Raw genomic sequence first — 60,948 nt, forward strand, 5'->3', positions numbered from 1 at the left:
CGCCTCCTGGGTCGGGTTAGAGGTCCACCCCTAATACCTCTTCTTTCTGGGCTAATAATATAAGAAATAACACAAAATAAAAACAAAATACTGCAAAGTTGCTTAGGAGCTAGAAGGAGCTAGAAGCAGGAGCTTGAAGCAGAGCCGCCATGTCTGTCGGTGCCATCTTGAGTGAGTCTCTCTGGGAGACAGAGATACTTGCTTTACTCTGAGGTAAGGCCCCTTCTTCTGGTACCACTGAAGGCCACAGTGTTCAGACAGGCAGCTTGAAGAAGATGTCACTATCCAGGCCCATGTCACAGCATGCAGTGGTCTGATAGGGAGATTACAATCAATGCATTATGTACCTTTCATCACGAAAGCCATGATAGCATTTACTGCATTTTGCTGAACAATTCAACCTTTTAGTGTAATTAATAAGGAAATTCACATACACTATTCAGTTGATAAACATTGACTGTAATACCTCTAGGGCAGTGGTAGGCAACCCTGGCAACACAATCATGTTTTTGATTTAACCGACCTTGATTTAACAGACCTGGAAGACCAGGAAATCACTGAACTGATCAATTAGTTTGGTTGGTCAGGGCTGCGTTCAGTACATAAAAACTTAATAGAATGTTCAATTGAATGGAAACTGTGCTGTACTGAACGACCAGTAAAAAACGGGGAGGGGTTGGGTTGTGGGTTCAAAATGCACCGCTGCCCTTTAAATACGTCACTCATTGCGTCAAGCCACACCCCGTCAAGCCACACTACGGCACACCAACCGAACGGAGCAAACATATCTCAAAGTCTGGTGTGGTTCCTAGTTGGAACAAAATCCTGCATTACCTGCGGCACTCCTGAAACAGGATTGCCTACCCCTGCTGTAGGGTACTGTGGTGAAACGTCTTATGTGCAAGGTATTGGGCAACAGCTTTCTTTCAGGGCCCATATTCACAAAGTGTCTCAGAGTAGGGATAGTGATCTAGGATAACCTCCCCCTTGTCAGTGTAACTGTACTCAATGTGTAGAAAAAACTGATCCTACAATCAGTACTCCTACTCTGAGGTTCTTTGTGAATATGGGCCCTGGCCTGTCAGCAATGCCACTCCACCTGAAATGCAACAACAGCAAAAACATTAACAAGAATTAGCTTAGTCAGTCAGTAGCTAATGAAACACTAATGTAAATGTGCGCAAGCCTAATCAGCCAAATTATGAAAACACAGCCTATTTGCAGTGAAAGTTTTTTGGGCTGACTTTCAGTCACCATCACATCAATATACAGGTTTGACAAAAAGGGCTCTTCAGTCAGTATTTTAGCTAGTCTTAAAAATATATCTACCAAGATCCATAGGTAAGGCTGTACATTCGAATATGAATGTTCAATACGCACAATAGGCTGAATAGTAGTGAGGTTATTTCCCACAGTTAAAGTCCTGCAATAATGTTAAAATTGATGTAAACTCTTCACAGTTGTGAACATTTCCTGGACCCAAAATCCATAGGCAGGAATGTACAGTCAGTGGCGGATTTAGGTATAGGTGACATGGGCAGACGCCCAGGGCAGCATCTTGCCGGGGGCGGAACCAGGCGCCTGCACAAAATTTTTGGGGAATGGTGACATTTGTGCGGTTTTCTATCGCTCATTTGCACATCACGTCAAAGACATAATGTCACCGTGTGGGACTGTGGGTTAATTAACCTTGTCGGAGTGATTCTAGTTTGTGAGCTCGGCAGGCTACTGCCTGGGAAGGTACTAATGCAATTAGTACAATCAGTCATACTGCAAAATGATACCAAATAAACCACAATTCATTCATAATAGTTTATGAACTATTTTTCTGGTTTGTGCGAAATCGTCAGGGTTTAGATGGCAGTTGTGCAATTTAGTTTGTATGTTTTTTGTTTGAAGTACAATAGTGTAATAATCAGGTTCTCTTCTTTACAAGTGTGTTATTCTATTTGTGTATTTATGTGATATAGGATTTGTGAAATGTAGTTTTCTTTGTGTGTTTTGTGTTAGCAATAGGGTAATAGTGTAATAATTTGATTCTCTTTTTTATTTGTGTTTATGTACTACAATTAGTTTATATTTGTCTATGTTACTGTCTTATTTTTTAAAATATATTTGTATATTTATGTAGTTTTAAATGTTATGATTATGTATTTGTGTTGTTCCAAATGTCTGAATGAAAATTACAGTTAGTGCAGAAGGGTGCTTTTTATTTTTGGGCGGGGGGAGGGGGGCTGAAGGGGGGGTTCGCCCAGGGAGCCATACAAGCTAGAACCGCCACTGTACAGTGCATACAGTATGCCCCCAATGCAATCATGAAGTCTAATACATCCACAGTGCGATTTCAGCAGATTTTTATTGTGTCAAATTAACTAATTATTGTCTTTTGTTGAATTTATATAGCAACATTCCAAACTTGTTAAGCATTATCTACTCCAAATGGGGCATGATTCCACTATTTGTATCTGTTTGCATCTGTTCTAATGCAGGACTTTTATTTTGAAGGCGAACCACAAAGTCCACTATTGTGCCTAATTGTTATTGTGGCTAGCTTCACATAGGTGGTGCAAAAGCAGGCAAAAGCAGGCAAAAGCAATCGAGCAGGGCACCTTGACATTGATCAAGCAATGTTGCGTTAGATACCACCCACAGATGTTTTATAGACACCCCCTCATTATCATATTGGCGGAAGAAATACAGAAATTAATAATTAAATATATACAGATATGTAGAAAAAAATGAATGCATTTGTCAGTATTTTTTTATTTCCTTGCTCATGTATTTAATAATGTGTGGATTTATGTATTTATCCATTTAGTGTGCATTTATTTATTAATTATGGAAGGTTTGATCCTCCATAGGTGAAGGCGCCGTTAGCTAACATAGTGACAAGTGCACAGGTGTCGTATCAAGGTGCTGAGGCTTTCCCACTGGCCTGCTGTATCAAGGTGTTGCCAGTGGTACCATTAGCTAACATGGTATGGAATTACTTTTGTGCCTTTAATATCAAGCAAACATTTTGAATTTAAGTACAAAGTTCTTAGTATTGCACACATCACAAAACATTAAACCAAAAGTATTGAGAACAAAATAAATAATATTGCAAGGAAATCATTTTCAAATGCAAGAACAAATGAATTATAAATTGATAAAAACAAATAGTTTTCAGTACAACCTTTTCAATGATAGCTCGATTGCGATGAAATACTTTGCTTTTTGCATGCAATTCTTTGGTTATGTTACCCTGGACATTGGTGTGTTGCTACCATTCAGATTCATTTTTTAATATATCACTATTATGAGATAAGATTAACGTATTACATGTAACGTTATTACAAAATAATTAAATAACTCGTTATAATAAAATAATCCATTATCTCATTCTTATATTTATATATATTTTTAAATTAAAAAAATTATAACGTTATGTCGGTATTACAAAATAATCCGTTTCCACGTTATTATGAGAAATAGCCTTTATTATGCTGAAACATTAGCATAGGTCACATGGCAAGCTTGGCTTCTTCTCATGCACAGGTTGGCATTGTGGCCGGTTTGCTTGAGTTGATCACCTTTTATTTTCTCCGCAGTTTGAGGGATTGGGAGATATTAGTATTATTGAGCCATATAGATGGTGTTGTCATTAGTTTACCTACATTTTGGAGAAATCTGAGTTATCTATGGCTCTACATCAGACAGAAAAAACAATCTGACTTCCTTGAAATAGCACTATTCCTTCTTGATCCAACATGGGAAGCTTCATGGATACAAACTTATGCATCTTAAATGCATCCAAGCGGGTTGTGGGGACCCCAAAAGACAGTCAAGTTTTTACTTCATATTCTAGATCCCCATAGACTGCACATTTGGGCAGAAGTCTCTGGGAACGAGGTTAACTAGCTACCTTACCTTCACAAACATGGCTGAAAATGGCACCGTACTGGTTGGCTGACGTTTTGCAAGCTACAACCCAACTTTGCTATTTTAATATTATTTTGTAATTTTTAGTTCATTTTCTTGAAATGTATCGGCTATTATTTCATACAACCGACAATAACTTTTGAACATTAGATCGACAGCTACTTACCCAAATTCCTCTGCCCTGGGCTCTTTCTGTAATTCCGACCCAATATTCGGGTTACCCAAGAGGAAATGCCAGCATTACAGAGGCAAGAGGGGGTGGAGATCCTGGTGAGATTAAAGGGAAGGGAAAACCGGCCACCTCTTCAATCCAGTCTACAGTCACTTGATAATAAGGTGGATGACTTCCGATCGCAGATTTGTTACCAACGGGACTCTTGAAACTGCAATTTTCTTTGCTGTTCTGAAACATGACTCTCGGACAAGATACCCCCCATGGCTATCCAACTCGATGGATTCTCTATTCACCGATGGATTCTCTATTCACCGGGAAGAAAGGACAGTGGAGTTGGGAAACCGAGGGGGGAGGGGTTTGCCTCTACATGAACACCAACTGGTGTGCTAAATCCAGCACGGTGGAAGTGTTGACCCACTGTTCACACGTCTTGGAATGCATGATGGTCAAATGCTGACCCTTCTACCTCACGAGGGAGTTTTCAACTGTTATCGTGACTGTTATATACATTCCACCTCAGGACAAGAAAATAACAAGATGGCACTTAATGAACTGTATAAATCTATAAACAAGCAAGAAAACTTACAACCAAGCTTTTCTGGTTGACAGCGATTTTAATTCCGCATCACTAAGACACAAGATGCCCAACTTCCATCAACACGTCTCCAATGCCACTAAGGGTGATAAAGTCCTAGACCACTGTTACTCTACCCACAACCAAGCATACAAGGCCCTCCCTCGTCCGCCATTCGGCAAATCAGATTATGACTCCGTATTCCTGCTTCCTGTTTACAAGCAGAAACTCAAACAGGAAATACAGTTGAATTCGGAAGTTTACATACACTAGGTTGGCGTCATTAAAACTCGTTTTTCAACCACTCCACAAAATTCTTGTTAACAAACTACAGTTTTGGCAAGTCGTTTAGGACATCTACTTTGTGCATGAAACAAGTAATCTTTCCAACAATTGTTTACAGGCAGAGTATTTCACTTACTGTATCACAATTCTAGTGGGTCAGAAGTTCACACACACTAAGTTGACTGTGCCTTTAAAAAACTTGGAAAATTCCAGAAAATGATGTCATGGCTTTAGAAGCTTCTGACAGGGTAATTGACATAATTTGAGTCAATTGGAGGTGTACCTGTGGATGTATTTCAAGACCTACCTTCAAACTCAGTGCCTCTTTGCTTGAAACCATAGGAAAATGAAAAGAAATCAGCCAAAATTGTAGACCTCCACAAGTCTGGTTCATCCTTGGGAGCAATTTCCAAATGCCTGAAGGTACCACGTTCATCTGTACAAACAATAGTACGCAGGTATAAACACCATGGGACCATGCAGCCATCATACCGCTCTGTCTCCTAGAGATGAACGTACTTTGGTACGAAAAGTGCAAATCAATCCCAGAACAACAGCAAAGGACCTTGTGAAGATGCTGGAGGAAACAGGCACAAAAGTATCTATATCTTCAGTTAAATGAGTCCTATATCGACATAACCTGAAAGGCCGCTCAGCAAGGAAGAAGCCACTAATCCAAAACCGCCATAAAAAAGCCAGACCTCAATTTGCAACTGCACATGGGGACAAAGATTGTACTTTTTGGAAAAATGTCCTCTGGTCTGATGAAACAAAAATAGAACTGTTTGGCCATAAGGACCATCGTTATGTTTGGAGGAAAAAGGGGGAGGCTTGCAAGCTGAAGAACACCATCCCAACCGTGAAGCATGGGGGTGGCAGCATCATGTTGTGGGCGTGCTTTGCTGCAGGAGGGACTGGTGCACTTCACAAAATAGATAGTATCATGAGGGAAGAAAACTTTGTGGATATGTTGAAGTAACATCTCAAGACATCAGTCAGGAAGTTAAAGCTTGCTTAAAGCTTGGTCGCAAACGGGTCTTCCAAATGGACAATGACCCCAAGCATACTTCCAAAGTTGTGGCAAAATGTCTTAAGGACAACAAAGTCAAGGTATTGGAGTGGCCATCACAAAGCCCTGACCTCAATCCTATAGAAGATTTGTGGGCAGAACTGGAAAAGCGTGTGTGAGCTCATTCATCACAAAACCCACTGATATTGGCAACTATTTTAATATTTTTTTCATTGGCAAGATTAGCACATTTAGGCATGACATTCCAGCAACAAACACTGACACTACGCATCCAAGATTATCTGACGAAAGTATGAAAGACAAGCATGGTACTTTTGAGTGTGGCAGAGGTGAAAAAATTATTTTGTCTTTCAACAATGACAAGCCACCGTGGTCTGACAACCTAGATGGACAATTATTGAGGATAATACCGGACGATATTGCCACTGCTATTTGCCATATCTTCAATTTAACCCTTCTAGAAAGTGTGTGCCCTCAGGCCTGGAGGGAAGCAAAAGTCATTCCGCTACCCAAGAATAGTCAAGCCCCCTTTACTGGCTCAAATAGCCGACCAATCAGCCTATTACCAACCCTTAGTAAACTTTTAGAAAAAAATGGTGTTTGACCAGATACAATGCTATTTTACAGTAAACAAATTGACAACAGACTTCCAGTAATCTTATAGGGAAGGACATTCAACAAGCACCGCACTTACACAAATAATTAATGATTGGCCTTGATGATTGATGATAAAGAAGATTGTGGGGGTTGTTTTGTTAGATTTCAGTGTGGCTTTTGACATTATCGATCATAGTCTACTGCTGGAAAAAATAACGTGTTATGGCTTTACACCCCCCTGCTATTTTGTGGATAAAGAGTTACCTGTCTAACAGAACACAGAGGCTATTCTTTAATGAAAGCCTCTCCAACTTAATCCAGGTAGATTCAGGAATTCCCCAGGGTAGCTGTTTAGGCCCATTACTTTTTTCAATCTTTACTAATGACATGTCACTGGCTTTGAGTAAAGTCAATGTGTCTGTGTATGCGGATGACTCAAGAGTGTACACGTCAGCTACTACATCAACTGAAATGACTGCAGCACCTAACAAAGAGCTGCAGTTAGTTTCAGAATAAGTAGCAAGATATATGTTCGTCCTAAATATTTCAAAAACTAAAAACATTGTATTTGGGACAAATCATTCACTAAATCTTGAAATGAAAATATGGAAATCTAGCAAGTTGAGGTGACTAAACTGCTTGGAGTAACCCTGGATTGCAAACTGTCATGGTCAAAGCATATTGATACAACAGTAGCTAAGATGGGGAGAGGTTTATCCATAATAAATCACTGCTCTGCCTTCTATACCACACTATTAACAAGGCAGGTCCTAGAGACCCTAGTTTTGTCACACCTGGACTATTGTTCAGTAGTGTGGTCAGGTGCCACAATGAGGGACTTAGGAAAATTACAATTGGCTCAGAACAGGGAAGCACGGCTGGCCCTTAAAAGTATATGGGGAGCTAACATTAATGATATGCATGTCAATCTTTCATGGCTCAAAGTGGAAGAGAGATTAACTTCATCACTACATGTTTTTGTAAGAAGTGTTAACAAGCTGAATGTGTCGAGCTGTCTGTTTAAACTAACTAGTACACAGCTCGGACACCCATGCATATCCCACAAGACATGCCACCAGTCCAGAACAAAGAGACATAGCACAAGAGGTCTCTTCACAGTCCCCATGTGCTGAACAGACTATGGGAGGAGCATTCAGGGGTTTTTCTTTAATTTTACTATTTTCTACAGTGTGTAATAACAGTGAATACATCAAAACTATGAAATAACACACATGGAATCATGTAGTAACCAAAAAAGTGTTAAACAAATCCAAATATATTTAATATTTGAGATTCTTCAAAGTAGCCACCCTTTGCCTTGAGGACAGCTTTGCACACTCTTGGCCTTCTTGAGTTATGGAATGGATTTCAATTAACAGGTGTGCCTTGTTAAAAGTGAATTTGTGGAATGAGTGTGACATTATATCCTAATTTGACTTTGGTGCAGGCCATGTTGTTCTTCACATTGCCGTCTCTGGTAAACACATACTATATCAAATAAAATCAAAGTTTATCTGTCACATGCAGAGGATACAGAAGGTTTAGTGAAATGGTTACTTGCATAGTGGAGTCTTTTGTTTAGCAATGTAGCTAGCTAGCTAAACAATGAACCATAATCCCAACTCATAACCTTACTATCCTGCATGAATCTGCAGGTAGCTCACCAACCAAGTTCAATGTTAGCTAGCTATTCTTCTCTATTTTTACAAATGATTTGCCACGTGTTTTACAAGAAGCCAAAATTTCAAAGAATGCAGATGATTGCACACTACAGCCTGTGAGCTCACTGAGACTCTTAGCAAGGAGTTACAGTCAGTGTCAGAGTGGGTAATTAATAATAAAAGTATTCTCTTAGACCTAAATCTCCACTGGAGTTGTGCATATAGGGTGACCATTGAACAAGATGAAGAAGATTAACTCCTAGGCAGAATATTGGATGGTCAGTTATCATGGCCAAGTCATGTTGACAAAGATGGGGAGAGGTATGTCTGTCATAAGATGTTCTGCGTATTTCACACAATGAGCTTTATGCTATTTGCCTCACGACTCCTACGTGCTTTGTTGACTATGAAGTGGCTTGTTAACCCAACCGTGGGACAGACTGAATCTCAGACTCTGAATCTGGATCTTGAGCTCCTGAGTGGAGCAGCGGTCTAAGGCACTGCATCTCAGTGCTAGTGGTGTCACTACAGACACCCTCGTTTGAATCCAGGCTCCCAATCACCGGCCGTGTTTGAGAGTCCCATAGGTCTGCACACAATTGGCCCAGCGTCGTCCGGATTTTGCCGGTGTAGGCCGTGATTGTAAATAAGAATTTGTTCTTAACTGACTTGCCTAGTTAAATAAAGGTTCAATAAAATTAAAATTAAACTCTATTGGCCTCCTATTCTAACCACCTCTCACCAGCTTTGTATTCATGTTACCTGATGAAATTGCTGTACAATATGATCTTATGGCCATCTGATACACATTCAAATGTCATGATTGTATTGCTGCTAATGATATCTGGAAATGTGCATGTACACCCTGGCACATCTACTGTTTCTAGCCCCATTTCGGACTTGTGCTCTGATAAACTGTTTCATTGAGTTCTGCGCTCGTAAAAGTCTTGGTTTCCTGTACAATATCAGTAGAAGCTTATTACCTAAAATTAATCATTTGAAAGTGTGGGTTCATAGCTCCAATCCAGATGTGATGGTCATTACTGAGATGTGGTTAAGAAAGAGTGCTTTGAATACTGATGTTAACTTTTCTGGTTGCGACCTTTTTCGGCAAGACCGATCTTCCAAAGGAGGTGGAGTGGTAATCTTTACCAAGGAACACCTTCAATGCTCAGTTGTCTCCACAAAGTCAAACAATTTGATTTGCTGGTTTTAAGCATTAAACTTTCAAATAGCTCTTTGTTGACTGTTGCTGGAACGAGCTGCAAAAAACACTCAAACTGCACAGTTTTATCTCCATCTCTTCATTCAAAGACTCAATCATGGACACTCTTACTGAGCTGTGACTGCTTCTCGTGATGTATTGTTGTCTCTACCTTCTTGCCTTTGTGCTGTTGTCTGTGCCCAATAATGTTTGTACCATATTTCGTGCTGCAACCATGTTGTGCCGCTGCCATGTGGTGTTGCTACCATGCTGTGTTGTTGTCTTAGGTCTCTCTTTATGTAGTGTTGTGGTGTCTCTCTTGTCGTGATTTGTTTTGTCCTATTTTTATTTATTTTTAATCCCAGCCCCGGTCCCCGCAGGAGGCCTTTGACTTTTGGTAGGCCGTCATTGTAAATACGAATTTGTTTTTAATTGACTTGCCTAGTTAAATAAAGGTTAAGTAAAAAATAATAAAAGATCAACTGTACTAGTTGTTCAGGCTCTGGTCTTGTCCCATCTTGATTACTGTCCAGTAATATGGTCAGGTGCAGCAAAGAAAGACTTTGTAATCACTACACAAACAGTTATTTTGGGAGACTTAAGGGACAGATTCAAAACTATATATAATCTCTTTATTCTGCTGGGGAAGTGATAGAGGAATTCTAAATTCCTATGTGTTTTGTAGCCAAAACCAAATTCACACTCTTATCTATTTCATGATAAGTTGTATAAGTTTATCATTTTGCATGAATTAGCAAGAGACCAGTCTTAAAAACAAGTTCAGCATTTATTCTTGATGAGTACTGACTCAAAATACAAAGAACATTACATTTTAAAGAGAGAACATAAAATGACGTCATCAGTTTCACACTCTGTCCCATCCTCACAATAGCGTAGTATTCAGGTCTGGAGATCTTCTACTCCCCTCATAAAACTACATTCCAACCTGTCTAAAAGATATACTTTTCTCCACTAATGGAACACAATCCAAACATTCTTATCTGTCTGAAAAGCTATCTCATCTCTCCCCCTTAAACTCGCAAGGTACAGACAATTAATTTGTTTTTACTTACATTTTCAGTAACAGCTTAACCAAGAGCCCATACATTTCATATCATAACATAATAGTATCAGAATAAATGGTTTTAATTCAAATGTATACATTATTAATCATTTCATCTATAATTTCCTTCAACAGGAAGGCTTTCATTATTAAAACTCAGAAAACAAGTATGTTAGTATTGGATTATTTCAAAATAACTGTTAAACACTATTATACACTAGAGAGATTGATAAGTGGATCCAAATGACACGTCAATAGGGATGGGCCTCATGCTTTTTCTTTGCATGTTATTGCTGTTTATGTCCTTCTGTAGTTTGTGATCACATGAAGTAAAAAAAATTCAAAAATCACATGTGTTTTTGGAACACTTCACGTTTCCACATGTGAAATGTCGCATATGAAATGTCACATTCCAAAAACACATTTTCATCCGATTTCACATGCGAAATGTCACATTTGAAGTGTTCCAAACACACATATTTTCACATGATTTCACATTAGACTTTTGATTTTTCAGGACCCCCATGGTGACAGCTAGTCTTACTGGGGTCCGACACATAACGAAAAGACATTACAGACAAAATACTTACATACAAGGTATATGGAAAGTATTCAGACCCCTTGACCTTTTCCACATTGTTACGTTACAGTTATTGTTACGTTGATTAAATTAAATGTTTTTCTCATCAATCTACACACAATACCCCATAATGAAAAGAAACCCTGGAAATATCACATTTACATAACTATTCAGACCCTTTACTCAGTACTTTGTTGAAGCACCTTTGTGCACCTTTGCGATTACAGCCTATTTTTTTTTTTGTTTTGCTGTCCTTGGGTATGACGCTACAAGCTTGGCACACCTGTATTTGGAGTTTCTCCCATTCTTCTCTGCAGATCCTCTCAAGCTCTGTCAGGTTGGATGGGGAATGTTGCTGCACAGCTATTTGCAGGTCTCTCCAGAGATGTTTGATCTGGTTCAAGTCCAGGCTCTGGCAGGGCCACTCAAGGACATTGAGACTTGTCCTGAAGCCACTCCTGCATTGTCTTGGCTGTGTGCTTAGGGTCAGTGTCCTGTTAGAAGGTGAACCTTCACCCCAGTCTGAGGTCCCGAGTTCTCTGGAGCAGGTTCATCAAGGATCTCTCATTACTTTGCTCTGTTCATCTTTCCCTCAATCCTGACTAGTCTCCCAGTCTCTGCTGCTGAAAAACATTCCCACAGCATGATGCTGCCACCACGATGCTTCACCGTAGGATGGTGGTAGGTTCCCTCCAGACGTGACGCTTTGCATTCAGGCCAAAGAGTTCAATCTTGGTTTCATCAGACCCGAGAATCTTGTTTGTCATGGTCTGAGAGTGCTTTAGGTGCCTTTTGGCAAACTCCAAGTGGGCTCTCGTGTGCCTTTTACTGTGGAGTGGCTTCCGTCTGACCACTCTACCATAAAGGCCTGATTGGTGGAATGCTGCATAGATGGTTGTCCTTCTGGAAGGTTCTCCCATCTCCACAGAGGAACTCTAGAGCTCTGTCGGAGTGACCATCAGGATCTTGGTCACCTCCATGACCAAGGTCCTTCTCCCCTGATTGCTCAGTTTGGCCAGGTGGCCAGCTCTAGGAAGAGTCTTGGTGGTTCCAAATTTATTCTATTTTAGAATGATGGAGGCCACTGTGCTGTTTGGGGCATTCAATGCTGCAGAAATGTTTTGGTACCCTTCCCCAGATCTGTGCCCCGACACAATCCTGTCTCTGAGCTTTAAGGACAATTCCTTCAACCTCATGGCTTGGTTTTTGCTCTGACATGCACTGTCAACTGTGGGACCATACATAGACAAGTGTGTGTCTTTCCAAATCATGTCCAATCAATTGAATTTATCACAAGTAGACTCCAATCAAGTTGTAGAAACATCTCAAGGATGAACAATGGAATCAGGATGCACCTAAGCTCAAGTTCGAGTCTCTTAGCAAATGGTCTGAATAGTTATGCACATAAGGAATTTATATTGTTTATTTTTAACCAGTTTTCACTTTGTCATTATAGGGCATTGTGTGTAGATTTAAGGTGGGGAAAAAATATTGAATAAGGCTGTAATGTAACAAAACGTGGAAAAAGTCAAGGGGTCTGAATACATTCTGAATGCACTGTACATATCAGTACATACACACAACCAGTAGGTCACATGGCAGAGAGGCATTGCGCCATGAGGTGTTTATTTGTTTTTTTAAACCAGGTTTGCTGTTCACTTAAGATGGAAGGGAATTCCATGCAATAATTGCTCTTTATAATACTGTACGTTTCCTTGATTTTTGCTGGACCTGGGGACAATGAAAAGACCCCCGGTGGCATGTCTGGTGGGGTAAGTGCGGGTGTCAGTGTTGTGTGTAAGTTAGTAAAACATTTGGAATTTCCAGCACATTAATGTTTCTTATAAGTCTTTCTTCAACTCTTAGCCAAGAGAGACTAACATGCATGGTATTAATATCAGCCCTCTGATTACAATGAAGAGCAAGATGTGCAGCTCTGTTCTGGGACCGCTGCACCTTAACTAGGTCTTTCTTTACAGCACTTGACCATATGACTGGACAATATTCAAGATAAGATAAAACTAGTCTGCAGGAGTTACTTTGTGGAATGTGGTGTCAAGAAAGCAGATTATCTCTTTATTACGGACAGACCTCTCCCCATCTTTACAACCATTGAATCTATATGTTTTGACCATGACAGTTTACAATCTAAGGTAAGACCAAGTAATTTAGTCTCCCCAACTTGTTCAACAACCACACCATTCATTACCAGATTCAGCTGAGGTCTAGAACTTAGGGAAAAGATTTATACCAAATACAATGCTCTTAGTTTTAGAGATGTTCAGGACCAGTTTATTACTGGCCACACGTTCCAAAATGTTTGTTTTTTTACCCCTTTTTCCATCATATCCAATTGGTAGTTACAGTCTTGTCTCATCGCTGCAACTCCCGTACGGATTCAGGAGAGAAGGTCGAGAAGCCGCACTGCTTCTTGACACAATGCCTGTTTAACTCAGAAGCCAGCCACACCAATGTGTCAGAGGAAATACCATACACCTATCGACTGTGTCAGCATGTATTGCGCCCGGCCCGCCACAGAAGTCACGAGAGCGCGATGGGACAAGAATATCCCTGCTGACCAAACCCTCACCTAACCCGGATGACGCTGGGCCAATTGTGCACTGCCCCATGGGTCTCCTGGTCGCAGCCGGCTGCGACAGAGCCTGGATTCTAACCAGGACCTCTAATGGCACAGCTAGCACTGCAATGTGGTGCCTAAGACCACAGTGCCACTCGGGAGGCAACACATTCCAAAACTGACTGCAACTCCTTGTTAAGGGTTTCAGTGACTTCTTTAGCTGATGCGTACATGGTTGAATCATCAGCATACATGGACACAAGCTTTGTTTAATGGCAGTAGCAGGTCATTGGTAAAAATAGAAAAGAGTAGAGGGCCACAAGAGCGTTAGTGAGGTCGGGCACAGTTCTTTCGCCATTAAGCCTGGTTCGCAGCTCATCCCAAAGGTATTCTAAGGGGTTGAGGTCAGGACTCTGATCAGGCCAGTCAAGATCTGCCACACCGATCTCGACAAACCATTTCAGTATGGACCTCGCTTTGTGCACAGGGGCATTGTCATGCTGAAACAGTAAAGGGCCTTACCCAAACTGTTTCCACAAAGTTGGAAGCACAGAATTTGAGAATATCATTGTAAGCTGTAGCGTTAAGATTTCCCTTCACTGGAACTGATGAACCATGAAAAACAGCCCCAGACCATTATTTCTCATCCACCAAACTTTACAGTTGGCACTATGCATTCGGGCAGGTAGGGTTCTCCTGGCATCAGCCAAACCCAGATTTGCCCATCGGATTGATAGATGCTGTAGTGGGATTCATCACTCCAGAGAATGAGTTTTCAATTCTCCAGAGTCCAATGACAGCGAGCTTAACACCACTCCAGCGGACGCTTGGCATTGCGAATGGTGATCTTAGGCTTGTGTGCGGCTGCCCCCGCCATGGAAACCAATTTCACGAAACTCCCGACGAACAGTTCTTATGCTGACGTTGCTTCCAGAGGCAGTTTGGAATTCGGTAGTGAGTGTTGCAACCGAGGACAGGCGATTTTTACCTGCTACACGCTTCAGCACTTGGCTGTCCCATTCTGTGAGCTTGTGTGGCAACTTCACAATAACAGCACGTACAGTTGACCGGGCAGCTCTAGCAAGGAAGAAATTTGAGAAACTGTCTTGTTGCAAAGGTGCCATCCTACATTAAAAGTCACTGAACTCTTCAGTATGGGCCATTCTACTGACAATGTTTGTCTATGGAGATTGCATGGCGGTGTGCTCGATTTTATACACCTGTCAGCAACGGCTGTGGCTGAAATAGTCAAATCCACTAATTTGAAGGGGTGTCCACATACTTTTGTATATATATAGCGTCGTTGTTACGAATCTCTTTTGGCCCGACAGTCTAGGGGGGGGGGATGGTAATGAGACCCGTAACATAACTCATGCAATTTATAATAGTGACAAAGTAAAAGTGTGAACGAAATAACCACGACAAATGAAATCTACCGTCAAACTCAGGGTTTATTGTAAAACACACGGTAATGGGGGGAGCAGGAAAAGGGGCTGAGCTGGACCCAAGGAAATAAATAAAGTATTCAAAACACCCCTAAGCTAGACTAGCCTACTTTAACAACAACTAACTAACCAAAAATACAGTGGGTGGTCCGCCCAGTTCTAACTAGTGTATTTAACAAAGTTTACCTATTGGTAGTGTATGCCCATGGGCGACTTGTCTTGGTTCCCCCTTTCCCACCAGCAAACAAACAAACACCCTAACCAAAAAAACAATACTCACAGGTGAGGACAACGTGATATGGAGGTGCTCATACAAAAGAGAGGTCAATACATAAAGAGAGCGTGAACCAGAGAGTCCTACAGACATGGCATTTACAGAGAGATTGAGCTCCACAGCAAACAACTGACAGGGTTTTTAAACAAAGGGAAAGGAACAGTGATTGGGTAGGAAACAGGAGGAGGGGTGTCTTCTGATTGATGATTGGTGACTGATTGGGGAGTGATGATTTTCACCTGTGAGGGCAGAAAGAGAGAAAAGAAACACACACACAGAATACACACACAGGATACTTGTATCCGTAACAGTCGTTACGGAGTGCATGTTTAAATATATAAACATACACAGTCTGTAGAAATATATGACAATTGTCAATTTTGTAATATGTTTAAATATGCACTGAGTGTAATAAATATTAAGGACACCTGCTCTTACCTTGATGTGACGTTTTGATAATCGTGTAAACCTCTCTAGGACAAGGTGACTTTTATTCATATAGTCAGTCGGCTGTATTTACCCCTCAAAAATGAAATGCTAATTAACTGCTAATGCTAAAAACTACAAATGCCATGATGATCTGGACGAGACTGCCGAATCAAGGCAAAAGTAAGAATCTCTGGAAAAGCTATCTAATTTTAGTTACATGTAGTAATTAATAAATTGGCTAAATTTATTTGAATGGACAATTCTGTTAACTTTGCTGTGCAAGTTTTAAATTGATACAATACCTGTTAGCAAAGGTGTCGGCTAGAGATGACATGCAGGAGCTTGCAGGGATTGAAAGTTTTACACGATGTCTATAGATGTAAATAGAGCTGAATATACTGATGAAAGTCACCTTGTCCGAGAGAGATTTAAATGTTTATCAAAACGTCACACCAGGGTAAGCCTACATGAAAAACAGCCCTTATTTTAAATGTTTATAAAATCTCCTGAGAAAAATGAATGGTGAAAAAACTATTGGAACCAGTTTGACCGCTATTTAAAAAATACATATATTTAACCAGGCAAGTCAGTTAAGAACAAACTCTTATTTACAATGACGGCCTACCCCAGATGATGCTGGGCCGATTGTGCTCCACGCTATGGGACTCCCAATCACATCCAGATGTGATACAGCCTGGATTTGAACTAAGGACTGTAGTGACGCCTCTTGCATTGATATGCAGTGCCTTAGACCGCTGCGCCACTCAGGAGCGAATTTTTATTGGTATTACGATCCCTCCACTGTAGAGCTCTATGGATGTCACTTGTTAAATCCACTTCAATCAGTGTAGATGAAGGGGAGGACACAGGTTTAAAGATGGATTTTTAAGCCTTGAGACTATTGAGACATGGACTGTGTATGTGTGCCATTCAGAGGGTGAATGGGCAAGGCAAAATATTTAAGTGCCCTTGAATGGCGAATGGTAGTAGGTGCCAGGCACATCAGATTGTGTCAAGAATTGCAACATTGCTGGGTTTTTCATGCTCAACAGTTTCCTGGGTGTTTCAACAATGGTTCACCACCCAAAGGACATCCAGCAAGCTTGACACAACTGTGGAAAACATTGGAGTCAACATGGGCCATCATTCCTGTGGAACGCTTTCGACTCCTTGTAGAGTCCAAGAATTGAGGCTCTTCTGAGGGCAAAAAAAGATGGGTGGGGGTGGTACAACTCAATATTAGGAAGGTGTCTTTAATGTTTTGTACAAAACGAAAAAATAAACACAACATGTAAATTGTTGGTCCCATGTTTCATGAGCTGAAATAAAAGATCCCAGAAATGTTCCATACCCCACAAAAACCTTATATTTCTCTAATTTTGTGCATACATTTGCTTACATTCTTATTCGTGAGCATTTCTCATTTGCCAAGATAATCCATCCACCTGACAAGTGTGGCATATCAAGGCGCTGATTAAACAGCATGATTACATTTACATTTACATTTAAGTCATTTAGCAGACGCTCTTATCCAGAGCGACTTACAAATTGGTGCATTCACCTTATGACATCCAGTGGAGCAGCCACTTTACAATAGTGCATCTAAATCTTTTAAGGGGGGGGGTGAGAAGGATTACTTTATCCTATCCTAGGTATTCCTTAAAGAGGTGGGGTTTCAGGTGTCTCCGGAAGGTGGTGATTGACTCCGCTGTCCTGGCGTCGTGAGGGAGTTTGTTCCACCATTGGAGGGCCAGAGCAGCGAACAGTTTTGACTGGGCTGAGCATTACACAGGTGCACCTTGTGCTGGGGACAATAAAAGGCCACTCTAAAATGTGCAGTTTTGTCACACAACACAATGCCACAGATGTCTCAAGTTTTGAGGGAGCGTGCAATTGGCATGCTGACTCCAGGATCTCCACATCCGGCTTCTTCACCTGCAGGATTGTCTGAGACGAAGCCACCTGGACTTCTGATGAAACTGTGGGTTTTCACAACCAATGAATTTCTGCAAAAACTGTTAGAATGTCTCAGGGAAGCTCATCTGCGTGCTTGTCGTCCTCACCAGGGTCTTGACCTGACTGCAGTTCGGCATTTTAACCGAAATGCTCATCTTCGATGGCCACTGGCACACTGGAGAAGTGTGCTGTTCATGGATTAATCCCAGTTTCAAGTGTACCGTGCAGATGGCAGACAGCGTTTATGGCATTGTGTCGGCTAGCGGTTTGCTGATGTCAACGTTGTGAACAGAGTGCCCCACGGTGGTGGTGGGGTTATGCTATGGGCAGGCATAAACTATGGACATTGAACACAATTGCATTTTATCGATGGCAATCTGAATGCACAGAGATACCGTTATGAGATCCTGAGGCCCATTGTTGTGCTATTCATCTGCCGCCATCACCTCTTGTGTGAGTGAGCAGGATAAGGCACGGCCCCATGTCACTAGGATCTGTACATAATTCCTGGAAGCTGGGATTTATCCCAGTTCTTCCATGGCCTGCATACTCAATAGACAAGTCACCCATTGAGCATGTTTGTAATGCTCTGGATCGATGTGTACGACAGCATCTTCCAGCTGCCGCCAATATCCAGCAAATACGCACAGCCATTAAAGAGGAGGGGGACAACATTCCACAGGCCACAATCAACAGCCTGATGTACTCTATTCGAAGGTGATGTGTCACGCTGCATGAGGCAAATGGTGGTCACTCAAGATACTGACTGATTTTCTGATCCACGCCCATAACTTTTTTTAAGGTATGTGCAAACAACAGATGCATGTCTGTATTCCCAGTCATATGAAATCCATAGATTTAGGGCCTATTTAATTGATTTCAATTGACTGATTTCCTTATGTGAACTGCAACTCAGTAAAACAAATGTATTTGTTGCATGTTGCGTTTATATTTTTGTTCACTGTATAAGGCTTACACATACATTTTGATATCTGTAATTGACATGTACGTAAATACATTTACATACATGTTGTTAAAATATATGTCAATATTTTTTTTTTCCATACCGGCTTCATCAGCAATAACAAAGGTGAATACCATATCTTCCATTGTCTCTTTTCATAGAAACAGCAGAAGATGTCCGACTTGCATATGAACCTCCCCAAAGTCGACTTCTGTCTACAGTCCCCAAAGTCGACTTCTGTCTACAGTCCCCAAAGTCGACTTTTGTCTACAGTCAGCTACTTTTACCTTACCACTCAAACGTGCCCAGTGTCTCCGCCTCATACAGTATATCTGAACAGCTGAAATAAAAACTCTGCTGAGATTTGAAGGAACATTCCAAAACATATTATGAAGGCTACAGGCTTCTCCTGTCTGTCTGTTGTAACGGATATTGCAGTTGCACAAGCAGGGCACAGTCCCTACACTTTGGACACATTTTGTGTGATGACGTAGGCTAATCTTTATAGTTGCTGCCATATCGTAGTTCCTGAAAAAAAAACACCACTTGACTCCCTGTCTGCTTCCTGCACAGTTTAGCCAATGTTTACAATGATGAAAAAATAACATTCAATTGCTAATTAAACTGCCTGTCTGTGGGGGCGTTCGAGTGGATCACTTTTGTCAAGTCGGTGACCATTGTTGCGTTATTGGTTTAAAATTTGTCCAACTTGCACCTACACACAGAGTTTCTAAACCCAAAGGCGCAACATCGCGAGACTTCCGGGAATATATGTGAAACAGACCAAGCAGGCTGGGGTTTGTGGTTTGAGGGGTCAATGAGAGAAGTGAAAAATACTTCCTTAGTTGTAATTTTTCTTAAATCTAAAGGCACAACCTAGATTCAAGCCAATGTCTTAAGTAGTTGAACATGTTATTACTCCAACCTCGTGAAAGTAACCAACTGACATGTTTTAATTTATATCGCAGGAGTGCCTTTTGATTTGACGGCCTGCACATGCGCAGCTCAGCACGAGATGACTGTTAGTGTTTCTGTGCATGAGCTTAACTAGCCAACATCGCCATGACATCGCCTACAAGCGTTATCGGGGATTTCTATTGGAGAAGCAGTTTCTGCCTATCTTCATACTGTTCTGTCTTTGGTCTAAATGTCGACTGCATGAACTTTTCAAAAATCATGTGATCAAACAAAGATCACTAAGTTTTGACTGCAAAGTTTGTGAACTTGCTCTTTACCAACTTCATTCTGCAGCCATCACCTGCATGTGGGAGGATCTATTGTTAACCAATCATTAGGGTGTTTTTGTTTGACTACGCGAAAGTGACCAAAGACATGACTGAAACAGGAACCAACCTTGTCACGATGCATGTATACAGTGGATATGAATGTAATATTTGAGTCTCTCTGTCACTAACTGATTGTATAATGTGGGCCTAAACATATGACTTCAGTTTGTGTGTGTGTTATACTGATATGGGGGTTGGAGACATTGTTATTTCGACATGATAAAGAAAAGCTTTTATAAACAATGGCAACACTGCCATGTTGATTTGAGCCTTGCTGCTGGAAAACCACATTAATGTCTGACTGTCGTCTGTCACAGATGCACCTCCCCCGACTTTCCTCTACAATCTGTTGCTTTTGTCTTACCACTCAAACGCACCCTGTGTCTTGCTGCGTTCCACCTCTGGGCAGTTGAATGTTTTAGGCAGCCAAGCATGTATCCGGACCGGTAAAAAGAGTCGGACAAGGGGCAAGTTCTGACAATGGGCAAGTTCAATGTGATTTACATTCCATTTCTGAGGTACAGTTGCTGAAGCATATATCACTTGTTGGCTTATCCCTCTGTGCTGGCATAAGGTCCACTACTCACAAATATCCTCTCTGGCCCTCACCCTTGACCCATGCTCCTCTACTTACTTCACTGCCTCAGCCTAAGACAACTTATGCACTACTCTGACTCTGGTCACCTCCACCTGACACTCTGGCACCGGACACTTCCGAATCCCAGCAACATTGGCACCCCTACAGTAGACACAAACAACTTTATCCACCGAAACTACACATTCCCCTGAAACATCATAACGAATTCGGCACAAAAGCTCTAACAGGGTAACTGTTATATCCTAGTGTAACTTTGTCAGGTAAAAACTCAGACTCAAAACTCAAAAGGACTGACAATGACTCTTCACCACTCTCACCAATGGGTGAGGACTTTCTCCAAAAATGTCCCTCCAACTGGACTAGATTCTTCTTTATCATGTCCATCGATAACTGGCTTGCGCTCCAAGCTCTTCACCACACCTTCCCATCTCCATTTTTATCGCCATATGCCTCAAATTCAAATCCAACCTTTTTCCCCTCCATTCCTACTCAGAAATCCACCTTTGTGTCCCTGTCCCAATATTCTTCTTCTCCCGCCATTGCTTGCGGCCTGCAGCTCCCGTAGCTTCAGATTGCTGGCTAGCCTGCCGACCTGCATACTCGTCCTGCTGCTAATCTCGCAACAACAAAGTTTGTACGAACATGCCAATAAGGAATTTAGTGTAAAACATATAAACAAACAGTGCCGAATACATGGATGTCAATTAAGGCAGCCCCCTGCACCTCTCTCATTCAGAGGGGTTGGGTTAAATGCGGAAGACACATTTCAGTTGACAGCATTCAGTCATACAACTGATTTGGTCTTACCCTTTCTTTTCCCTTAAATAGCTGCATGTAGCAGTGGAGGCTGGTGGGAGGAGCTATAGGGGAACGGGCTCATTGTAATGGCTGGAATGGAATTAATGGAATGGTATCAAACACATCCAACATACCGTATGAAAACCACATGTTTGACTTTGCTCCATTTATTCCATTCCAGCCATTAATGAGTCTGTCCTCCTATTGCTCCTCCCACCAGCCTCCACTGGCATGTAGCCTTCCCCCCCTCCTGAAAAAAAGGAAATGAAATCACGCTTATGCTTACTGAGGCATGGAAGGCAATAGTTCGAATAGTTTTGTGTACAACATTAAGTTTTTAGGCTACACTAATGAACAGACAAAGCCGATCTAGGAGGGGGGAGTGTAGTGGCAACAGAGCCCAACAGCTACATAGGCAGCACTCAGCTATGTAGTGAAAAATCCTGCACAAACGCAGAAATATCCATAGTTTCAGGATGTGCTAATTGGGATACAGAAACTCTATCAGTAGCCACTCCATTAATGTAAACAGGGCTGAATTTTTCGGGAACAAAAATAACTGCGCGCGCCAGCGGTTGTTCGAGGCGAGGCAAAGGTTGAAGATAAAATATACAGCATTTTTGACCTAGGGCAAAGGCTTCGTACAAACCTCAGGTTTGTACCTGAGGTTTAGGAGTGACATAAACTAAATAAATCTGTGCATATGGTTTTATTACAACAATACTACACTGCTGTCTAGATGTTGAACAGCCAAAAAGGTATCATATTCTCTGTGACGTTCTTCAAACATCTGAAGACCCGAGGTAGGAGACAAAAGTGTTGGGAATCCTCTATATACAAAAAGCAGCATAGTAGCAGAGGATCACTGATGGGAGAATGGAATGTTTGGGGCCTAAAACATAGTTTCCTCTCATGCATTTTCCAGTAAGTGATTTTGGACCATACAAATACAAAAAAAGTCTGATTAAGTCTACTTGTGCACACTAGTTTCCATTCCCATTAGATTGCACTGATGAAAGAAAAACTTTTATTTTCTTTCTAGAACATTTTTCATTTATGCAATATGTAATTGTGGCTGTTGTATTGTATACTGGCAACAATAAGCAACAGCTAGCAACAATTAAAAAGTGACTTTTGGAATTCACTGTCAAAATAAAAGCCCCCCAAAAAACCTCTTGATTTGAGTGTCCCTGTTTTGAGCACATGGGATGTGTCTCAGAGTTGGAGTGCTGATCTAATTATGACTGTATCAGGTTCCCTTGTCAATGTAATTTTATCCACTGTGGTCTATAAGGGTTAAAATAGTCAAAGTAAAAGCTAGGCAGATTCTGGATCCCAGTACCCTGCCCTGAACCTTAGTCACTGTTGGAGCCTGCCACCACACTGTACTTTACCTTGCACCTTAGAGACTGTTGCCCTACGTACATGGACATAGTCATTGAACACTGGTCACTTTAATAATGTTTACATACTGTTTCACCCACTTTATATGTATATACTGTATTCTAGTCATGGCTCATCCTATATACCTTATTTTAGAAAATTATTCTGGGTAATGTATTTAAAAAAATGTATTTCTAAGTATTACTGTAGTTGCTAGAAACACAAGCATTTCGCTGCAACTACAATAACATTAGGAAATGTGTGTATGCAACCATTAAACTTTGATTTGGTCTAAAATTACTACAATAGTCCAAATAAAAACTAGGCAGATTGTTGTCTTTGGCTGTGTTTACACAGGCAGCCCAATTCTGATATATTTTTCCCACTAATTGGTCATTTGACCAATCACATCAGGTCGTTTCATATCAGATCTTTTTCAGATCTAATTGTGCAAAATATCAACGTTTGGCTTACTCTGTAAACGCAGCATACAATGATTAGAATAGATCAAATCATTAAAGTAAAATTCGAGTCAGAGATTTTATTTTGAAGTTTATAACGGAAGTGATCGGCTGTCTCTTCACTGCTGCTAGGTCCACACCAATTTTTTCTCTCAAATTTGTCAGCTTTCGCGAATGTTTTGCATTCTCTTCTACAGATTAAGGTTTGTACGAGACGAAAGGTAATATCTTGCAGTTTTGAACGATGACTATTCACCGATCAGTGTGGTTAAGTATTTAGTTACTTATTCACAGCATTGTCTTTGTGTGTCTGGAGATGATGGGTAGCGTTAGCTAGCTAACGTTAGCTAGCTTGCCGTAATTGATGCTGAGGAGGCCAGCCAGGTAACGTTACTGTTAGCCAGCTAGCAAGCGAGATTTCCCATTGTTGTCTGTAAAGTCATTATTGCCACAACGGCTCTGTCATCTCGCAGCAAAAGAGAAACAAGAATGTTTTCATCTGTCAGTAGTGTTAATGGTGACACAGCAAATTTGGAATAAAATGACCACATTAGGCTACAGCTGCTTTATCCCAGACATCTGTCAAATCAGCACCCAACTGCCCTCCTCATCTGACAGTGAAGAGTCGTCGAACGAGGACCAGTAAACACTGATCAGGGCCTTTATTATATTCTAGGTAATGGCGTTGAAGCAGGGTTAGCGCCCTTTTGACGATAATGTTAATACAATATTACTACAATATTTGTCACATTTGAGGTAAATTGACTTAAAATGCTGTAGTTATTTTTCCTTTTTCTTCTTTCCAGGTATTAGACTCATGGGCTCAAAAAGGAGAAGGGCTACGTCCCCCTCTAGTAGTGTCAGTGGGGGGGACTTTGACGATGGACAGCCTTCATCCTCAGCATCTTCGGTAGGTCGGAAAAGGAGAAGAACCTCAAATATTCCCACTGTTGATCCAGTAAGTTCAGTTAACAGCTGTTTTGTGTGTGGAAACGTTGCATTCCGATTCAAATATATTGTGTGTACTCAACTTCTCTGGTAATGCCTTTCGGGTTTAATGTCTTCCCCCAAAAATTAATGATTGAATTTTGTGAACTCTAAATCCACAGTCACAAGTCAAACCCATGTGTAGTTTATGAGTGTTCATAAACATTGTTGTTTCCTGTATTGTTTTGTATTCATCCACTATGTTTTGCCTCCAGATTGCAGTATGCCATGAATTGTACAACACAATCAGAGATTATAAGGATGACCAGGGAAGAATGTTATGTGAGCTGTTCATAAGAGCACCCAAGAGACGGTAAAGAGGATGGTTAACATAGAATGGGTAAAAAAAGAGAAGAGTTTCCATTACTACGAACATAAGCCTCATTAAATTAACTTATCTATTGTGTTTTCTGTGTTGAAGAAATCAATCGGATTACTATGACGTTGTGACTCAGCCTATTGACATGATGAAGATCCAGCAGAAGCTGAAGATGGAGGAGTACGATGATGTGGAGCAGATAACGGCTGACTTTCAGCTCTTATTCAACAATGCAAAGGCATACTACAAGGTAATGTATCTCTCCCTGTAATAACAAACACATTTACTGGATTCTTTAGGTGAGACAAATCATGTTTACAAGGCATGTTTTGTATGAAGGAGTTTTCAGAATAAATGCCCTGTCTCAGGCCTAAATCCTGGAGTTAACCAAATTAAAGGGAATGTGTTGCATGTCTGTAGTCGGATTCTCCAGAGTACAGAGCGGCCTGTAAGCTGTGGGACCTCTACCTGCGTACTAAGAATGAGTTTGTTCAGCGGGGGGATTATGATGACGATGATGAGGACGGGGACGATGCACAAAATAATCCTGGAGGGTCAAATGAGGATGAGGTAACACCAGTACTTCCGATGTAGCATGACAATTATTTTATTACACGATGACTAACCTGTCACACATGTAGTACATGTAAACCCTCAAAACATAGCACAACATGGCAAATAAATGGAAGATATCTGTTCACTCTGTTGAACTGTAAGTGTTTCTTATGACTGTGTTTTACTTTGAATGACAGAATGCACCCAATTGCCTGAAGGAGGTCCTTGAGCAGCTGCTGGATGCTGTGGTGACATTCTCCGAGCCCTCAGGGCATCTCGTCAGTGATCTATTCCAGAAACTGCCCTCTAAAGTGGTAATAGAACAATTATCTCCGAAACTGTGGCCTTTGCATATTTTTGTGATTTAATATTTATATATTATACCGTTTGATTTATTTCCCCTCAGCAATACCCAGACTATTATGCCATAATAAAGGACCCAATAGATCTGAAAATCATTGCCCAGAAGATACAGGTATGCCACCCAACCATCTGACTGAATGTACTGTAAGGGGTTAAAGTAACACTACGGTTCACGTACAGTATATCACTGGTCTATTCATTTTTTAGATGAGCCACTACAGAAGTGTTGGTGCCATGGCAAAAGACATAGATCTTCTGGCTAAGAATGCCAAAATGTACAATGAGCCTGGGTCACAAGTTTTTAAGGTATGCTGTCCTCACATTCAGAATTGAGTCAGAATTCTATGTCAGTTTTGTTTGTTATAACTCTCTCATTCTTATTCATTTAAGGATGCCAACACCATCAAAAAGGTCTTTGCACAGAGAAAGACAGAAATTGAGCATGCTGAGCCAATCAAGTCCAGTATTCGCATCAGGCAAGTAACACCATAGACATGGTAGAAAGTAGACTTTACGAGTCAAACAAACAACATGCAACATTTAGAAGCATTTTTCCATGAATTAAACAGCTGTGTGTGTGTCAGGAACAGAAGGTCAGCCCAGGGAGACCGGCTCTCAGCTATTACCATGGCTCTTCAGTACGATAGTGATGACGATGGCATTCTGGCTGGTACGTCTCACTGGTCTTCACTTCACTAATTTAGCTGTTTTAGAGGAACATATAAGAACAGAGGGGGCAGTGCAAAGTAAACTGGCGTATGAGGGTTTGTCAGAATACTTCGGACTTCATCTGTCTGAATCAGTTGTCTCTCTCATTGCCCAGGGTCTGTCCACTATGACGAGGGGGAGTCAGAGGCAGAGAGCATGCACCACAGCATGGACATGAGTAACCCCATCTTCCAGCTGTACGAGGCTGTGCGTGGCGGCAGGAACAGCCAGGGCCAACTCATCTCCGAGCCCTTCCTCCAGCTGCCCTCCAGGAAAGACTACCCAGACTACTTCCAGCAGATCAGCCAGCCCATCTCCCTGCACCAGATTAGGTAGGCCAGCCATTGGAAGGACCTCTGCTAAATAAATGGCAGATTGTGCTGTTCCACAAAATAGGTTATTTGAAACAAATTCATGCAAGTGTGATTTACGTAATCTGGCCTTCAAGATGTACACTACCGGTCAAAAGTTTTAGAACACCTACTCATTCAAGGGTTTTTCTTTATTTTTTACTATTTTCTACATTGTATAATAATAGTGAAGACATCAAAACTATGAAATAACATATATGGAATCATGTAGTAACCAAATAAGTGTTAAACAAATCAAAATATATTTTATATTTGAGATTCTTCAAAGTTGCCACCCTTTGCCTTGATGACAGCTTTGCACACTCTTGGCATTCTCTCAACCAGCTTCACCTGGAATGCTTTTCCAACAGTCTTGAAGGAGTTCCCACATATGCTGAGCACTTGTTGGCTGCTTTTTCTTCACTCTGTGGTGAACTCATTCCAAACCATCTCAATTTGGTTGAGGTCGGGGGATTGTGGAGGTCAGGTTATCTGATGCAGCACTCCATCACTCTCCTTGGTAAAATAGTCCTTACACAGCCTGGAGGTGTGTTGGGTCATTGACAACAAATTATAGTCCCACCAAGCCCAAACCAGATGGGATGGCGTATCGCTGCAGAATGCTGTGGTAGTCATGCTGGTTAAGTGTGCCTTGAATTCTAAATAAATCACATACACTGTCAAATGCAAAGCACCCCCACACCATAACACCTCCTCCATATGCTTTACGGTGGGAAATACACATGCGGAGATCATCCGTTCACCCACACCGTGTCTCACAAGGACACGGCGGTTGGAACCAAAAATCTCCAATTTGGACTCCAGACCAAAGGACACATTTCCACCGGTCTAATGTCAATTGCTTGTGTTTCTTGGCCCAAGCAAGTCTCTTTTTCTTATTGGTGTCCTTTAGTAGTGGTTTCTTTGACCTTGTAGAAAGTTGACCATGAAGGCCTAATTCACGCAGTCTCCTCTGAACAGTTGATGTTGAGATGTGTCTGTTACTTTAACTCTGTGACGCATTTATTTGGGCTGCAATTTCTGAGGCTGGTAACTAATGAACTTATCCTCTGCAGCAGAGGTAACTCTGGGTCTTTCATTCCTGTGGCGGTCCTCATGAAAGCCAGTTTTATCATAGCGGTTGATGATTTTTGCAACTTCACTTGAAGAAATGTTCTAAGTTCTTGAAATGTTCCGTATCGACTGACATTCATGTCTTAAAGTAATGATGGACTGTCATTTCTCTTTGCTTATTTGAGCTGTTCGTGCCATAATATGGACTTGGTCTTTTACCAAATAGGGATATCTTCTTGTCACAACACAAGTTCAAACGCATTAAAAAGGAAAGAAATTCCACAAGTTAACTTTTAACAAGGCACACCTGTTAATTGAAATGCATTCCAGGTTACTACTTCATGAAGCTGGTTGACAGAATGCCAAGAGTGTGCAAAGCTGTCATCAAGGGAAAGGGTGGCTATTTTAAGAATCTCAAATATAAAAAATAAATGTTGATTTGTTTAACACTTTTTTTTGGTTACATGATTCCATATGTGTTATTTTATAGTTTTGATGTCTTCTTATTATCATTCTAAAATGTAGAAAATAGTAAAAATAAAGAAAAACCCTTGAATGAGTAGGTGTTCTAAAACTGAGTAGGTGTTCTAAAATGTCTTGAACAATTTATTCAGGCTTAATAATTTTGTGTGGCATGACATGGCATGAGCTGTACAGTGTATTTCTACCCTATCCTTTTCCAAATGTGAGAGCCCTTAATTCCCCACACACAGGAACAAGATGAAGAACAACGAGTATGAGAGTGTTGATCAGCTAGACGCCGACCTCACTCTGATGTTTGAGAACGCCAAGCGCTACAATGTGCCTCATTCCTCTATCTATAAGCGTGTGTTGAAACTCCAGCACATTCAGCAGGTCAGTGGGTGTATGAGCTGCCAATGCTGAAACTCAAGTTCAAACCCAAGCTCTGCTGTATAGTTGTGTATCAGCATCTGTATGGTTTTTAGTGGGCTGTAAAGTATCCTATGGTGATTATTGGGTGTAACATTGCTGGAGTATTAACTAACAATCAGATGGTACTGCTGCTTAGGCAATCTGGTCTCTCAGGCCTCTCTGGTGTTATAGGTCCCAGACATTGAAAATCGTGTTTTTCATCAAATTGGATGATATTTGAATGGAACCAGTTCAAAGTAGTATGTAAACTGACTTTAGCTGGTACATTGATCAAGTTTGATCATAAAGTTACTGGTCCCGTCCCTATGTGCCAAACACTTGGATTCAGGAGGCAGGCACTACCAAGGATTTACTTCCATCTTTATGCAACGTCATATAAAGGTAGCGTCTTATCGTCTTAACTCATTTAAATATGTACCGCCTTAAAACCGGCATCACACTTGCGCCTACACAGAACATACAACCGAAGATACTGGTAACCTTTAATCTGTGGTGTGACTGTTAGCTAGCAATCTACTTACCAGCATGCCGTCAAAAACACACTGTGTTGTGACTGGATTCCATAGTGTAAAATTAAACTTACACTATTTTTATGAAGACATCTGACAGCAATGGCTGCTTTTCATTTCGGGGTGGACAGGCTGCACCGGAAATTGTGATCATGTCACACGTGTGCAGTGCACATTTAGTGTGAAGTTACTTTATCAGTTGGGGAGAACATTCGATAGGTCTTGCCAGGAAGCTAATCCTGAAGACGGATTCTGTACCATCATTGACAGTGGATCTTGCAAGCGCTGACCATGATGTGAGTATTAGAGTTTGATGAGTCTGACACAGTAGCCAACATTTAGGGGGGGATCGCGGGTCTAACGTTAGATAATTCGGCTGTGGCTGCTTTGACTTGTGAATTATCTATTTTTCATAACACACCTAATAGTCACTATATGGTTTTGGTTTTTCCATCCCTAAGCGTCCAACATTGAGTCTTAGAACTGCCAGCGCACAGCTGGCACGAAGGAAGGTTGTCCACTAAGGAGTTACGGTGTGTATAGTATTTTGTCATTTAGCCCTGAAAATCACATTTTGCCATTCCATTGTGTGGGTTGTTGTCTTACAGGCTAATTCCCTCTCCATTTGTCTTTCCACTATCATCAAGCTGTCATGATAGACATTTTAGAAAATTCAACATCCACTCCCTCTGCACAGCTTCCCAGGCAACCACTGCATCAAGAATGCTGTAATTCAAAATCAGCTTTCCCAAGGCAAAGAAGGGGGGTATGCTGTGAAGCCTGTGAAGACAGACCCCAACATACTGTAAGTCATAGTTATTAATTTAAAATCAATTGAGCATTTCAGGCATAGAAAAGTTTCAAAAACGGTGCACGACCAAATATTGCATATATCAAATTCAGCACTTCAAAAACACCAAAAAACACATTGTAGAATGAGTAGATCACTTCATCAATGAATTTATAGCATTATAAATCAGAACGGTAAATAAAAGGACATTTAAATTCACTACCCATTTAACAAACATTTCTTTTTTCAAAAACAATACAGGCTACGTAGACAGGCTCCTGGATCTCCTCTTCAACGAGGTCATCCTTGAACCAGCGCTGTATGTGGGGAAGCTGTGTGAGCTGTCCATCCCAGGACCCCTGTCTGCCCAGTGTGAGAGGCCTGACAAGGAGGCCATGGTTGAATTTGTCTCCCGCTTCAATCTTGTGGGTGACTTAAGCCTGCTTAATTGAAGCGTGGTACATGGGTCCCCGTCCTCTCACGCTTCCTATCAATCTCTGTAGTTGGTTGTATTTCCTAAAGCCTAAGTAATTCACTTGTACATATGTTTTTTTCAAGCATTCGGTCGGGAGTGTTACAAATTGCACGAATCACTGGGTCCTACACACTGTAGGGCGGCCGGGTAACTAAATTAGGCTTATTGGCTCTAATACTTTATGTTATGTCAAATGATGTCTCACCATTATTTCTCGCCTTTATTTCTCATGAGTGTTCATGTTGATCAATATTTAGGCAATGCTGGCCTATTGTAAATAAATAAATGTCTGATCAATGCGTACAATTCTGAACATATTGTCATTTATAATGCTAATGCAGAGGCACCAATAAATTGTCCAGTACACTTATTGTATGCTGTTTTCATGTAATGACTAATTATTGTGAAGAAGCGTATCAGTGAACTTTATTCTGTAATTATTTACAAAACAATAGAAATGCAATTGTGTATTGCTGCTGTTTGTCGGATATCCAACAGTCCATGATCAGATCTGTTGAGCATGAGAGCATTTTGCAGGGAAAATGGGTTGAGGCATCCCACTGGGCACCGGTGTCAATTCAACGAATATTCCACGTTGGTTCAACGTCATGTCATTGAAATGACATGGAAACAACGTTGATTCAACCAGTGTGTGCCCAGTGGGTTACTATTTAGGCTCGGGATGACATGTGACCCATTGTTTATCTTGTCATCAATGACATGGCCCATTATTTACCTTGTTACCTGTCAATGACCACAAGGTTGTTTCAAAGAACTGTCAGTCAAGGTGAGCTCATGAATATAAGCTCCTCGCCCACTCAGCCTGTTCTTTCAGGCTTCCTGATAGTTGAGAGAAGGTACAATTTCTTCAAATCTGAGCTTTTTAATAGTGTAAAAATATTATGGGTGATGTTTTGGTCATTCAAAGGCTATTTTTACTTGGGAAATAGGATGACTGTACGGGACCTTTAAACATGGATTAGGTCTGACTCACTGTCTGTCTGTACGGGACCTTTAAACATGGATTAGGTCTGACTCACTGTCTCTGTCTGTACGGGACCTTTAAACATGGATTAGGTCTGACTCACTGTCTGTCTGTACGGGACCTTTAAACATGGATTAGGTCTGACTCACTGTCTCTGTCTGTATGGGACCTTTAAACATGGATTAGGTCTGACTCACTGTCTGTACGGGACCTTTAAACATGGATTAGGTCTGACTCACTGTCTCTGTACGGGACCTTTAAACATGGATTAGGTCTGACTCACTGTCTGTCTGTACGGGACCTTTAAACATGGATTAGGTCTGACTCACTGTCTCTGTCTGTACGGGACCTTTAAACATGGATTAGGTCTGACTCACTGTCTGTCTGTACGGGACCTTTAAACATGGATTAGGTCTGACTCAATGTCTCTGTCTGTACGGGACCTTTAAACATGGATTAGGTCTGACTCACTGTCTCTGTCTGTACGGGACCTTTAAACATGGATTAGGTCTGACTCACTGTCTGTCTGTACGGGACCTTTAAACATGGATTAGGTCTGACTCACTGTCTATGTCTGTACGGGACCTTTAAACATGGTTTAGGTCTGACTCACTGTATCTGTCTGTACGGGACCTTTAAACATGGATTAGGTCTGACTGTCTGTCTGTACGGGACCTTTAAACATGGATTAGGTCTGACTCACTGTCTCTGTCTGTACGGGACCTTTAAACATTGATTAGGTCTGACTCACACCTGTGTTACTATGCAATAGTGTCTTGGGCAGTGTTCTCTATGTACTGTACTTGGTTGCAATCATTTATTTGGTGGATAGTTGCATGTTGTACTTGTCAAAAGATAGAAGATGAAATAGTGGACCTGCCAAACCATGATGGCTTTTATGTCTGTGAGTGCACTACTTTTGTGTAAGTGGAGATATGTTAGAGAGAGATGGGGAGAGTTAGAGGTGGTAGTTTATATTCATGAACGTGTGGGAGGAAGAGCAGCTGGTTGATATTGTGTGTGTGTTTGTGTGGTTTTCCTAGCTAAAGAGAACAGAGCTATTGAGGAGGGAGGACGACAGCATGGATGGGGACAGCATGCTCTCTTCTACCATGTCTGATACTGGCAGCACTAAGAGGAAGAGGTACGCACTACTTATTTAACCTTCTCAGCAGAGGTAATAGTAAATGCCAGGCTCCTGCAAAATAAAAGTCCCTGTACTTTTGGTTTATAAAACTTGTTTTGGCCACAATATCATTGCATTGTTTTTTATTGATCCTTCAAGGCAAAGTTTCCTACTTTTAACTAACCCACATCCCTGTGACCACCAGCCATAAGAAAAACACCAAGAAGAACCGGATGAAGGCCCTGTACTCCGCAGTGACGGAGGCCCGGGAGATGGGCACAGGCCGGAGGCTCTGTGAGCTCTTCATGGTCAAGCCTTCCAAGAAGGACTACCCGGACTACTACAAGATCATCCTGGAGCCCGTGGACCTGAGGATCATCGACCACAACATCCGCTCTGAGAAATACATGACTGAGGACGCTCTGCTGGAGGACATGAAGCTCATGTTCCGCAACGCACGACACTACAATGAGGAGGGCTCACAGGTGATGGGCCAACAGGGGTCAGACTCAGGGCAATGAAATGTGCTTACTAGATTATTTAGCAGTAACGTACTAGTGTCTTACCTTTAATCATGAATCGTGATTTCTAAGATAGAAACTACATTTCCATAATGTCAGCAGTATGCAGTGTAGCAACTATGTCTTTGGCTCTAAAATGCCCCTCAATTTTGCCACTGAACACTTGGCGTTGTTCCAGGTCTATAACGATGCCAACGTCCTGGAGAAAGTCATAAAAGACAAACGGAGGGATCTTGGCCCAACGCCTGACGATGATGACATGTCACCAAAGTTGAAAATAAGTACGTTGCTGACATTTTGGCTTAAATAATTCAGATACAGTACATGGATGTCATTTTAGTCTAGTAATCACTTCATCCCCAAAATAATAATACACACACCCCCTCTGTAATTCCAGGGAAGAGTGGTATCACGCCTAAGAAGTCCAAGTACCTGACCCCCCTGCAGCAGAAGCTGAACGAGCTGTACGAGGCGGTGAAGAACTTCACAGACAAGCGTGGCCGCCGCCTCAGCACCATCTTCCTACGGCTTCCATCGCGCGCTGAACTGCCCAACTACTACATCGCCATCAAGAAGCCAGTGGACATGGAAAAGGTCAGGAGCCACATGCTGGCCAACAAGTACCAGGATGTAGACGCACTGGTGGAGGACTTGGTGCTGATGTTCAACAACGCCTGCACCTACAACGAGCCAGAGTCTCTGATCTACCGCGACGCTCTTGTGCTGCACCGTGTTCTGCTGGAGACTCGACGGGACCTGGAGGGAGGCGAGGACGCCCATGTGCCCGACGTGGCCCGCCTCATCCAGGAGCTCATCCGCAGCCTCTTCGTCTCCGTGCTTGGTCACCAGGATGACGAGGGGCGTTGCTACAGCGACTCGCTGGCTGAGATCCCCGCTACTGACCCCAGCAGCCCCGACAGACCGCCGCTCAACTTTGAGATCATCAGAGCTAACGTGGACCGGGGACGCTACAAGAGACTGGACGTGTTCCAGGATCACATGTTTGAGGTGCTGGAGAAGGCCAGGCGCATGCACAGGTGGGGCACAATTAGGAAACAGTGTTTGCCATTTTCTCTTTTATTTTCTCTCTGCAATATTTGGGTAATATCAACCATAGAGCTAATTTCTGTGCATTTAACAGTTAGAACATTAGATATTTGAAGTGCATGTGATTGTCCTCCAGGACGGACTCTGAGATATTTGAGGATGCGGTGGAGCTGCAGCAGTTCTTCATCCGAATCCGAGATGAGCTGTGTAAGAATGGAGAGATCCTGCTCACCCCCGCCCTCAGCTACACCTCCAAACACCTGCACAGTGACGTGGAGAAGGAGAAGAAGGAGAAGCTGCCCAAGGAGATAGAGGAGGACAAGCTCAAGAGGGAGGAGGAGAAGAAAGGTATGCTCTCACTGACACTCTGAACCTAGCAACTTGTAGCAAGGCAGATAGATATACCTATTCCACCAATCAAAGCAGTGTCCAACAACAGTTACCCAGTGGCATCAGTTATAGGGCTTTAGTCATCATTATGCCCCTATGAAATAGTATTTATTGACTGACTGATTAACTGAGTTGAGTTGTGAACCCACAGAAGCTGAGAAGAGTGAGGATCCTGCTGGAGGGGCGTGGCAGTCTGGTCTCCAGCGTACCTACAGCCAGGACTGCAGCTTCAAAGACAGCATGTACCACGTGGGAGACTATGTGTACGTGGAGCCTGCTGAGCCCAACCTGCAGCCGCATATCGTCTGCATTGAGCGCCTGTGGCAGGATGATGCAGGTTGGTGGCTTTGCACAACCACTACTGAAAAGCATTAGTAGTGATTCTGTATTCTATTTACATTTTGTTGTGGAAATGGCCCGACTTGACACATTCAATCATTCCTTTTGCTGTATCAATTGTGCTGTCCTTTTGTAATAGTATTGCTCTGTGTACTTCTTTCCCCATTCCAGGTGAGAAGTGGCTGTATGGCTGCTGGTTCTACAGGCCGAATGAAACCTTCCATCTCGCTACACGCAAGTTCCTGGAGAAGGAGGTCTTCAAGAGCGACTACTTCAACAAGATTCCTGTCAGCAAGATACTGGGCAAATGTGTTGTCATGTTTGTTAAGGTACTAAGCTCTTTTCTATTTCCATTTTCATGTTCCAGCTCTTTCTAATATGGTTGAAGCATAAAACGTTTCAAGTGAATCATTGGCCTTGGCTTTTTTTTTGTAACTGATCCCAGGACTACTTTAAGCTTCACCCAGAGGGCTTCAGGGCAGACGATGTGTATGTCTGTGAGTCTCGCTACTCAGCCAAGACCAAGTCCTTCAAGAAGATCAAGATGTGGACCATGCCCCTGAGCTCCGTTAGGTTTGTCCCTCGGGGCGTACCGTTGCCTGTAGTCCGGGTTGCATCCATGTTTGCCCCTAAACAAGAAGAAGAGAAGCCTGCAGAGATACAAGAAGAGGGCAAAGCCTTGGACACTATGGATAAGGTGAGTGGTTAGAAAATATTGGGCAATTGGAATGAGATTAAATTGGATTAATATGTGATCCAACAGAGTGCAAACAAAGACAACCATACTGCGTGTGTATGTGTAGGAGAGGGAGGATGTAATCCTGGACATGACCAATGGGGAGCCAGGCTGCCAATACTATGAGCAGCTCTGCTACAATGACACCTGGCTGAAAGTGGGAGACTGCATCTATATTCGCTCACATGGACTAGTGCGCCACCGAGTAGGCAGGTAGGGTAAATACAACTCTACAGACACAATTTCCAAAATGGGATGTGGCTTGATATGTAGTGATTATTTATTTAGTTGAATAAAGTGGGTTTTATTTTTGTCTGCCAGGATTGAGAAGATGTGGATGCGGGACGGAGCGGCCTACTTCTTTGGGCCTATTTTCATCCACCCAGAGGAGACAGAACACGAGCCCACCAGGATGTTCTACAAGAAGGAAGTGTTCCTTAGCAACCTGGAGGAGTCTTGCCCCATGACCTGTATCATAGGTATTCTCTCTGCCCTGATAACAGACCCTATTATTGGGTTGATGATATGCCATGTTATTTTCAAATGTTGAGAAGAGAAACAAGTTTAAGTGCATGGGTTGATTGTATTTCACCGGGCATGTGCCATGCTTATATCCCTCTCTGTTGACTTGTTCCACAGGGAAGTGTGCGGTGTCCTCCTTCAAGGAGTACCTTTCGTGCCGGCCCACGGAAGTGCCTGAGGAGGACGTTCTGCTTTGTGAGAGTCGTTACATCGAGAGTGACAAACAGATGAAGAAGTTCAAGGGTCTGAAGCGCTTCTCCCTCTCTGGGAAGGTGGTGGAGGACGAGATCTATTACTTCAGGTGAGTGGCTTGACTTTTTACGTGCCTCAAGATACTGTTGCATAATCAGCAATAGTTAGAAACCATTCCACAACGTAGTAAAGCAGAATTGAGTGACCCTGAAAGGGGGAGTTCGGAGTCGGTCAAAAACACTCCTTTTAGTTAAGGTAGAACAGAACTCAACACCCAGGTGTAACTGCAGTCTATTCCACGTGTCCCGTACAGGAAGCTGATCGTGCCCCAGAAGGAGCCATCCCCCCTGCTGGACAGGAAGATCGCAGTGCTGGAGGCCAAGTTTGCCGACATGACAGATGAGGAGTTGGAGGACCTGGGGGAGGATGATGGGGAGCTGGGAGACACCTCCATACCCCAGCTCCAGAGCCCCATGGCAGGCAGCGACATGGACATGCCTTACACCCCTCCACAGGTCAGAGCAGCAACATACACTGGGCAAATGTGTGGTCATGTTGTGAAGGTAAAGCTCTTTTACATTTGTCTCAAAAGTTATTGGTAAGATCGTCGCACCCTGATAAAGACGTGTCAACTGAATTGCATGCATCCTGATTGAAACAAAACATGTCTCAAATGATTTGCATGTTCAAGGTGAGATTCAAGAAAAAGGCCTCTTAGCCATCCAGTTGGAGGTGTGTATAGCAATGACAGTAGAGAGATGACATGACACACTCTCCCTTACTTGACTGCAGTCCACTCCCAAGTCCATGAAGGGGATGTCCAAGAAGGAGGGCTCCAAGAGGAAGATCAACATGAGTGGCTACATCCTGTTCAGCAGTGAGATGCGAGCGGTCATCAAGGCCCAACACCCAGACTTCTCCTTCGGGGAACTCAGCCGTCTGGTGGGCACCGAGTGGAGGAACCTGGAGTCTCCCAAGAAAGCTGAGTATGAGGGTAAAAGATCTTACAAATGTACTTAGTCTGTGGTAGTTTGTTCAATGCCCCTTGCAGTAGTATCTCTGCAAATTCCCTTGCAAAAAGTTGTATTAGTATGTGTGTGTGTTTGTTGTGTTTGCAGAGCGAGCAGCTAAAGTGGCCGAGCAGCAGGAGCGGGAGAGGGCTGCCCAGCAGCTGGCTTTCCCTAGAGCAGGTACCCCAGTAGGGCTCTGATGAGGGTGGTTCCTCCCCCGACCCCAATGGTGTTGCTTTATCCCAGCATGACATGTCAGGTATCCCATAACAGAGGGGGATGCACTCCCCTGGGGACACTTGGAGCTGCAATAAGAAGCTGTACCCTTTTCATTTCTTCATTACTAATCTTTATTCTAGTACTGTACTTTCCCCTCTTTTCAATGATACACTGCTTCAACATTTATTTAGAAGCTTACCAGTTTCACTGCATCATTCTACCATCAGTCTGATTCAAGTAGTGCTTGTGATTTGTGAATGAATTACATGTGTATGAATGTCTGATTATGGATGATCAAATATCCTAAATCTAGATTAATGTTTAGTCATTTAGCTAGTGCATGATCTCTGCTAGCTAGTTGCAGTTGCATGTCGCACTGATGCATGCATCTGTTGCTATACCCTCCTCCCAAAAGGCATGATGGGTTCATATATGCCACACATGATGCTGCAGGACCTAGTTGACGGCATGTTTAGTATGACTGGCATGCCACCACATCACATGAGGTTGCCTCTCTTGCCCCATCATCACCTAATGCCAGGCATCCCTGGGTTCCCTGGCATGCCATACCCGGGTAAGAGCACTTTCACAGCCACCCTACCTGCCACCCCACTGCAGATGCTTCCTGTATGCCACTCTAACTCACTGGAGGGGCTACCTGTAACGTAGGCTGAGGTCCTGTAGTGATACTCAGTCATTGAGGGATTCATCAACAGGGTCATGTATTCTCTGAAGTACCCTGACCTTGAATGCAGATTGTTGCTGAGAGGCTGTAATGACCCAAATTGGTCTTTTTCTTAAAAGAGCAGTAGTAAAGTCAGTAGTACACAACACAATCCAAGATGGCCAGCTGCTGACAGCTGTGGCCTGGAGCACTCTGTGATTGTTGATGCCTTCCTTACAGGTGTCAACGCGGGTGCCCCTGGAGCCTATGGAACCCAGGTAATCTACACTTCTATACAATTGTATTCAAGAAAAGCACATAGACTGTAAATGTTTATTTGATTAGTCACATCATTACTCACATCTGTATTTGAGTATGAGAAGTAAAGAGGCCTTTGATGCTTTTTTAGATGATTGGTATTGGGCAGCAGGCCCCACCACCCTATCCAGGACAGGGCCAGCCTGCCCTCCAGCAGCCCTCAACACCCATATTTGTAGCCCCGCCACCCAAGCCCCAGCGCCTGCTCCATTCGGAGGCGTACCTGAAGTACATTGAGGGACTCAATGCAGAGTCCTCCACCATCAGCAAGTGGGACCAAACTCTCTCAGGTGAGTTCTCCTCACTGAAAGAAAGTGATTCACACCACAACAAATCTACAAATCACTTATTTAATATGTCAGAGATTGATTCATCAGTAAATTGCCTTATTGAATAACAGATCTGTGTATACAGACAGTATTGTAATTTATCGATTCACCTGCATTGTGTATCGTGAATGCATGTATAATTTCCCTTGATACATTTTTGCATTAAGATCAGAGCAGAAGTATTGTGAGTGTGATGACCTTGTGTATGTCTTCTGTATGTGGACATGTTTGAGCAGCTCGAAAGAAAGATGTGCGGCTGACCAAAGAGCAGGAGAGCCGGCTGCCGTCCCATTGGCTGAAGAGCAAGGGCGCCCATTCCACCATGGCGGACGCATTGTGGCGTCTGCGAGACTTGATGCTGCGTGACACAATGAACATCCGCCAGACGTACAACCTGTAGAATGTCTGAGCCACTGCTCCTTACACTGTCAGACAGGAAAGCGGGTTTAGGCTCATTTAAAAAAAGTGTTTATGTTGTTGTCATGTTAAAGTTGTCATTCGTTTGTAGAATGGTTAAATGAGCTTGCTTACTCTGTTCAAGCTGTTTTGTATTGACATCTTAATTGTTCTAACAAGTGCATTATTATTGTATTACATGTTTCTCTGTGATGGATAAACGTTTTCATAAAAAATGAAGAATTGACTTGTTCTTGAAGGCTAATTTAGTATCTGTACTGCAATATGGAACATTCTAGTGGGCAGCCATGTCCTGACTCAAAGGCACCAGACAAGAAAAGAGGAACCAACAGACACTTTGATTCTTCTCTTTAAGTTGTTCTATTGGTCTTCCATGACATGAATACGAGGTTATAACTAGGTGAACACACTTCATCAATCAATAACAGTGATAAATGAATCAATAACATAGCATCTGTTCTGAACACTTGCCAACGCCATTCACTCCCTTTCAAGTGCACAGGGGCGTGTCTAGCGTGGTTTTCCAAACTTATTTTGCGCATGCCCTGTACACATGCCGCGCAGTCAGTGGCTTGAGATTTCTTTAAACAAGCTAACGTTAGTCAGGCATCAGCGAATCGTACAACAGCACATACCGGCTGAGAGACAACTCAAAACAAGAGAAGGTATAACATCTCACCGCTGTATCAAATGATACAGTTTAATGTACATTACTGGCTTGCTTGTAGAAAGACGGAGAACTGCGGTAGCCGTTTCTAATTTGCCTATCGTGGGATAATTTAGCATCAGCAAACTAGCGAACATTTACTAGTAGAACAATGTCAGTGCGATACTTGCTAGCTATTCACGTTTAGTTATCTAGCTAGCTGTGTTCCCTAAACAGAAAATGAATTGCAGAAAGGCTATCTGGCCTAACCAAGTGTAACACAATATCATCTCGCTAGCTAATAACGTACAAGTCGTGAGAAGACGTTCAAAGTTAGCCTACCAGACCGCTATGGCTAGTTGGCTACCAAACTATCTAGCTAACTTGCGCAGTCATTAAGTCAACTTGCTGTGATTTACTTACTCTGTAGCTAAGTTTTATATCCTCGAAACAAGTGTTGGATATTTGAGATGTAAGCAACCTGCCCTACAGTTGACATAAAGTATTGAAACTGAAGTATTTTGAATCAGCATCACCATGCCAGAGTACCATGCTAATTTAGCTAGCTAGTTGCTAACGGCATCCCCAAAGTCCTTCCCTAGATTTACTGTGAGTGGGTAAAGTGTCTGACGTAGAGGAAAATAACGAATTTCATTGGAGCACAAAGGTTGTCATTTTAAAAATGTATTCCAAACATGTGTCGGACGGCAAAGATGGGCTAACATTTGCTAGCTTTAGGCCAAAGTATTTGTCAGTACCTGGTGTTTTAGTGATGTATAGCGAGCTAGTATGACTTACTCAATCATATATTGATCGGGTGAAGATAACATTTGCGTTTTTTGTCAATATAACTTTTCATGAGCTTGTAGCGAAGACAATCAGTTAGTGATACTAGTCAGTTCAGACCATCACTACCGTTACTATGCCTAACGAATAGATTTTGACCATATTTACAGGGCACCATGGAGTTAAATGATGGAAACCTTCAGACCCTCACAGAATTTATGCGCAAAACTCTGGACCCAGATCCATCCGTAAGACGTCCAGGTATGGGAACTCAGAGTAGAATGCTTGTTAATTTTAAAATACTCATGCCCTGATCAGTCATGGTAGCAATAAACATATACAATGATATATACTTGGGCATTTATGTACAATTTTCCAGTGCTTGACTGGAATGTTCTTATTTCCCTCTTCCAGCTGAAAAGTTTCTTGAGTCAGTTGAAGGGAACCAGAATTACCCAATATTGCTGCTTACATTGTTGGAGAAATCCCAAGACAATGTGATCCGGGTGTGTGCAGCTGTCACCTTCAAAAATTACATCAAGAGGAACTGGCGCATAGTAAGTTATATTGGAACAAATGTTATGGGTTGTGCAAGTATTGTTGTCCCAATGTTGGCATGACAAGTGTTACTTTGTATTCGGTCTCTTTCAGATTGAAGATGAACCCAACAAAATCTCAGATCCGGACCGGACCACGATCAAGGCCAACATTGTAAATTTGATGCTGAGCAGCCCTGAACAGATTCAGAAACAGGTATGTCTTCACATGAGTCAAGACCTGTTACCTGTTCATCTACTCTAAATCAAAGTCAGTGGGCTGGTGCTTGTTTTGAGTTTCATATGAGGTTCTTGGAATCCATGGTTTCCCAATCCTTTAGAATAATACATCAAAAGGTAGATTTGTAGAGATGGTTCAGTTTTTCTGTATTTACTGTTCTTCTACAGTTGAGTGATGCCATCAGCATCATCGGTAGAGAGGACTTCCCTCTGAAATGGCCGGACCTCCTGACAGAGATGGTGACCCGCTTCCAGAGCGGAGACTTCCACATCATTAACGGAGTGCTCCGGACCGCACACTCACTTTTCAAGAGGTAAACCACCATGAGCATGACACGTGGCCCTCTAATGATAGGTGTCATAGTAAATCATGTCTTTGTGGTTAATTTTGAAAGATATTAACACTGATCATCTGTTTTCCCAGGTATCGACATGAGTTTAAGTCAAATGAGCTATGGCTGGAGATTAAACTGGTGTTGGACACATTTGCGAATCCACTGACTGAACTCTTCAAGGTTAGTGGTGGATTGGTTTTTAGAGTTAATCAACTTGAACAATTGAAGTGTATTTCAAGTAAAAACAACATGTCTGGAAATTGTTGCTTGCCGTCCCTTGCTTCTACTTTGTAGTACCTTAATTATTCAGACATGGGAAGACATTGTCTGCTATTAATGTCTATTGTTTTTTTCAGGCCACCATTGAGCTGTGTCAGACCCATGCGACAGACATCAAAGCTTTGAAGATCCTCTTCTCGTCCCTTACTCTGATCTCAAAGCTTTTCTACAGTCTCAACTTTCAGGTGCGTCCCCCCCTGCCTCTTAAATGCTTTATGCCCACAAGGACTTACTGTATTTAAATGTGATGCTTTTTTACTGGAGTTGTCTCATTCTTCCATCTTTGTCTCTGCCTTCACAGGACCTTCCAGAGTTCTTTGAGGACAACATGGAGACCTGGATGTCTAATTTCCATAACTTGTTGACCTTGGATAACAAGCTACTACAAACAGATGTGCGTGGACCTGGTGATTAACAGCACTTTTACTGTAAGATGTTCAAGTGGCTATTAATGAATCAGTTGATTAAACTTGTGATACGGTCTTGTCTTTTCCTCCCAACAGGATGAAGAGGAGGCAGGTCTTCTGGAGCTGCTCAAGTCTCAGATCTGTGACAACGCTGCTCTGTACGCCCAGAAGTACGATGAAGAATTCCAGCCTTACCTGCCTCGGTTTGTCACTGCTATCTGGAACCTGCTGGTCTCCACTGGCCAGGAGGTCAAGTACGACTTGGTGAGACTGCTGATACATTCATGTAGCTTATCAATAGATCATGTTGACTACCTGCTAATACGTTTGCTTGGGGCGGCAGGTAGACTAGTCGTTAGAGCGTTGGACTAGTAACTGAAAGGTTGCATGATTGAATCCCCGAGCTGACAAGGTAAAAATCTGTCATTCTGCCCCTGAACAAGGCAGTTAATCCACTGTTCCTATGCCGTCATTGAAAATAGGAATTTGTTCTTAACCGACTTGCCTAGTTAAATAAATAAATTTCTGCTCCTTTTGTATTTGTGACGTAGCTTGTGAGCAATGCTATTCAGTTCCTGGCATCTGTGTGTGAAAGGCCCCACTACAAGCATCTGTTTGAGGACCAGAACATACTCACCAGCATCTGTGAGAAGGTCATTGTGCCCAACATGGAGTTCAGAAGTGAGTTTAGACTGAAACAGTATCTTGGAGATGAATGGCTACATGACTGTTTCTGCTCTTGCCATTGTACATTAATGGCAGCGATTTGCATAATGTTCTTTGATACTGATACATAGATTTCTGTCTCCAGGTGCTGATGAGGAGGCCTTTGAGGATAACTCTGAGGAATATATCCGAAGAGATCTTGAAGGATCAGGTAAAAAAAAAAATTAAACTCAAGACCAAAATTAAACTGGAGGATTGTTGAAGTTTAGGTATTCAAGGCACACTGATATTCACCACTCGGTTCTGTCTCCTTCCTGCAGACATAGACACTCGGCGCAGGGCTGCTTGTGACTTGGTGAGAGGCCTGTGTAAGTTCTTTGAGGGCCCGGTCACAGCCATCTTTTCTGGCTATGTCAACTCCATGCTTGGGGAGTATGCCAAGAACCCAGGGGTGAACTGGAAGCACAAAGACGCTGCCATCTACCTGGTCACATCTCTGGCCTCAAAAGCCCAGACAGCGAAGGTATGATTAGGTCATTATGCCTATTGTATTTGGGTGTGTTTGTGACATCTGATGGGTTATACAGTTGAAGTCCCAAGTTTACATACACCTTAGCCAAATACATTTAAACTTAGTTTTTCAAAATTCCTGACATTTAATCCTAGTACAAATTCCCTGTCTAAGGTCAGTTAGGATCACCACTTTATTTTAAGAATGTGAAATGTCAGAATAATAGTAGAGTGAATTAATTATTTCAGCTTTTATTTCTTTCATCGCATTCCCAGTGGGTCAGAATTGGGTCAAACGATTTGGGTAGCCTTCCACAAGCTTCCCTCAATAAGTTGGGTGAATTTTGGCCCATTCCTCCTGACAGAGCTGATGTAACTGAGTCAGGTTTGTAGGCCACCTTGCGCGCACAAGCTTTTTCAGTTCTGCCCACAAATGTTCTATAGGATTGAGGTCAGGGCTTTGTGATGGCCACTCCAATACCTTGACTTTGTTGTCCTTAAGACATTTTGCCACACCTTTGGAAGTATGCTTGGGGTCATTGTCCATTTGGAAGACCCAATTGCGACCAAGCTTTAACTTCCTGACTGATGTCTTGAGATGTTGCTTCATTATATCCACATTTTCCTACCTCATGATGCCATCTATTTTAAGTGCACCAGTCATTCCTGCAGCAAAGCACCTCCACAACATGATGCTGCCACCCCTGTGCTACACGGTTGGGATGGTGTTCTTCGGCTTGCAAGCCTCCCCTTTTCCTCCAAACATAACGATGGTCATTATGGCCAAACAGTTCTATTTTTGTTTCATCAGACCAGGGGACATTTTTCCCAAAAAGTACGATCTTTGTTCCCGTGTGCAGTTGCAAACCGTAGTCTGGCGTTTTTATGGTTGTTTTGGAGCAGTGGCATCTTCCTTGCTGAGCGGCCTTTCAGGTTATGTCGATATAGGACTCGTTTTACTGTAGATATAAATACTTTTTGTTTCCACACGGTCCTTTGCTGTTGTTGTGGGATTGATTTGCACTTTTCGCACCCAAGTACGTTCATCTCTATGAGACAGAGCGGTATGATGGCTGCGGGGTCCCAAGGTGTTTATACTTGCGTACTATTGTTTGTACAGATAAACGTGGTACCTTCAGGAGTTTGGAAATTGCTCCCAAGAATGAACCAGACTTGTGGATGTCTACCATTTTTTTTTCTGCTGTCTTGGCTGATTTCTTTTGATTTTCCCATGATGTCAAGCAAATAGGCACTGAGTTTGAAGGTAGGCCTTGAAATGCATCCACAGGTACACCGCCAATTGACTCAAATGATGTCAATTAGCCTATCAGAAGCTTCTAAAGCCATGACATTTTCTGGAATTTTCCAAGCTGTTTAAAAACACTGTCAACTTAGTGTATGTAAACTTCTGATCCACTGGAATTGTGATACAGTGAAATAATCGTTCTGTAAACAATTGTTGGAAAGATGACTTGTCATGCACAAAGTAGATGTCCTAACTGACTTGCCAAAACTATAGTCTAACAAGAAATTTGGAGTGGTTGAAAAACGAGTTCTAATGACGCCAACCTAAGTGTATAAACTTCTGTCTTCAAGTGTAAATATTATTGCAGTAGAGACATTGAGCAAATTACACAGACAAAATGTTTCTTTTTCAGCATGGTATCACGCAAGCTAACGAGTTGGTGAACCTTACAGAATTCTTTGTGAACCACATTCTCACAGACCTCAAATCCCAGAACGGTAAATATAAAGTTGAACTTGGAAACAAACAATGAATTAACCATCACAGCTGTGGATTGCTTTATAGCTGCACTTTTATGGAACATGTTTACTCTGTTCTATTATAGTCAATGAGTTCCCAGTGTTGAAGGCTGATGCCATCAAATATGTCATGATCTTCAGGAGTCAGGTATGATTTTGTTTTCTCTACCCTCTGAAAATTAATTCTCACGAGTTCAGCCCATTTACTAAGGGTTGACATCAACGCTTGCAGGGGCCCGTGAATAACCAGTCCTCGGTCCCCTCTTGTCTTCCAGCTGCCCAAAGAGCAGCTGCTGCAGGCTGTCCCTCTGCTGGTGGCCCACCTGCAGGCAGAGAGCACGGTAGTGCACACCTACGCTGCCCATGCACTGGAGAGACTCTTCACCATGAGGGGCCCCAACAACTCTACTCTGTGAGTAATAACCATCTATACTTAGATAATTAAATAAAGACTTTGTCTTTTCCAACACCACACTACACAAATATAATCAACTATACACCACATCCATAGTAGTTTGTTTGTTAATAAAACTTTGGTCATTACCAATAACCTTAGTTTGTAACTTTTGGTGCCTCGTGTCAGTAGTGATTAATCATCTGTCATCGTATGTTTCAGTATCACTCCTGCAGAGATGGCCCCCTTCACAGAACAGCTGCTAAACAACCTGTTCAAGGCTCTGGCTCTGCCTGGCTCCTCAGAGAATGAATATATCATGAAAGGTACTTTAGTTTGAGTGTTAAATGCTCTCCTTATAACTTCTATGGCTTTCATTGTATTTTTAACTATCTGTCCTTTTGCTTAATGTCGTCACGGAGGACCTAATGTCTGCAACCTTAATAGGAAGGTGACAACGTTTTTCAGTGTGTACTGATCCTTGTCCTCTACCCAGACTTCTCCTTTATTCTCTTCCAGCCATCATGCGCAGCTTCTCCCTCCTGCAGGAGGCCATTGTTTCTTACATCCCCACTCTGATTGGCCAGCTCACTCACAAGCTCCTGCTGGTCAGCAAGGTAGGTCACACACTCATCTCTTGTCTGCATTGCTGTGGATGCATGTACATATGAGCTGACTTGCATTGTCTAAAGGCATCCGGAAACACAGGTTCGGTTTGCTCCTTGCAGAACTTGGCTAGGCGTAATTCATGTCTGTTCTCGCATGCTCCCTTAAAATACCTTCACTTCAAAACAAGAAAAAAATTGGCAATATTACGGTTTGTCCCGCTTGAGACGCTAGTACACTTTCAAAAAATCATCTCTAAATTTATCTAAGATTAACAACTCAAGAAATCTGTAATAAATTGACACTTGTCGAGGACGTCTTAGTCGTGCAATTTTACATCTAACTATGATGTTTAGTACAGTATTTCTCAAGTGAAAAAAATTCATGCAAAATGGTAGTCTCTCGTTGAATGACAAACAATTCATTAACAAATCTCTACTGTTGCCAATCACAGATGAAGGGGCGTGGACTACCGAACTTAGACTTGCCTCAAGATAAACAGCTGGGAATAAATTGCCGAACACCAAAACGTCACAATTTCGCCATAACATACAGTGCCTTCGGAAAATATTCAGACCCCTTGACTTTTTCCACATTTTGTTACGTTAAAGCCTTATTCTAAAATGGATTAAATCAATAAAAATCCTCAGCAATCTACACACAATACCCCATGACAACAAAGCGAAAACAGGTTTTTAGATGTTTTGGCACATTTATAAAAACAATTACAAAAACATTCCTTATTTACAGAAGTATTCAGACCCTTTGCTATAAGACTTGAAATTGAGCTCGGGTGCATCCTGTTTCCATTGATCGTCCTTGATGTTTCTACAACTTGATTGTAGTCCACCTGTGGTAAATTAATTGAACATGATTTGGAAAGGCACACACATGTCTATACAAAGCCCCACAGACCAAAAACCAAGCTATGAGGTCGAAGGAATTGTCCGTAGAGCTCTGATCTGGGGAAGGGTACCGAAACAACATTTCTGGAGCATTGAAGGTCCCCAAGAACAGTGGCCTCCATCATTCTTAAATGTAAGAAGTTTGGAACCACCAAGACTCTTCCTAGAACTGGCTGCCTGGCCAAATTGAACAATCGGGGGAGAAGGGCCTTGGTCAAGGAGGTGACCAAGAACCCGATGGTCACTCTGACAGAGCTCTGAAGTTCCTCTGTGGAGATGGGAGAACCTTCCAGAAGGACAACCATCTCTGCAGCACTCCACCAATCGGGCCTTTATGGAAGAGTGGCCAGACGGAAGCTAGTCCTAAGGCACATGAAAGCCCACTTGGAGTTTGCCAAAAAGGCACCTAAAGACTCAGACCATGAGTAACCAGATTCTCTGGTCTGATGAAACCAAGATTGAACTCTGGCCTGAATGCCAAGAGTCACGTCTGGAGGAAATCTGGCACCATCGATAGTTACAAATCAGGATATTATTAGTATCGTATTTGAAAATATCGCCATACAATTTTTGCGTTACTTGGATGTACCAAGTACAAGAACGCCAGTATTTTCCCTTCATAGCTTGTTCTCCATCTTTTTAAATAGGGGGCCAATTTGTTTTCAGCACTTTATATTTCTGTGACTATCTTTATTGTCCCTCTGCAGCAGACATATGAAGAGCATTATGTTTGGAACATTGAATCGCTATATAATCGCAATAAATATCTTATTGGCACGTAAGTGCTGTGATATCGTATCGGGAGGTCCATGGCAAGTTCCAGCCCTGGTATTTACCTGTATCATTTTTCTTCCAGAACCCCAGCAAGCCTCACTTTAACCACTACCTGTTTGAGTCCCTGTGCCTGTCCATCCGGATCACCTGCAAGGCCAACACAACCACTGTGGGCAGCTTCGAGGAGGCCCTCTTCCCAGTATTCACTGAGATCCTACAGAATGATGTACAGGGTATGTGGCTGTACCCTAGAAAGAAGCAGGCTATAGAAGTTCATGTTAAGCGTAAGATGCCTGTCTGACTAGAACATGCCTAGGAAACTGAGTAGGTGGATGAAGGGGTTGAAAAGCCATCCTCTGAATCGCATGGATGCCGTGTTGTTGGCAAACTGCACATTGCCCTTCTTACATCAAATGTCCCGCTTCTTGTTGCAGAGTTTGTGCCGTACGTGTTCCAGGTGATGTCCCTGCTTCTGGAGATCCACACCAGCTCCATCCCCAACTCCTACATGGCCCTTTTCCCCCACCTGCTGCAGCCTGTGCTGTGGGAACGCACTGGCAACATTCCCCCTCTGGTGCGCCTGCTTCAAGCATATCTGGAGAAGGGGGGAGCCACCATAGCCAGCTCTGCTGCTGACAAAATAGTGAGTTACAGCTGGGGGTAGTATGTCAATGGTAAGATGACTCTTACTGTAATAAGAGGAGTCTTACTGTACTTTTCTGTAACCTCTTGTCTTAATCTACCTGTTGATGCATGCAATTAGTTAGTTGTGATAATCTGATGTTAAAGTGCTCTCCCTATACAGCCTGGCCTACTAGGAGTCTTCCAGAAGCTCATAGCCTCCAAGGCCAATGACCACCAAGGTTTCTACCTGATGAACAGTATCATAGAGCACATGCCGACGTGAGTCAACAGCCTCCACCTCTGTCTTCTAACGGTGAACTTTGTGTGTAGTTGACATGGGGGCTGTATCATGAGTTATTTTGTTCACTCCCTCTCAGGGAGTCCATTGTTCAGTACAGGAAACAGATCTTCATCCTGCTCTTCCAGAGACTGCAGAGCTCCAAAACCACCAAGTTCATCAAGAGTGAGTATAGCTTAAAACAAATGTTGGCATGTTTATTTAACTTCTTTGGATAGGGGCAGCATTTTGGATGAAAAGCATGCCCAGAGTAAACTGCCTCCTACTCAGTCCCAGATGCTAATATAGTATTGGATAGAAAACACTCTGAAGTTTCTAAAACAGTTTGAAGGATGTCTGTGAGTATAACAGAACTCATATGGCAGGCAAAAACTTGAGGAAGAAATCCAAACCAAGTGGGAAATCTGAGGTTTGTAGTTTTTAAACTCAGCCCCTATTGAAGTTAGTGGGCTATTGGTTATGTTGCACTACCTAAGGCTTCCAGTAGATGTCAACCGTCTTTAGAAACTTGTTTGAGGCTTCTACTATGAAGGGGGGCTGAATGAGAGGGGAATGAGTCCAAGGTCTTCCAGCAGCTGCTATCTCAGTCACGCGCATTCACATGAGGCAGCTCTCGTTCCATTGCTTTTCTACAGACAATGTAATTCTCCGGTTGGAACATTATTGAACATTTATGATAACATCCTAAAGATTGATTCTATACATAGTTTGATATGTTTCTACAGACAGTAATATAACTTTTTGAAATTTTCGTCCGAGCATTCCGCTGGACTTGAACGCCCTAACAAAAGGAGGTATATGGACATAAATTATGAACTTTATCGAACAAATCAAACATATATTGTGGAACTGGGATTCCTGGGAGTGCATTCTGATGATCATCAAAAGTAAGTGAATATTTATAATGCCATTTCTGACTGTTGACTGCGCAACATGGCAGATATTTCTTTTGGCTGTTTTGGGCTCTGAGCGCCGTACTTAGATTATGCTTTATCCGTAAACCTTTTTTGAAATCTGACACAGCGGTTGCATTAAGGAAGTTTATCTAAAGTTCCATGCATAACACTTGAATTTTCATCAACATTTTATAATGAGTATTTCTGTGAATTGATGTGGCTCTCTGCAAAATCACCACATGTTTTGGAACTACTGACCATAACACGCCAATGTAAAATTTGATTTTTGGATATAAATATGCACTTTATCGAACAAAACATGCATGTATTGTGTAACATGAAGTCCTATGAGTGTCATCTGATGAAAATCATCAAAGGTTAGTGATTAATTTTTATCTCTTTGTGCTTTTTGTGACTCCTCTTTGGCTGGAAAAATGGCTGGGTTTTTCTGTGACTTGGTGACCTAACATAATCGTTTGCTTTACAGCGAAAGCTCCACATTTTGGAAATTAGACACTGTGGCTGGTTTAATGAGAATTTTTATCTTTAAAATGGTGCCTAATACTTGTATGTTTGAGATATTTCTGTTGATTTGTATTTGGTGCCCTACAATTTCATTGGCTGTGTTCCCAGACAGGTTAAGAAGTATAATTGAAACTGCACCCACATCTTTGTTATGCTAGCACAACAGGAGTGTGTAGGGTTATATTAACCTAGTTTTAGAATGAGCTCTGTGTGATCTCTCAATGCTGCACATTTTCACAGGCCCTCCTATTTTCCACAGGCTTCATGGTGTTTATCAATCTTTATGGTGTCAAGTACGGAGCCATTGCTCTGCAGGAGATTTTTGACAGCATACAGCCAAAGTAAGTATCTCTTGTCAGATTAAATGAGACTGACCTTTGACACGTTTGATTCAGTTTATGTCCATTAGTGTAGCCTTGGAGCGGAGTGTGCAGATGACTCATTTACATTGATCTGCATACATGCCAGTCAGTTGTCCCTTTTGGCTTTTAAAGTCCAACCATGTCCTCTTACTGCATTACACACACTTGCATGGCATGTTAGGCTGAGCTTGGAATGTTTTATCATATTCTATATTATAGGCCTTCATGAATGATAAAAGATAAGAACCACGTGGAGAGGTATTCTCAGTGCTGAGTCTAATTTCTCTTGTAGGATGTTTGGCATGGTGCTGGAGAAGATCGTCATTCCAGAGGTGCAGAAAGTGTCTGGACCAGTGGAGAAGAAGATCTGTGCTGTGGGCATCACCAAGATCCTCACTGAGTGCCCTGCCATGATAGATACTGAGTACACCAAACTCTGGTGAGAAACTGTCCTGGAATATTATTACACTTTGCAGTGTTTTTACTAAATTAATGGCCTGCTAAATTGTTTGTTCTTTAGGACCCCCCTGCTTCAGGCCCTCATTGGGCTATTTGAGCTTCCAGAGGATGATAGCATCCCTGATGACGAGCACTTCATTGACATAGAGGACACACCCGGTTACCAGACTGCTTTCTCCCAGCTGGCCTTTGCTGGGAAGAAGGAGCACGACCCTATCGGAGAGATGGTCAGCAACCCCAAGATCCTGCTAGCTCAGTCTCTCCACAAGCTCTCTACTGCATGTCCCGGACGGGTAAGTTGATTTATTGAAATGCACGAACACTAGGCTATATTAGAGGCAGTGGGCCTCTTGACTAAATCACTCCCTTATAGCAGGAACAACTATACAGCAAGACTCCAAGAGATAGCTAGCTAGCAAATTCTTTATTTTCACGTCCACCTTGTGTTCCAATCTTCTACTCTCATATGATTTAGTCGGTCATTTTAAGCAAAACGACATGGTATGAAAGTTAAGTACCAACTCTGTCTTTGTGGTTAGTGTCCGTTCTGAGATTGGATGGTTAGCCTGATAGCCGGTCGAGTCCAACCAAAGACTTTAAAATGGCTCCTAATGTCTCTGTTTGGCACTCAGAATTAATGAGTTGAATAGGGGGTACGACCTTGCGACAGACTAGTGTTCTTTCAAAGGGGTGTACTTGTACAACAAGCTGCCTCATACTACAGACACTGAAGATGGGTTCCTGTCCTATGGTGCATTCTGTCTCGGACAAGGCTTACTTATAAAAGTGAAGCCCCAGCTGACTGAGCCAGTCACCCAACCGAGTGTTGAAGGTGCTCTAGCCCAGCATAGACTGTGTGAGGCCCCAGGAATAGCAGAGCGGGGTGTAGTGTACAACATTTTGGCTTCTAGATTGCTAATGCCTCCCTGAATTATTTTTCTTTGAGTACTAAATATGCTTTCAGTAGTAGATGACAACTGAGTGAATCTCTCCTGTTTTCCTCCCGTGGCAGGTCCCCTCTGTGCTGAGCACCAGCCTGAACGCTGAGGCCCTCCAGTACCTGCAGGGTTACCTCCAGGCTGCCTCTGTACAGCTGGTGTGAAGATGGACACAGAAGCTTCCTCACTGACGCATAAGACACCACACTGCACAATAACTGGGCACTGTCGCCCATGGGCCGCACTGGGACTGACTCATCAGGATTGAATGGACAAAACAGACTGATTAATTGACTACTCACGGTGGATACTTGGACAATGGGTCAACATGTTCATCTACGAATTGGTATTTTTAAGGGTTTTTAAATAGTGTTAAAATAAATGGAAGAGCAATAGTTTTTTTGTGGGGGGGTGGAGTTGTCTTTGTCCTTTATTGGCATGCTGTGCAGTTGTGGAAGGCTGGCTTCACCAACACTCAACTTTGTGAATGTTATGCTTTGATATGACCAATATATCTGCTTGTTTGTCGATTTTTGCCATAATAACGACCTGTCATTGAACATACATTGACAACCCCGACAGCACTCTGGAGTTAACTGGCTGAATTGGACTTCATGACTCTTTGCAGAATCAAATGAGGAGTTTTTTTTTTTTTTTTTTTCTTTCAATAGTTGGATTTCCATTGTTTTTACTCTTATGGAGGACTGGTGGTCATGACCTCAAAATATAGGACTTAAAATGTTTCTCTGTTGCATGTAGTTGCGCCTAGCATTGTCTTTATGTCTGTTCTTGGTGCAGAAACAGTCTATGAATGTGAGTGAAGAGGATCTTGTATAAAACCTGAGTGGTTTTGCACTTTCAGTGAAAGTCATTGTGTACAGCCTCTTGATTTAGCTGTGGCACTCAAATAAAAGAATCACACTTAATACACATTTCCATTTATTTTATTCACATGAATGGCATTTGATGTAGCAGATTGTTACCCTGACAACCTGTTATGAAGATTTTACAAGTTTATCAAAAAGTGATAACAGTTGCTATAATGCACTTTCTCACCCTTCAGATATCCTGTCAGGGTGTAGTAAGATTGTCTCAACTGACCCTTTGGTGTGCAGATGGTGGTGTTATTTGGTGACAAAAACCATTTGGGCAGGAAGGATTGGTCCTATGAGGATTTAGCATGGCTGTTGGTAGTGGCAGCATTCTGCTCCATTGCCTTGATGAAGGGCAGCATGCACTTGTCACCTCACATGAAGCGGTACTTTGCAACGTTGGCCTCCCAAGGAAGAAGTCTATAGTTCATCTTTTGTCTAACTACTTTTTGGTCAAGGAAATGTATCGCGTGAGTTTATTTTTTTTTAAATTCAGGGTACTGCATATACATAAAGCATAGTATGACGATCATGTGCTTGTCCCCAAGGATGGCAGCCAAGGTTGTCTGCATTCTGTCCAGGGGGGAATTAAACCCTGCAGCTCCTTCCTGTTGAGCGTGCCAGAGAGCAAAAATAGAAGCAGTATAGAAGCAGTAGGTTCAATGGCACAGGTCATGGCATCATTGTGGAACTTGTTCCTGTTCCCAAGAAAGCTAAGGTAACTGAGCTAAACGACTACCGCCCCGTAGCACTCACTTCCGTCATCATGAAGTGCTTTGAGAGACTAGTCAAGGACCATATCACCTCCACCCTACCTGACACCCTAGACCCACTCCAATTTGCTTACCGCCCAAATAGGTCCACAGACGATGCAATCTCAACCACACTGCACACTGCCCTAACCCATCTGGACAAGAGGAATACCTATGTGAGAATGCTGTTCATCGACTACAGCTCGGCATTCAACACCATAGTACCCTCCAAGCTCGTCATCAAGCTCGAGACCCTGGGTCTCGACCCCACCCTGTGCAACTGGGTACTGGACTTCCTGACGGGCCGCCCCCAGGTGGTGAGGGTAGGCAACATCTCCTCCCCCGCTGATCCTCAACACTGGGGCCCCACAAGGGTGCGTTCTGAGCCCTCTCCTGTACTCCCTGTTCACCCACGACTACGAGGCCACGCACGCCTCCAACTCAATCAAGTTTGCGGACGACACAACAGTGGTAGGCTTGATTACCAACAACGACGAGACGGCCTACAGGGAGGAGGTGAGGGCCCTCGGAGTGTGGTGTCAGGAAAATAACCTCACACTCAACGTCAACAAAACTAAGGAGATGATTGTGGACTTCAGGAAACAGCAGAGGAAACACCCCCCTATCCACATCGATGGAACAGTAGTGGAGAGGGTAGCAAGTTTTAAGTTCCTCGGCATACACATCACAGACAAACTGAATTGGTCCACTCACACAGACAGCATCGTGAAGAAGGCGCAGCAGCGCCTCTTCAACCTCAGGAGGCTGAAGAAATTTGGCTTGTCACCAAAAGCACTCACAAACTTCTACAGATGCACAATCGAGAGCATCCTGGCGGGCTGTATCACCGCCTGGTACGGCAACTGCTCCGCCCTCAACCGTAAGGCTCTCCAGAGGGTAGTGAGGTCTGCACAACGCATCACCGGGGCAAATTACCTGCCCTCCAGGACACCTACACCACCCGATGTTACAGGAAGGCCATAAAGATCATCAAGGACATCAACCACCCGAGCCACTGCCTGTTCACCCCGCTATCATCCAGAAGGCGAGGTCAGTACAGGTGCATCAAAGCTGGGACCGAGAGACTGAAAAACAGCTTCTATCTCAAGGCCATCAGACTGTTAAACAGCCACCACTAACATTGAGTGGCTGCTGCCAACACACTGACACTGACTCAACTCCAGCCACTTTAATAATGGGAATTGATGGGAAATGATGTAAATATATCACTAGCCACTTTAAACAATGCTACCTTATATAATGTTACTTACCCTACATTATTCATCTCATATGCATACGTATATACTGTACTCTATATCATCGACTGCATCCTTATGTAATACATGTATCACTAGCCACTTTAACTATGCCACTTTGTTTACATACTCATCTCATATGTATATACTGTACTCAATACCATCTACTGTATCTTGCCTATGCTGCTCTGTACCATCACTCATTCATATATCCTTATGTACATATTCTTTATCCCCTTACACTGTGTATAAGACAGTAGTTTTGGAATTGTTAGATTACTTGTTGGTTATTACTGCATTGTCGGAACTAGAAGCACAAGCATTTCGCTACACTCGCATTAACATCTGCTAAGCATGTGTATGTGACAAATAAAAATTGATTTGATTTGAGATGGCCAACAAGGGTGTCTTACCTCATCTCGCGGCCAGTGAACATACCAGTGTCGACAATATAAGGACAGACCTGTGGTTTTGATGCCGTCCAGGCCTTCTTCTGCCAGAAAACCATGGTTTAATGAAACCCCACCGCCCCAAATTTACTTGCACAGTAGTCCTGAGGGGTGAAAAGGGGGGAGTGCTACATCTGTTGGCCTATAAACATTACTGATCGGGTTTGCAAAATAACTCTTGCTTGTTCCTCTATGGTGTGGAGCAGCCGAGTAGGGTCGGCTCCAGGCATAAGCGACATTAGGGACCCTGGCTGCTAGAGGGCCCCTGACCCCAAATGATTTTTTACAAATTGGGAGGGACTGTTGAGAGTTAGAATAGTAGAATATACAAGTTCAAGTTTGGTTGTGGATCAGCAGTTTTTGTCTTGTTTTGTCAGTCACTGACAGTCACTCAATAAGCCTTATCAATCTAAAAATGATCTGACAAGTTAGTCTAGCCAGGGGGGCCCAACCAAATCTCGATGAAGGCATTCTCATTCAGAACAGTTTGTGAATATATTATATTTGTGACATTTTGGACTTGGTAAAGTTTTATTTTGGCTGTTCGTGCACACAAAAACATTTCTCAAGGCAAGCCAAAGTTTGGAAGCCGAAGTCTACGCCCCTTCGTCGGTGATTGGTCAACAGTAGGGATTCTTTGATGAAGTGTTGTCATTTAATGATAGACAACTCATTTTCATGCACATTTTTCACTTCAGAAATACTGCACCAAACATCCTAGTTAGATTTAAAATTGTGCAACTAAGATATCCTCTGAAAAAAAGGCCAAAATTAATAAAGTTCTTGAGTTATCTTAGATTAATTATATTTTGAGGAAGTGTATACTGGCTACTGTATTTCAAGCAAAGGTCTTTTCAACCGAAGGTTGAATGTATGCGAGCGAGCACACTCGTTCAGTTCGTCTAGCCGAGTTTGGCTAGGCACCAACCGAACAGAAGGGAGTTTCTTTCATCAATAGATGCATGACAAATTGTGTGATCATTCATCTTATCTGATATGGTTTACAACAACCCAACAGATATTAAAAGTACATTTAAGCATGAAGAGGAAACCAAGTAATCTCACCTCTACACAGGCAGTGCTGAAGGGCACTTCCCCAGGGCACTTTGAATTGGGGCAGCAGGTAGGCTAGTGGTTAGAGCATTGGGCCAGTAACCAGGTTGCTGAATCAAATCCTTGAGCTGACAAGGTAAGAATGTGTTGATTAAGGCAGCCCCCCCCCCCCACCTCTCTGATTTAGAGGTGTTGGGGTAAATGTGGAAGACTGAATACATTCAGTTGGACAACTCTGGCCATGGTTCTTAGCTTTCATCTGAGGCAGAAAAATCCTTTGTCGTCTGTTGAATGGAGGGGTAAAACCAGTTATCCCCAAACCTTTGCAGTAACCCTGGGCCACTGTTTAATACATGTCATTCTGAGGTGAGATGTCACACATGAAAGAAAGGAACATGTAATAGGATGAATAGGCATTTGTTTTTCTGGAGCTTATCAATTTTTTTGAAAACGGGACTAAGAAGATTCACATTCCATCAATTGGTGGTGTGCCATTTTGGATTGCAGGGGTAAGTGAATAAGTCTGAGGTGACATGCATGCCTTGAATTCAAGAGGCATGCATGTCATCAACTGACGTTACATACTCCACTTTTCACATTTCAGTGAGCAAACACTGTCTGCACAATTGCACACAGTGCACAAGTATAATGGTCGAGTTATGTCATTCAAAGAGATGCTTTTTGATGCTCTCTGATTTTATTTCTAACACAGGCATTTTATCTGAGCATTTAATGTGAAATTAATGTGGTGCAGGTCATTTCTGTAGTTTCACCCAGAAGAGCGCATGGCAGTTGACGAGGAGCTTCCTCTCCAGCAGCTCATCAGGACACTCCAGCAGCTTTCATCCTACCACCCCGGTGTTGTTCACCAACATGGTGACATCGGCGACCTCGCGCCGCACCTGCTCAGTGGTCTCTAATATTCAACCAGCGGGAAAGCTCGACCGTGTAGGTGTGCGCCTGGGCCCCCAGTTCCCGGGCAAGCTTGACATTCTGCTCGTTGGCTGCGGTGTTGCAGTCCCAGAGCTTAAACTCAAAACCCTCTTTGGCAAACTCCAGAGCGAACAACTGACCCAGTGCAAGTCAAGCTTTATTTGTTGCTTTTCCGTGCTATGGTATGGGAAACCATATGCTTATTGGCAAAAATGAATGGCAACTTATTGCCATTGGACAAACCATATACACAAAAGCAAATACCAACGATTTGGACGGCAGATCGTCCAAAACGTATTGCAAATGGCATATGCCTAATGGACCATGCAATAAACCAAAAATCTTATAGATGGCGCGTGCGCTCTACCGTCAGAAACAATAACGCAAATGGACAGCAAGTAACATCTCAAGGGTAAAATTACAAATTTCAAAAGCATATTTGAAAGTAAGTTTTGCACCGTTTTCACATTTTCTTTGTTCTTTGTCAATGATCCATTACTAAAGAGCAGTATGGATATAGTGTTGTCTTATTTTATGTGATTTTGTCCATAAGGCCTATGTTATGTCCATGTCAGGCATATAATACTTCAAATGGGCAAAATGTCCTCTTGTCACATTAAATTCTCCAAATGGGAAAAATGTCAGTTTGGAACATATGATCATAGGAAGTCAGGTTCCAAAACCAAAAGTCAGAGAACCATGTCCAAATGGCATATATAACATTCAAATGGTACATGTAAGTATTAAAGTACCAAATCGGGGTGTTATGTCCATTTGCTACATATGATCATAGGAAGTCAGGTTCCAAACCCAAAAATCTGTGAACCATGCCTAAATGGCCTATATAATGACCGAATGGTATACAGTGAATTCGGAAAGTATTCAGACCCCTTTCCCTTTTCCACATTTTGTTAAATTACAGCCTTAATCTAAAATGGATTAAATAAAAATGTTCCTCATAAATCTACACACAATACCCCATAATGACAAAGCGAAAACAAGTTTTTATACATTTTTGCAAATGTATAAAAAACTGAAATACCTTATTTACATAAGTATTCAGACCCTTGGCTAAGAGACTCAAAATTGAGCTCAGGTGCATCCTGTTTCCATTGATAATCCTTGAGCTGTTTCTACACCTTGATTTGTCCACTTGTGGTAAATTCAATTGATCGGACATGATTTGGAAAGGCACACACCTGTCTATATAAGGTTCCACAGTTGACAGTGCCAAACTGAGCAATCAGGGGAGAAGGGTCTTGGTCAGGGAGGTGAACCCGATGGTCACTCTGTCAGAGCTCCAGAGTTCTACAGCTCAAAATGTTCTACAGCTACACCATCGAGAGCATCCTGACCAGTTGCATCACCTCCTGTTATAAGACTGCTGAACAATTAATCAAATGGCCACCCAGACTATTTACATTGTTTTTACACTGCTGCTACATGCTGTTTATTATCTATGCATAGTCACTTTACAAATGACCTCGACTAAAAAAATAATACCTATTGTTATCTTTAAATTAAAAAGATATATATGTATAACAAAAAAAAGGATCCAGGTAATATAAAGCGTTCTACAATGCTTAATTCCGTGATGCCTCCTGCTGGAAACAAGCTTTAATGCCCACAAAAGACGTGACTGGTGAATATGGAGATGTATTGATTCGTCTCTGACATTCTGAGGCTGAGCTGCAGCCTTCGATATTCGAGAAGACAAAAAATGTACTTTGCTATTCTGTCCCTACTAATTGAGCTTTTCACTTTCTGAAAAGAGAAGATGCTTAAACCCAGGCAGCTTTTAGGGAAGCCCTTCTGTTGTTGGGTTAAGCAGCAGTTGAAGCTTAAATTTGTCTGCGTCGTTAGAGCCTCTGGGTGGAAAGGTAACCTTTGAAAGTACCATGCTTAGATTTGTAAGGATGTCTAATATTTAACGATTTGAAAACAGCAACCGCTTCATTGCAAACGAGACATTATGGTTGGGCATTGGAGAAATATGGTAAGAATGCCTATTTCTCTGTCCATTCCTCCCTGAATCTTCTATTTTCATTATTCTGCTTTCTTCTGAGACTTTTTCAGAGCGACATTTTCTCTTTATAGCAAGCTGTTTTTCCCAACCAACGCACAAAAAAACGTATTTAATGGAGACATTGGGGATTTTACCACTGTAATCAGATTGAAAATAGTAGGATATGTTATTGACATTGTATAGCCTACTAACCAGATGTGTTAAAATTCTGTTTAATTTGGAGCATATGCACGTGGGCTGCTATTATGTTCTGTTCCGCCTACTATTAGCCGAGGAAAAATGGCCGAAGGACAAATCTATTGCTTGCGGCTGCTGTACACTATTATAGTTTACCAGGGATAGAATGAGGGTGGCAATGTTTTGTCTCGCCTACGGCGGCAGAACGTACAGGGCCGCTCAGCTGCATTTTTTTTATATCACGCGCGTGCACACAAAGGAGGTCAAATTAAATCTACTTTCACCCTTGGATAAGAGTGACAATATTTGTATTTGTCAAACGGCAGTCAAGCATCGATCATCATGTCACCATAATAAGACCCTCGACATTTATTGGAAAGGAGCATCAAGTTCATACCGTGCACTTTCGCCACCCTGTGAAGTTCATCATCATTGATTTAATCTGTAGCCTAATAAACTGCATGTTTTCCCGATTTGTAGTGGGAGAACCACACACCATGTCACCGTGTGACTCCAAGTTTACTTAGATATGATGGTTATTATATCAATATTTGCGCATAAAGGTGTAATTAAGTTTACCCACACAAAAAGATCATACCATGTCGAACGTACAAATTATCTGTCGGCATTTGTGAAATTGTACCAACACTTCCTGTTTCCATCACAGCTGTCGTGATTTAAAAAAAATATGGTATGAATTTACTCACATAAAAACTAGATATGGAAACGTAGTTAGTGACATGGCTGAAATGCAGTGATTCCAGGGCAGGGCTTTGCTTCATAAAATGTTAATGAAAAAATAATGAGGTCTGGAATTCCCTCTTTGCATTATTGATTAGACTGACCGCCCGAGAGATGGCGATACGGAGAGAGAGGCCAAAATATTTCACTCTGCTTTTCACTTTTTCACTATGCTTTGACAATGTAGATCTCGGACACTGGAGGACGCTATTAGATAGCAGATACTGTATACATTTGACATCTAACGCAAATATCATTCAGTTCCTCACAGTTTTTAGTGGAACTGGACACTGTTTGAAATGCGTTGATGTATTTATAAATACATACCAACAAGAACAGACAGAGACTGATATTTCATTCTGGACTTGTATTTCGTTTTCAGTCAGTAAAGGGAGAACATTGATTCAAAAAGATCATAGACATTTTGCTTTTGCTATGTACAAGAAATGTACAGTTTCTGTGTCACAACTTGGTAGCGCTACATGCGTCAAAGAACAGAACACCACAGAGACAAGAGCCTAGAAAGTAAACTGGTACAAACAAAGCATGAAACTTAAAAAGGACAGCATAGAGGGCTGCGTGAGAGAGCAGAGGGGAGGATACATTCTCTGGAAAACGGGGGATAATTCGGTTCAGTT

The 60,948-nt window shown here is 42.3% G+C and overlaps 2 protein-coding genes across 2 annotated transcripts; both read left to right on the forward strand.

The window, feature by feature from the left end:
* Window positions 1-23,375: 23,375 nt before the first annotated feature.
* LOC115143119 (protein polybromo-1-like) lies at window positions 23,376-39,323 on the forward strand. The gene is made up of 30 exons (XM_065001801.1): window positions 23,376-23,465; window positions 24,069-24,220; window positions 24,465-24,562; window positions 24,671-24,818; window positions 24,989-25,138; window positions 25,321-25,437; window positions 25,530-25,598; window positions 25,694-25,792; window positions 25,877-25,962; window positions 26,071-26,156; window positions 26,310-26,526; window positions 28,332-28,473; window positions 32,315-32,415; window positions 32,603-32,882; window positions 33,097-33,199; window positions 33,316-33,955; window positions 34,102-34,313; window positions 34,507-34,692; window positions 34,866-35,023; window positions 35,140-35,391; window positions 35,498-35,643; window positions 35,752-35,909; window positions 36,070-36,253; window positions 36,458-36,707; window positions 36,937-37,138; window positions 37,263-37,334; window positions 37,789-37,947; window positions 38,278-38,315; window positions 38,447-38,645; window positions 38,921-39,323. Exons 2-30 carry the CDS (start codon window positions 24,080-24,082, stop codon window positions 39,082-39,084), a joined length of 4,857 nt encoding a protein of 1,618 aa, XP_064857873.1. The 5' UTR covers window positions 23,376-23,465; window positions 24,069-24,079; the 3' UTR covers window positions 39,085-39,323.
* A 332-nt stretch (window positions 39,324-39,655) lies between these two features.
* LOC115143120 (exportin-2) lies at window positions 39,656-52,977 on the forward strand. Its single transcript, XM_029683222.2, has 25 exons — window positions 39,656-39,766; window positions 40,704-40,794; window positions 40,948-41,090; window positions 41,185-41,286; window positions 41,478-41,623; window positions 41,734-41,824; window positions 42,001-42,108; window positions 42,225-42,317; window positions 42,427-42,594; window positions 42,882-43,011; window positions 43,142-43,207; window positions 43,317-43,519; window positions 45,165-45,249; window positions 45,357-45,418; window positions 45,546-45,682; window positions 45,887-45,990; window positions 46,184-46,281; window positions 48,032-48,182; window positions 48,384-48,592; window positions 48,755-48,852; window positions 48,951-49,036; window positions 50,552-50,633; window positions 50,947-51,093; window positions 51,175-51,406; window positions 52,126-52,977. Exons 2-25 carry the CDS (start codon window positions 40,710-40,712, stop codon window positions 52,213-52,215), a joined length of 2,916 nt encoding a protein of 971 aa, XP_029539082.1. The 5' UTR covers window positions 39,656-39,766; window positions 40,704-40,709; the 3' UTR covers window positions 52,216-52,977.
* Window positions 52,978-60,948: the final 7,971 nt, after the last annotated feature.

This window comes from Oncorhynchus nerka, linkage group LG15 (assembly GCF_034236695.1).
Source record: "Oncorhynchus nerka isolate Pitt River linkage group LG15, Oner_Uvic_2.0, whole genome shotgun sequence".
NCBI classification, from domain to species: domain Eukaryota; kingdom Metazoa; phylum Chordata; class Actinopteri; order Salmoniformes; family Salmonidae; genus Oncorhynchus; species Oncorhynchus nerka.

Bases quoted from the DNA above. Each gene is read 5' to 3' on its own strand.
- LOC115143119 (XM_065001801.1), top strand. From the start codon at position 24,080: ATGGGCTCAAAAAGGAGAAGGGCTACGTCCCCCTCTAGTAGTGTCAGT. The intron at 26,527-28,331 runs GTAGGCCAGCCA...CCCCACACACAG, and splicing joins ATCTCCCTGCACCAGATTAG to GAACAAGATGAAGAACAACG. The intron at 32,416-32,602 runs GTACGCACTACT...TGTGACCACCAG, and splicing joins GGCAGCACTAAGAGGAAGAG to CCATAAGAAAAACACCAAGA.
- LOC115143120 (XM_029683222.2), top strand. From the start codon at position 40,710: ATGGAGTTAAATGATGGAAACCTTCAGACCCTCACAGAATTTATGCGC. The intron at 42,318-42,426 runs GTGCGTGGACCT...TCCTCCCAACAG, and splicing joins ACAAGCTACTACAAACAGAT to GATGAAGAGGAGGCAGGTCT. The intron at 48,593-48,754 runs GTGAGTTACAGC...CTCCCTATACAG, and splicing joins GCTCTGCTGCTGACAAAATA to CCTGGCCTACTAGGAGTCTT.